We start from the raw sequence: 65,133 nt of genomic DNA, 5'->3' as shown, positions 1-65,133 counted from the left end.
ATGCCTGAAAAATGAGGGTGGATGGGTTTGTAGTATGGCTAGTTTAACTAGAGATACTGATCTTTTTTCAGTTACTTCTACCTTTGATTGGAGTCTGTTATAACTATTTGTTTTAATATCTTAGGGCTGTTAATTCCAAACTTTCTGATGATACAAAAGTGTATTTCTTTTTTATGGATTTCAGAAGTATGGCCTGCTAATGTTATTGCAACCTGCTTGTCTTGAGTTACAGGACACATAAATAGAACAAAATGTTTTCAGTGAAAATGCTTCGTATCTGTTGTGCTTGGTGATTAACAGAAACAAACTGAGCAAGAGGTGTTTGCTCCTTGATTCTTCCAGAGAATTTCCAAACAACTTCTATGTGTCCTAGTGTAACAAATAGTTTAACTGTTTTGTCTGGTGTACATTTTTCTGGTGTATGTCTTGAACATAATCTATTAATTCCCTGCCTATTTTAATATTAGTAGATCCTGAAGTCTCTCCAAAGCATATTCGTGCTCCCTGCTTTTCTTCGCTTTGTTTTGAGGCTAACAAGGGGTCCTTCAGAGTCAGCACTTGAGAAATGTTCAGAAGGTACTGAAATGCTTCTTTTACAACTCAAATGCAGAGTCTTTGCCTCTGTACTTGACCGTGATGACCTAGGATAGTACTGAGAGAGCCTTTGTCCTGCTGCAGTTTGTGCTACCTCTTGGGCAGTGTTTAAACCAGGTCCCTTGACACACGCTTAAAGAATATGGATATTAATTGTGTGTTGCTGGAAAACTCAAGCTACTTCTTGGCTGTGTAAACGACACTTGCTGCTCCAACTGGATAACATACTTTTCTTTGTCCTCAGAGGCATGTAGATTTTGCTTTGAAACAGCTGTTCGCTTTCTCCAAAAAGTAAGCAAGAGTGGTCTTTCAGTGTAGTGCAACCTCCTATTCACCGCCACCCAAACTCAGTATTTAGGGTGAAATCTTAACCTCATTGACATGAAGACACTTCCCCTCCCTCACCTGTAATAAGCACTTCTAGATCCTTGTGCGTTAGGTGCTGCAAAGTGGTCTTGATTGATATGTATAATTTCGTAGCAAACAGCCTGAATGTTTCTTGTTAGTATTTCTCTCTTGAGGCTTAACCATGCCCGATTGCGCGGTGTTGGGTTTCCTTGCATGTTTCCTTGGTTGCCATGTAGATGCTGTGGTTTCTAATAGCTCTTCATTTCTTCTTCCTGACATACTCACCTGCCTATGAATTAATATATATAAACGTGGTTTTGCAGAACTTAAGAGAATATGATGGCACACGACAGAATGATGTATTACTGAGTTCAAAGGTGAGTTTATTCACAAATGAGGAACGTAGTTATAAACTGTGTAGCGACTTCAGGGCTGAATCTTGCAGATACTTGCACAAGTAAACAGTGTATGAGAGTAATCTCACTTAAATGAATCTGTTCTCAGGATCAGGACTTAAGCTGTTGACATTAATTTGAAACAATGAAGATTTGTGTAACTGAAGTGGCTTTCTAATTAAAAATAAATAAGAAAACTTAATGTTCACGTGCTTTAATTGCAGTATTATGTTGCCTTAAGAGATCTCAGAAATTGGTACAGACAACTTGTTTGTTTCTTAAATCTGGAAGGGTTTTTTTTAATTTAGTATCAGTAGGATTGATGTGATTGTGATAATTCTGACATTGTCAAACTAGTATTAATTGCTTTCTTAATTTTTTTTTCCTTTGAATTGAGTACTCCCAAGAGGCGGCAGATTGGCAGTCCTTTGCAATTCTCCCCCTGTCTGTAGATGGTACGAGGCAGTGGCAGGGCCAAGTGGCGCACTGTCGGTGCTCTCGGCTGTTCCGCAAGGACTGTCCTTAGGTGAGGGACCTGCTAGCTGTTTCACGCTCGCCATCCCCGATGAACAGTTAACAGTGTGCTAAACTGGTATTGGGTTTTATGATGTGAGTTTCTGGTGTGGGCAGAAATCAAGTCAATTTGTTCCCAGCATTGGTTATGGGACAGAGCTCTTACTTGTGAGCTGGCCTGTGTTGCACCTGGCATCCAAGAGGGAAAGGGGTCTCGTGTTGCCTTTCCTCTGGGGTGGCATCATTTGAATCAACCAAACCTATAATGGAGGAGTGGGAAGCTAATTTTTCATAAGATTACTTGGTGATGTTTTGAGTCTTCTGTAACTTGTGTTGGAATTGTTTTTAGTCCAATACCTGTGAATATAATTTGTGTATACTCTTACCTTTCTTTCTTCTTTCTGTGGCTGACAAATAAAAATATGTAGAAACTACGTGATGACATTTTTAAGGGACTGATTTGGTTTCACACACTGTGGAGCTTAGTTTTTGATTTAGCAGCCCAAGGTCAACTTCACACATGCCTACAGAAGGACACCCTCAGCTGCAGTTGGGAGCTCAGAGTAATTTTAGAAAAAAGTGTTTTTCTTGCCTGTTTTGTTACAAAGCAGTTTAAAATCTTCTGTGGAAACATGCGTTTGAGTGTTTCCATGTCCATCTCCCTCCTCCCCCAAGATTTATTATTAATATCTCAAGCATAATTTATTGTTTAAGTTGGTTCTAAAATGATATATAAATTCAATTGCTTCTGTATTGTTTTACTCTGAATTTTCAGGTACGTTTAATCTGACCTGGCTTGTATTGGATTTCCAGGTACATTTTAAGACTTTAAAATTTTTAATGTCTTTCATAAATATGTTTTATGCCTTCCAGATATGGGTCTTTATGAAATGCTTGTTGTCACAAGAAAGTCTAGTTTTCATTCTGAAGTTACCTTTCAGTGATTCTTGTGGCACAAGACTTGATTTGTCTTTAGAAAGATAAAATCACGTTAGCATAGCTGAACTTCACAATTCCTGATTTTGCTGTTATGCCAAGGACTTGATATCAAAATATTTACAAAGACAGCAGTTGTATAGAAAATAAAATTGTACTTGATTTAAGCGGAAAAATTGAAACACCGGAATTTTTTTGCTGATTGTAAATCTGAAGATGTCTCTTTCTTCAAAATAACGGAGCTGCAAAGGCATTTGTGGGAGACTGGCTTCTTGAAAACTTAGTCACTACAGAAATTACTTTAGGTCGATCGCTTCTGCAAGTATTTTTTTTCTACGTTATTCCTTTCTCTATGCAGATAAGCTCCCTGGTTTCTGTAGGCTTGTAGCTTGAGGCAGGGCTGGGGGGGGGGGGCGTGGGGGGGAAGTGAGGGGGTGCAGGTGGGAATGTGTACCCTAAAGTATTTTGGGATAAAACTTAATTTTCTCTTTTGTATTCTGATAAAATTGGGTTAATCTAGTGACTCTTGGTTTAGTCTCTCTTTTTAACTAGTGTTCATCGCTCCTTTTTCAGAACATTGAGGTAAGAAAAGTTCAGGCCTCTTATCTAGAAACTGCTGGTTCTGAATAACTGCCTAAAATAGAGTCTTTGGCAAGAACCTCAGATTCTCCTTTTCTCACTTTCATAGAGGGATCCAGAAATGGTTATATTTTAAGAGCTTTAAGTTGAAACAATTACAAATTAAACTTATTTGGTGACTGAGAACTTGGCCATTTGGAAATATGAAATCATATTTTAAAAAATGAGTTTTGTTTCATGATCTCCAAATTCTTGGTTTTGAGGGAACACGCAGATTTATAAGCAGGGAAGGTGTTACCATTGGCAAAACATTAAGAGCTGAATTACAGAGTTTTGGTGCCATCTGTATACTATGTATGTTTCAAATGTTGCTAAAATTCAGCTAGATTATTGTGGTTTTGCAAACCATTTTGTTATATAAGTGTGTGGGGGGGTTTCTTTGGTTTTATAGCCCTTACTGTTGACCAAGACTTAATAATTTGTTGATTTAATAATTCATCAGTTTAATATATCAATGCAAGTAACAGAAAGGGAGTATTTAACCCCTTCAATTATCGTCGTTATTGTGGTAGCAGCAGCAGAGCTCTGCAGCATTTCAGACTGCCAGTTTGCAGAACTACGGGATTTAGAGGGACCAAATTCAGTGAGATGCTGAAGGCAGGGACTGAGCTACATATTTTGGCTGTGCTGACGCTTCCTCGAGTGAATAGAGATGAAGCCTACAAGTTTAGCCACTTCCTAATACTTCCATGGAGTGTGACATTTCCTTTAATGTTCAGTATTATTAAGGATTGCCTCCAATTCATCCTTACTGCTTGGAGTTTCTGATTTCCTGATGTGGAAGCAGCAGAAGCTCCTACAGCGGTTTAGAACAAAAAGTGAATTATTGGGGATGTCTGAAACCGGTATCCGATTGTTCTGGGTATGTCAGCATGGTTTGTCACCACACATTGGGTTTTTTTGAAGCATAAGAGCATCTTTGGGTTTGTGGGTTTTGCTTTTTTTCCCTGATATATAAATCTCCCTAAAGTTAAAGTTTCTTGGATTATTCTTGATATCTGAGGTATCTATTATAAAATAACACCCAAGGCTTCTACCTTGAAATTTCTTCAGTTTTCCATAAAGTTTATGTGTGTTCATAACTTATTCAAGAAAATGAAAAAGCAAAGTTTCTTAACAAGCAGTTCTGGAGCAGGAAAATGCCTGGAGACCCAGCTTGCTTGACTCATTAACTTTCTTATTAAGTAATAAGTGAGACTCCAGATGGTCAGAATTTTGCTAGAACTGAGATAATTTTCTTTCAGATGAATTTATTTTAAAACTTCAGATGAGAAGAAATCTGTGTTGTACTTTCTCGCTGCTTACCATTTGCCACGATAGGATAGTCACAGGAGCTGAGTTAAGTAGCTCAAAAATGCAGAATCTGTCAGTACGTACTGCATAATATTTGACAGTTGCTGTCTGTAGAATATGAAGCAACTAGTTGCAGCAGCAGTATAATGAAGATTTATGGCTCAAGGATGCAGGCTTATGTGAGAGAACAATTTGTAGTAAGGGATCAGCTTCTCATTTTAGAGTTCCTGCCTTTTTTTAGGCTGTTGTAGGCTCATTCAGTACTTAAATTTGTTCCTTTCAGTGGAAAGAGAAGTCTTGCAGTAGACAGTTTTTAAATGAAGTCAGGCATACAAAATATGTCAGACATGCTTAATAGGAAAGATTAAACTTCTTTTATTGTCAGATTATATTCATCATCCTACTCCGAGGCTGGTTTTACTTTAAGCTTTTCTACCATCTCTTCTAGTAGTTAAGAGTAAAATTAAGCGAGTCTAGTAAATAATGCCTGCTGTATTTTGTCTAAGAGCATCAGCCATTCAGAAAACTTGTTAGGCAATCTGCAAACCCTTCTCCATCTAGTGACTTGGATAATTTTTTATGTCTTTGACCCAAACTATCCCCCCTAGTCCAAAGGCAACAGGCATGTCGCTTTGCTTCTACTAGTGTGCAGCTAGGAGATAGGATTTGAAAGTTGTAAAATTATTTTCCTTCTTGATCTGCCACTGTGGATTCTTTTCTTGAAATTAAAAAATGAGCAGGCACCTGTAATACGCTGATTTAAAAGACTTTTTTTCAGAAGAAAGCTTCGGTTCTGCCAGGTTTCAAGGTCAGATGTTGACTGTGTTTTGGTATTGGAAAGCTCTCAAAGGACAGCTTCATTAAAATTTCCTTGTGGTTATGGAAAGCGATGCCAGCTTGCACTGCTGTGAGATGTTGGTTGTTAAAGTGTAGGAGCCGTCCGAGCAGACTTGAGGTTGTCGGGGGTGCGCGTGGCTTCCCCCGCGCTTTCTGCAAGCGCTGCCCTGGCCTCTTTGCTTTGCTCTTTATGCCTATGTTAATAAATCTCTTTGTAGACATAAGAATACTGGATATAATCCTTGAGGCTCTGCGGACCAACACTTCAGGCACAGTCAGCTTTGTGTTCAGGTAAAGGCACCCGTGTTTTTGTGTGCGCGAGTCATGGCTGTGCGGTACTAAAGGGGTACTAAGGTTTTACCACCAGGGAAACGCTATTCGTCCTCCTTTATGTTCAGATATGGGTGCCCGTCTGAGTAAATGGGCGTCCGTTGTGGGAACGACGCAGTGTGCTTGAAAACTGCCTGCTGCAGTACGCGCTAAGTAAAATGGCCACATCCTGTACACTACATTGTACAAGTTTACCGGCTTTACAAAATATTTCACAAATAGCTGTTTGATGGAGGAAGAAGTTGGAGTTATGCTTTGTTCTGGTATATTTAAATATGTTTTGTCTTGCTGTTAGTCTGTGCACTTAATGCTGGAGAACGCTAGCTTGCTAAATGTCGTGTTTTACAACAAGAGAACTGAAGTTTCTAGATTTTTAATGGGACATGAAAGTATTTTATCAAGATGCTTGATACACAATGGTCAGTGCCTAAATATATAATTAATCTCTAACTTGTTTCTTAATAAACAGTTGGGTAAAACATGCAAAAAGCTCATCTTGGGCAGGTCCCTGTAGATGTAATTTCATTCAGTTAACGGGTGAAGTCAATTCTGCAGATGGCACGGTCGTACCACCGCTCTTTGCATAAGCTAACTGCATTTAATTAGCTTCTGTGTAGTTTATCTCTGTTCTTAATGACAAATTGACTTGAATTCCCAGAAGCTGGAAGTCAAAAGGTGTCAGCATAGAGGTGCTTGACCTCATGGCATTATTTTTTCTTGCATTTCTTTAAGGGATATCGACTGTGAGCTTGCTGGTGTTTTCTGATGGTTCTCCATGTTGTTTGTATGTCTAGGAGACAAGTACGTGCTGCAGGGTGGTTTGAAGAAAAGGTGCTCCTGAGGGGATAAAAAAATAAATTAAACCACCCAAGATTTGCCACACTGTTTGGATTAATGTTTAATTTGGAATCTTGTTAGTTCTTATACAGTTTTCTATTTGTATGTGAGTAATATGAATATTTAAAGTGTCCTTTTTGTTTTTTTCTGGAATAAATGCACTCATTTGGGAGAGGCCCTTTAGATAACCAAAGGGGAAAAAAGAAAAACAAAACCCCCAGATATTTTCTCTAAGGGATAGTTTCATCTTTGTTTTGGCATTTGGCATTTAATCATGCATAGTAGCCGTGCAAACTCAGGACACTGTTAAAAATGAAGCTAGTTGACTTTTAAACTGATGATACAAAATACCTTAAGTATGGCCAAGTAGCAAAGTAACTGGCTTCCTACTGTTTTGCTGCATTGGTTTTGAAATGAAAAAAACAGAGACTAGTATGGCATGTAGTACATTAAAGTAACACAACCCTGTTGGTATTCAAAGCTAGTCACTTGCAAAGAGCAGGTTATAATTAATCTACTTTGCCTAAGTGGATGATGGCTTTGCTGTTCACAGTTACTTTAGTTTACAGAGAAACAGGGTTTGTTTGTAGGGAAATATGATTAGAGAATGATAGACTAGGTTTAAAAAGTACCACAATGTGCTGAAGAGGCCGTAATTTAATGTAACAAAGCTGTTTCTAGAATTGGATGTACGTGTGAGGCTTGATGTGCGCATGCAGCCAGGTCAGTGCCGCCAGGTAGGATTTTCCCTTTGGGTGTTCCTGCCTTCATGTGCTTAGGCTCAGGAACAATCGTTTTGAGATAACGGACCATTTTCTTCTTGATTAGTCCAGTTAAACACCTAAAAAAATTACGTTCTTGCTAGGTTTTGTAACTGGAAAACGCTGCCTTGCAACCATATTTTCGCTTCTGTTTTACCACAGTCGTTTAAAAACAAAAAAGCCAAAAAGTCTTCAGATTCCTGGATCCCTGACTTCCCTGTGCCAGAGTTTTTTGTTTGCACCCTTTCTGCAAATAGGAGAAGTCAATCACAGGGCTTTAGGGTTTACCGCGCTGTTTGATCCCTTAGGACCGAGCTCGCCAGCCGGATACCGAGGCAGCAGCTGAGGAGCCACTCCGAGCCTGTGGGCTTGTTGCCACAGAGGAGGAGCGACCCGGGGTGCGAGCCTGAAACAGCTCGGCTCACCCGCCCTCGCAGGCTGCCACCTCCTGAGCCTGAGCTTTGCCGCACCAGCAAGCCCATCCTCTAGTGATCGGGGAATTTCGGGCTGCTGTAAAAAGAGGGAATCCTGGTTCTTTCCCACATACTTGTTGAAGTCACAGTTAATGGTGGCCAGTCAGGCAGGGTGGAGGTTTGGGGTATCCCCCTCTCAGGTGTGTGTCTGGGCTCTTCCAGGTACTTACTGCTCTGCTGTGATTATTTAACACAGTTTGCTGGGCAGCAAAAGGAATCCTCCCTGCCTGTGGAGATGAGATTTATCCAAAACATAATGTAAATGGAAAGCTGAGCTGCCAAAATGAGGAGAGGAAAATGTTGTAAGTAGTCAAATCCTGATGACTCTACAGAGGTCACTTATTTCATGTATAGCACAGACAATGAAGTATTTATTACCAGAGAAATTTGGGATCAAGCCCTGTAACCTTTTCATCCTTTAGGGAACTGTTGCCTTTTTGTAGGGTGAAACGGCCCTTTGAGAAGGGTTAAAGGAGGTGATACTTCCAAAAGCATAATTTCCTCCATTTTTTTTTTGTCCCCATTTGCCTTCAGATTATATTTTGCCACAGTCCAGTATACAGAGCAGGCTCTTGCGTTTGTGTGAAAGGCAAAACTGCATTACTTAGCTTCCAAGGTGGCAGTTCACTGTTTCTCATTGAAAGAAGGATGGATGCTGTTGGAGGGAATACCTGAAAAGGGATGGAGGTGCCACGTGTGAGAGAACTCTGTGAACCGAACGCGGATATTGGCCCAACCACAAACTGGTCATGACTAACCGCTGGGGTAGGGGGATTCAAGCCTTTTATTTGAGGAACGGCTTTCAGCATGGGAGCCGCCTGCGTGCAGCTGTGAGGCAGTGGCCTTGATTTCCATTTGGATTAGAAATGCTGATGCCGCCCTTCCCTGCACGAACCAGGAAAGGGCTTTGTCTTCAGAAAGAGAAGGGCAGAATGTGTCTGTGTGCGTGTACTTGGGGAACTCGTGTTGTATTTTGAGAGGAAAAAAAATCTCTTCAAAATACAATCAGGAGTTCTTAAGATAGCCTGCTGCCTGAAAGGGTCTCTACACAAGAGGCGAAGCCCTAGGTCCATTTTCTGGTCCATTTTCAGGTCTGTTTTAGGAGGAGGCCAGGGGTCTGCTGCACCAGGCTCAAGTGCAACTGCTGCTTGATTATATGCTATCATGTAGGACTTTTGGTTTTTTCCCCATGACAGCTTATTATTACCCGCTTTTTACCAGCAAATTTGATGTAGTGTCAAACTTCTCCTTCCTGCTGAGCTGCCAGGCCCTGTGTTGACTCAGGGGACCTTCTTGTTCCCCAGGGCGTTTGCCCTCAGCCCAAAAATGAACCCCCTCTGACCTTGGGCTGGGCTGTACACAGTGAGATCCCGGCTTCAAGGGCACGCGCTCATGGAGACGCAGCACCGTGGACCTACCGAGGGGCTTCTGTTGGCCAAAGCTGTTCCCCTGAGGCTTTGGAGTGGGAAAGCAAGGATTGCAGTTGAGGAAGCAAAGGCACGAGCCAAGGGGAATTTAAACAGCTTCACCTTGTTCAGCGAGGGCTTTGGAGCGGGGAAGGAGGTGCGGGATCTGCACTGATGCTGGGCTGTAGGGCTGGCTTAGTTTTATTTTGGGGGAGGAAAGGTGATAGTGAATCGCAGCAGTTTGTGCAGGATGACTTTGGGCGTACTAGGGAAAGCTCAGCAGACAAGGCGAGGAGCAGCAGCAGCACTCAGGAGACATCAGTGTGGGTAATGCTGGGGACTTATTACAGCCATATCCTCCTTGGGAAGTGGTCCTAGCTCTGAGCCCACCTGCTTGGGAAGGCAGGATTCCTCTTCATGAAAAAGCATCTGTTTTCTTGTGGCTTTATCTGAAATGCCCATTTCCTGTTGTTAACTTTGTCCAACTTCCACCTGTCAGCACTGCTTTGTGCTATTCTAAATGTTTTCCTTCTTTTGAGAATTCCGTCCCTACAGTATTTGGAAATAACTTTTAATATACACAAAAAATTATAATCTGTTTTTATAAATGTTTATCTATCTTGAGCCTTGTGAGTTAAGTCACCCCTGTGAGTGAGCTTACACAATGTTGTATTTCATGCCTAAATGATGGAAGGATTTAAACCAAAGGAAACACTGCAGATGTACTGTGCAAGTGCTGGCTCAAGAGCTCTGCCCTGTACTGCAGAAAATCACCTCTGCTTCTGCAGCCACATATCAAACATGCTGCTGTTTTACATAGACTCGCATGAACTCACAGCAGAGACTTTCTGATTGCTTCCAGTCATGCTCTTTGCTAGTGTTTTCAGGGTTTCTATGGTGCAATGAAATCCCAGTTAAAAAATTAAAAATGCTTTTCAGTTCAGACTACTGGATTTAAAATTTGTTCCAAATTTAACTCAGTGCTTGCTAGCAGTAGAGGTAGACGCTCCCACAGGGCGCTGCAGCTCTTGCGTTGTGTCTCCTTGCCTGGGTGGGCCCGGCTCAGCGGTGGCTCATGTTGTCCCTGGGTTTAGATCAGGCCCATGTGCAGGAGAGCCCCTGGCGTCCCTTCCCGGAGCGCTGTCGGCCGCACAAGCGTACGTGTGCGCAGAACCGCCACCTTCCAGGCAGTCAGACTGTGGGAGGCGTCAGCCAGACGTGGTTCCTCTCCGCAGGGCTGTGAGGCAGCTCAGTGGGAAGAGAAGCGCGACCGCAGCCGGGCTGGCTTTCCTGGTCCTGGGAGTGTACGAGGGTGTCTTGCATCTCCCAAGGGATCCAAGACACTGCTCCAAACAGCCCCGAATCAGTCTGAAGTAATAAAGCTTGTATTAGCAGGGAGCATTTTGGTGTGGACTGTGCATCTTTAAATGGTTTCTCTCCCATGCCAAATGGCTTTGAAATCTGTTCCCATTCTGCAGTTAAAAATACCTTCACTGGGAAGTCCGAAGTCCCTGCCTGCTGGTTCAGCTTCTCCCTGCCTGAGGCAGGGCTACCAATAAATAAATAATGTAAAAAAAAAAAAAAAAAATCTTTTCTACAGCTGGTGCAGTGATCATTTCTTTCTTACAGAAAGGACAAAAGGGGAAGAGCACAGCAGGGAAACTCAGGCATCAGACTGACTTAGCTGGAAGAAGAGTCAAGTCAAAGGCCAGGGTCAGGAGTTGTCCCTGTGGCTAATGTTTGCTGCTGCATAAACCTGGCACAGCTGCAAGCCATCCTGGCACACACAGGAGCATCACAGCTGCTGTTCCTGCTGCTGGGGATGGTTTTCAGAAGCAGAACCAGGGTGGTTACAAAAGCACTGCCTCTTTCTTCCATCTAGAAGTAGGAATTAAAACAGTGGCTCCCGATTCCGCTGCGCTGGGGCGGAGGGGAAGGAAGGCCGCCAACTTGCTGGTGCCTAACGCTGCGCCTTGTCGGCTGAGGCAGCCTGTCCCCGCCTTTGCAGAGAGCAATCCGAGTGAAGGGGAGGTGAGGGGTGATGCTGTGGGAGCAGAGAGCAGCAGGATTTTGGGCAGGTTGCAGAGGCTGCTCGGGTGGCATTTGTGGGGGCGCAAGGATGGATGCTTTGTACTGGGGTATAAAGGACGCGGGTAACAAGTGCTGTGCTATCAGTGGGGCTTACGCTAGGTGTTGGTTTTGTGTGTTCAGAGGTGCTGTAAAATGAAGGTGAGAGGCAGCAGTATCTGTTGTACACTGTTTATTTTTCATGTGGAGCTTGGCTGATAAATAGGACTGAATTAAAGCAACACTCATGAAAAATAAAACCCAACCATGACTCAGAAGTGCAAAATTGCCCTCCGCGTGTCCAGAGACAATGAGGTTCTGGTTTGCCGGAGACAGCATGTGGATATTGGTGTCTGTACCAGCAGGGCAAAGGCTTCAGCTTATTGATACCCTAAATACAAAAGGACGCCTGGTACAGCATATGGCTTTGTCGCTGGGTAGCCACCTGTGACTCTGAGGAACAGCTTCTCTTAAGAAGAAGTCACTGGTGAGTTTTTCTCCAGTTCCTATTTACAAGGTGAGGTGCTGTCTTCCATTCAAACCACTGAACAAGGGCTGCTGAACAGTAAGCATGATGTTTAGTTTAATAAAAATTAAAAAAAACAAATGGTAAAAGCCAGGAACAACAAAAACCTACCCACCTCCATTGCATTTGGACATGGCTCATCGTGTAAACAGCACCAGTAGAGAGCAGATGGTTCCCGTGGTGGTGGAGTGGTTTGTGATGGGAAGACTTAAGACTTGCAAAGGATCAGAAAAACTAACAAGTGCATCCCAGGTATGAAATTACAGTAACAGGTTGCCTAAGGCTGAGAAAGGTCTGAATTGCATCGTCCCATGGGGCGCACAGCTGGTGGCAGCTGAGCTCGCTCTGGCTCTCCCCTGGCACTTTTAGTGAAAGCAGCGGTTCTCTCTGTTCCCTGCTCATCTCTTTTTGCAGCTTTGTGAAAAGGGAACTAGGTTGACTTCAGAGGACAAAGTATGCCACGGGATATTATGTACTCAGTCTTGTGCTAGTCAGAGTCTGGCGAAGTGTTCCCTAAGGAAAATCGGTCACCCCGTAGTGGGGGAGGGATGAAAGCTGCAGGGAATGAACAGAGCGCGGGGCTAATCTGGTGCCTGGTATGAGAGTCTGTACCTACCTGCCTGCAAGAGTATCTGGAAGGGAAGGAGTGAAGGGAGGTTACCTACTAGGTCACTTGGCGAGGTAAGGATGGTGGCCTCCTGGGGCCTGCTGCCAGAGGTACTACTGTCCGTCTGCTCAAGCGCTCGGGCATCTTGTTCCTTCATGCTTTGCTGTTCCAAGAGCCGCTCAGAGCCCTCCGTCTCCCGGGGGCGTTTCCTGCACAGGGAACCAGCAAAGTGCTGACCGGTGCTGCCCAGGGCAGGCTGCGTGTCCCGATGGGTCTGCACCTCCAGGGAGCAGTGGCACAGCGGCGACTTTGCTGCTGCGACCCCCTGCCCAGGCTGCCCAGGGTCTGTACCTGGCACGCCATCGCTGGGACAGGCAGGCGGCGGCACCCTTTACCTCGCTGGCCTGGCACCAAAGTCGGTGGCCGTCTGGGGAACCTCCAATGTGCCCGTGCACATGGCCTGGGAGCAAAATTGCAGCCCTACCACAGTGATGCAGGCTGGGTGTTTCTGGGCTGTGGGGCAGGGCAGCCTTGGGGGCTGGGGGTCCCCCACACTCAGAAACCCTGCGAGTCTGCGGCCACCTCACCAGGTGCCGGCTGCGGGACTGAACGGGGGAGCCAGACGTCAGGCAGGTCTGGCTTTGCCAAGCCGGAAGGAGATCAGCTAGCACATCAAGAGGAGGGAAAGCTTCACTCGTGCTACCCTTTCTGCGGTTCTGTACAGGTGTCACGGACAGAGAAAGACAATCCCCATGCCTAATACTGTTTTAAAGGTTTCCATTGCTTTTTTCCAACTTTTTCTCCATGTTGGGGCAGAGGATTGGCCTCGGGACCCCTGCGGGGGCTGGGTGTCTGTGAACACATCTTGTTTAGAGTTTGATGAGAAATTTGTTTAACCGGCTGAGTAGCATGTGAGGACAGCAGCACTGTTGTGCTCGTTGTTTGGCAATACACAGCAGGGAGCAGCAGGGTTTCCTAGGAGACCATGTCCCAAGGCCTTGGAATCCCACGTGTTTGTTTTAGATAGGTTGAAGATGTTGGTGATTTTTACTGGTGAATTCTATTTCCTATAACGCCACATTCCAGCTAGGGTCGTCTTTTCATTTACTTTCTTGCCTCCAAAGTGCAAAACCAGGGAGCAGAACAGAAGTTATCTGGTAGCTGTTCAGGCACTAGGAACACAGAGCGATTCGATAGAGCAAATACAGCCTGACTTTACATACACCCTGGACAGAGGCTTGGTCAACAAGCAGCATTCAATAGCTTGAATATATTAAATGGATTTCCACCAACTCAGATGGAGAGCTCTCCATTTCACTGGCGTGGTTTGGGGTCTGGGGCAGATTTCATTCAAAAAGAAAAAAAGTAAAATTTTATTTCCTGTTTCTGAATGTATTCACTGCAGTGATGCCATTTCTTCACGTGCCAGAAGAGCTCAAGGTTAGCAGGGGCCAATACAACCGCATCTTCTTCATCCATGGGCTGCAGCCATTGTGTGCCAGTGTGCCGGGTCCAGATCGGAGCCAGCTGGGCTCCTCCTGCCAGCCCCACTTGGTGCAGAGTTCCCCGCCAACCTGGCCTGGCCGCAGCAGCCGTAAGCAGCAACGCAGGGGCAGGAACTTGCACAGAGGTGTACGTGTTTTCTGTCAGGCCCTGGTACCGTGTCTGGCAAGCGCTGCCGGACGAGCCTCCAGGCACCGCGAGGGAGTGGGGATGGGATAAGCTCTTCCTGAGATCTCCCTTGCTGTGCTCCAGTTTGTTTTCAGCATCTTCTCCCAGAGCACGTTCCCTGCTGTCAGAGATACCCCAGATGTTCCTCACGCTTCTCCCCATCCAGCGGTTGAGTTCATAGTTTGTTCTTCTGTCTCATGGTTAAAAAAATATATCTTTATTTTACTTTTCATCCTCGTCTCCCTCGCTCATGCTGCTGAGGGAGGCAGAGGCAGCTTTTGGAGAAGAGGGGGGGGAGGCTTTATTGAAGACCCAGGGTGGAGATGGAGAACGGGATGGAGAGCGGCCTCGTGTGGGGCTGCTGTTTGGGCTCTGCCGGGGAGAAAAAGCCTGGAGCATTCGGCCACTTCGTTCCTGGAACATCTGCTTCTGCAAAAGCAAAGTGAAAAGATGCCCTTTGAGTAAAGCACAGAGGGGAAAGTATGTCTGTGCGCAAGCAAGGGCTTCTGCTCTGAAGCATGGCCCGTTCAGCCCACGCTCAGCCTTTGCCTCTTCTGCTGCGCTCGTAACAACCCGTTTTTTACACGACAAGGTTTTCTCTTAGATCGGACACCTCCAGTGTGAGAATACCGTGTGTGTTGTCCTAAGCCAGCCAGGGGGAACTCCCTTTGGATTTTTTGTATATGTTTATCACACTCTGTCTCAAAAAGTCAGTTTTCTGCCTGAACTCCCAATGTTCCTTGTTCCCAGGACCTTTTCCTTTTAGCATGACCACCCGTCTCCTGAGCTTCCTGGCTGGCCTAGCCTTTTTTTCCTCCTGCCCCCCTAAAGGGAGGCAGCCCAGTGCCAGCCAAATACTGGCAGCCACTTCTCCAGCTCCCTGGAGTAGGCACCACCCAAACCCTTGAATTGCTGGTGGGAATGTCAGAATTCAGGTGTCTGTTGAAAAAAGAAACAGGTGGAGACTCTATGTTCTGCTTTGGGCTTTATTGTCATTTTTGCTTTGTAAAGCTGAGAGGAGGCCTGCCAGAACTGGTGGGGTGGAAGAGACCACCTTTTCAGTCAAGCAATCTGCCACACTAAGGCAAATGCTGCTACTCGTTAGTGCCTACATGGCCTTGCATTAGGCTGCAGGGCTGGGTTACAGGAGATCTGGCGTGTACTGCGCGACTGCTGTGGGCTTCATGTGGAAAATGCCAAATGCGAGTGCCTCGCTGCCCCTCCTGCGGGTGGGGAACACGAAGTCTTAACCTTGGCCGGAGTACTGGGGGTCGGATCGTAGGCGATGCTCGGCTGGAACAGAAGAGCCAGCCCGGACAAAGTTACGTTGCTGCTGAGGTCTGAGAGCAAAATACTTGTGCAGAATGTATTCTGGGTTTGCCTGCCTAGGCAGCTGCAGTCCGCAGACTTTCTCAGCTTGAGCTTTCATTTTGCTTCTCTTCCCCTTCCCCCTGCAGCAACTCTGCTCTGTGATGACCTTCCTTCCAGCCAAGGAGCATGTGGCTCCCTGCTTTGTTCTTCCTCCCCCTCTTTGAAGCTCAGTATTCCCTGCCAGTGGAGGGGCAGATGCTAGGTTTTCCCATCAGGTTTCTGGTGTTTGCTAATCCTGGGGGTTAACAGTCGAGCACAAATACCAAACTTAACGGTTCCTCAGTGAGCTCCCTCACCCAATTTATATCTTTATTACATTGGCCTTTATTAACTCAGGTTTAGAGCCTGGATGTCGCTGCAGTGCAGAACGACAGAACAGTTCCTGCCTGGAGCCACGCTTAGTCATCCTCTCCTGCATAAAGAGCCGTGGTGTGTAACCTACCCCTGCGCTACTGCCAGGTCCAAAATATTCAAGACTCCCTAAAATCCCAGTAGTTAGCAGATGGTGGTTGCTCCTGATAAACGGTGCCAGGAAACATTTGGGTGGGGGAGGGTTTCTGCTGCTGGGAGCCGTGAAGATGTCACCAGGGCTGGCAAAGCCCCAGAGCTTGTTGAAATTCAGTGGTAGGAGTGCAAAATTTCTCTGTAGATCTCAGAAAGTGGGGTTCTGTTGACTTGACTTATCCTCTCACTGAAGATAACCCCCAACAAAAAAAAAAAAAAAATTGTTTGATATGTAATATCTTTTTCCTGGCCAAGCAAAACACTTTGACGCCCTCCTGTCCCTGCTGCCTTAACAGCCACTTCAGAAAGCTCAGTGACACCGCAGTGCTTCAGGGAGGCGTGCTACCGGTGCTGGGTGAGTCGGAAGTGGCCCAGTGTGGCTGGTATCCCATGTCGTGGGGGTGCCTGACTGCACCTTGGGCCACATGGGCCAGGGATGGAAAGGAGACTCCCCCCTTCCCGCTAAGGCCCCCATCCAGGCTGTAGGACACCTGCTTCCCGGTCCCTGCTTCAGCAAGGAGCTTCCTGCCTAAAGAAGCTGGTGCACTCACACCTTCAGCAGGGTAAGTGCCTGGCTGGTCCAAGTGCCTCCTGCCTTGGTGCTTTAACCACCAGGTCGCTGGCTAAAATCACACCTGCTGCAGGAGGAGGAGAAGGGAGGTGTAATTCACCTGCCTCCAGAATGACTCTTCCCCTCCAGCTGTGCTCTAGCAGGGTCAGTGAGTCATGCCCTTCCCAGGCAAGGGCTTCCTAACAGGAGGTGCTCCTTGAACCCTTGGGTGCTGAAGGACACAAGTGCTAATGGCTTCTTTGAAGTGCCAGCAGGGTAGACAAGGCTGGGCGGGCTCTGGACCTTTACCAGAGGCAGGAAAAGAATTTCAAAGCCTTGGTTCATGCAAGTTCAGGTACACCCATACAGTTTATGGAGATAACATTTTGCTTTTGGCAAACTTACGACTGGGTGAAAATGTTTTGCCTATTTCTGAATTTTCTTGCCTACATGTTGATACTCCTTTGGTTTACAAAACAAGTGCCAGTTGGCGTTACGGGGGACTGCTGCTTTTCAGCTGCTGATTCTTTCAAGGCCAAACTCAGGTCCAGGCTGCGGGGACACGGTGTGGCCTGAATGCCGGCCCTGGCTTCCAGTCGCAACCTGTAAGATTCCTCTGAGCCTCTGCGGACATCAGCAGTGACGCAGCTGCTTCCCAGAGCCACCATCCCCAACTCCCTCTGTATGCTGAGTAGAGGGAAACAGCCCCTTTGAAGGGACACCCCCTCTCCTCCGAGAGGGAGACGGGCACAGAAACCCTGCCCTGTGAGGCTTGCTTTCTCTCCGCTGACCTGAAGTGCAGCTGCCTGCTCATACGTGTCTGAGAGAAGGTGGAATGAACCCCGCTGCTTTCCCTGTCTGCGGAGCCACGTCTCTGCCATTGGGGCCTCTGTGCCGGGCTGTGTGGTGGTCCCCTCTCACGCCAGGACAAAAGTTTCATGCCACATGAATCGTTGTTTCTGACACCTCTGTGACTTTCTTGCAGGAAAAAAATGCATACGGGGATCGCACAGGTGGGCAAAATTGCCAATGAATTGTAGACTTCTTGACATTTGAAAACTGACATTCTGACCTTTTTCACACACAGGCATTTTTTGTGGGTTATGTAGCCCTTACTTTTAGAAAATTGATGCTTGCATAAAGCGTATTATAATAATTATTTGTGAAATAATAATAGCATATTAATGGCATGCAAATTACTGATCTAGGAATCTAGCATGCCCATAACGATTTCTGTACTTTTAATGTCAACATTAAAAGCAACATCTAACTAACAGTGATAAGGCAAATTAATGTTAATAACAGTTTTGACACTAATAGCAAGTTATCATTATTTGAAAAGTCTTTGCTGTTGCAAGGCTCAAACTAATTTTAAAAAAGCCACAACAGCTCTCGGCTCGTTGTCACCGATGCTTTTCCTACAACACTGCAAGAGTTCACTCTTATTCTTAGCAAAGGTCTCTGTGGTTGCACCAGATTTCCTACTTTGTGGTTGGGACACTAACTCAGTAAACAGGAGGCCACCTTCGCTCCCTCAAATACCTTTGCAGAACAGCTTTTTCTCTACTCAAATTTGGTAAAATATTTTATCAGCAAAGGGTTTTTAAAAATGCCATGAGTTTGCAGCATTAAGTGGGTAATGCCAGGGAATGGGATCAAGGCTTTGAAATTCTTTTCCTCTCTCTGCACAGCCAAACTCATCCCATCTCCTGTGGGTTTCACGTGCTCTGTTAGCATTTGTTTTATTTATTCAGCACCTACGGCCACAGGACCATCCCACGCGGGGAGCACTTGCCAAGCTCTGTGGAGAATAACCTGCAGATGAAGGACTCCTCGTGGATGCGGTCAATGCGGGTAAACCTGGGCTTTTCATCAGTTCCCCTCTTCCCCTCCTCAAGGAAAATGATACTGTCAATGAACAAATTGCTAAAGAAGCGATGTGTTTATATGGCTGGGACCAGTGTTATTCAGACACGCAACAGACGTAGCTGTAAGGAGATTATAAAGGTGCAGTCTCTGTTCTGAAGCCTTCACAGCCTAATTTTAGGCTTTTCTCAACTGAGCGGTAATCAACACAGCAAATGATGGCAGAGAAGAGGTGGGAACTCCAGTAAGAGGGAGCTACTATCTGCTTTGGTGGCACTGAGTTGTGACGTGGGCTATCTAATTCACCAGGGGTCTGTGAATCTTCCTGAGGGTTTGTTGATAAACAAAAAAACTCTGCTGAGATCCTTTCAACAGAATGTACTGTTCATGATGGGAAGTTGCTCAGGTATGGACTGATAAAAGTGACATGAGAGAATATTATGTGTGTGTTGGCTCTTTAAAAATATTCCAGTAGTATCTGCTTCATGCTAGTCCTAAACTGTTCTTTCTGGCTTGCTGCTCTCCTCCGTGCTTGCTCACGTTTCCTCGAACCAAGCAAAAGCTTCGCTCAGAGCCTGCAACCAGAGCAGCACGTCCGAGATGATGCCTGTACTCAAGTGTCTGGCTGGGGTGTGGGCTTTCACTGGAAGACAGCTGCACAGAGAGCTTGTTGGAAAAGGACTGACTCCCAAGGGGAAGGTCTAAGAAGGTCTGTTCAAACAAAAAACTTTTACATTCAAAATAAGCTTTGCTACTGGTTTCAACGTAGCAAAGGGAAGTAGTACAAGAAAATAAAGTGAGGTTTGGCGAGCTATCAGAACTGAAAGATGGGGGCCAGGACTCTTTGGGGGCTCTGAAGTATCACCAACTCACTACCCGCTCAGTGCGTGCCGTTGGTTTGAGCAGGTAAGGCCCTGGGGTTTCTCCCGTGACGGGTGGAGTTGCAACTCTCAACTGCCTTCCCAAGGCACCTGGGGACCTTTGGTAAGTGGGCTCCGTGGAGCCAGCACGTACTGAGGAGAGCTTCAGCAGTGCTTCGGTTCTGCCCGAGACTTCCCTGCGGTCAGTCGGATGAGCCTGGCCACTCGACCTGTAAAGTCATTTCTTGGAACTTTAAATCAGTAGGTTTTAAAGTTAGAAAATTGACATCTGCTGCTGCTGCTGCGTACAGAGCACGAAAAGAACTACTGAAAAACTTTTCAGTGTCCCCATTTCCCTCACCACCTCCAGCATATAGTTTCTCCCTGATGTCTCTGTGGTCCCACTTAGTGCTAATGGGGAGAATAGACTGTATTCGCCTGTTTGCTCATGTGTTGCTGTTCTGCAGCTCTACTGAATGCCGTATCACATTCAGCATCGCACCTTCACAAAAGACATTATCCCAAAGAAATCATCCCAAAGCAGCAGCAGCCAGAAGTGGCAAATCCTCCCGCTGCAGTATTGGCAGGGGTGATTGGATTGGTGTTATCCTGCTGTGCTGGCTTTCAAAACAAAGACTGCAGCTAAAGAATCTGCTCTTGATCTGCATTATGGCAGATGATAAATAAAAACCACTCAGACTTCTTGGGATGGCAAAATACCTACCCAGGCTCCATCGGGTCCAAACAGCTCTAAAAAGTTGCCAATAAATTCCCTGGACTTTTCTTCCCACTTCTGAATAAGGTCATGGCTCTTCTCTTCCACCTTGTAAACAAATTCTTTTGATTTTTCCTCCACATTCTTAACTTTTTCTTTCATTTTGTCCACTTGGTTTTGAAAGCGGTATTTTTTCTCCTGTTTTAAAAGCATGGATGGAGATTAATATATAGGGACTTGGAAATAATTAGCTATTGACAGTTAAGAAGAAGAAAAAAATTGCATTAATGTATCCTAGTACATATGGCCTTGGTTAACTATTCCCACATTATTTCTATAAATGCAAATTTTACATTTGTGGAATGAAGTGCAGGAGGCACACATTGAAAAGACAGTCTTGTGACATTACTGGGTTTAATCCACTACATGATTCTTCCCATATTTTCAAACTGAGTGCACTTTGAAAATCATATGAATCTTGTGAAGGATAAGAGTGAGAAATTAACAGCTCAAACTTAAGCAACAGGCAAATTTCCCTGGGTTTCCTAGCAAATGCAGCCCACTGCTGACTTGCCAGCCTGGATGATAACTTGGACCAAAATGTCTCTTTGGTTGGATTTCTGCAGAGCAGAAGGAAAACTCTCTTCACCTCCCAGCTTGGCTAGTACAGGAGCTTCTGGCTGCAACAAAGATGCGTGTAGGCCAGCAGCTTGTGGCCAGCAGGCTTGCTAGGAAGGAGGGCAAGCTCCTAAGTCACACAGAAAAAGAGGGGGACAGAGAAGATAACGTTAGGGAGCTCTCATTGGGCCAAGCTTCTAAAGTACTTCAGGGCTAAAGGGCTTTTGTCCTGAAACGCTTCTGCGCTCCTCAAGCGTCCAGTACACGCAGCTAACTAACGCTGTGCCCTTGAAGGTGTAATGGTCTCTGTAGAAGCACAGATCACTATCAGCTTTTAATTTCCTGTGAGCTTCATTTAATGGGCACTTGAATTTACTTTTAAAACAAATACTGTTTAGTGCTGAGGTGAGATTTATTCTAGCTCATGAATCACTAGAAGAACCACAAGGCCCAACGAAATCCTCAAGGTCCAAAGAAAAAGAATTCACTTTGCACCTAATAGGTGACCAAGCCTTTCTTTAACAAGGAAACCAGAGCTTTTCTGTTTCGGTGAAATCCTCTTTGTTTTTAATTTGAAACATAAACACCCTCTGGTACAAATTAGTATTTCTGCATTTAAATTACAATAAGGTAAATAACTAAATGCCAGGAGGGACTTCAGGATACATCAGTGTCTTGAGACTGGGGGAAGCATACCTTACGCAACAGTATCTTCACCTCGGAGCCTCTAAAGGGTACATTTGAGAACCCCCAAGGCATCCTGCATGCCTTAATTTAATGGATATTTGCAATAGTGATCCTTCTGCATGGAGTACTTACAAGCAGGAATTTTTTACAGATTTTGTAGAAGTCTGAAAAAAAAGCACGGTGAAATAAATATTTATGCCCTGTGATCTGTGATTTATCTGCCAGACTTCTAAATAAGAAACAACTAAGCAAAACCCTCATGAAATGACACAATTCAGTCCTTCGCAAGGGGGTTTCCCAGCTCCAGGGAAGGAAGGGAAGTCCTCCTGGGAGCCAGTCCAACCACAGGAAAGATTTTGGTAATGTGGGTTATCTTGAGGCCTTAAATTAAGACTTGAAGCAGACAATGAAGGAAAGTAAACTTTCATTTCTGTTAAGTGTTTACTCCTTACTGGAGGATAAGGTGCAGTTCTATACGTGGAAGCTGAATAATTTGAGCCATCCTTTCAAATGGTGCTCTTGCCCTACCTATTGTGGCTTCTGATTTCTTCAGCATCGTTTACGTACCAGCTTTCTAACATGCTTCCTTGTCTTTTAAAAACCATTTTAGCTTCCTCTAGTAATCTCACTGCTCAGCAGCTGATTTTTTTGTTTGTTTTTGTCCTGTTGTGTTGTAGAGAAAGTTTGGATATCAAAATCTTTGCTCTCTGTGCTGCCTTCTCACAATGGGAATAAAGAAAGAAACCGTGTCTTGGATGAGGAGCTGAGAAGCTTGCGGCAGGGGAGTGAGCTCCTTCCTAGTGTGTTATTTAGTCACCTACAGCTCAAGGTGGAAGGGGGAACAGCAGCTTTGTTACAAACATGAAAGCATAAGATGGAAATTGAGCTGCTAATTAATAGGAGCAATTAAAACTGCCCTCAGCTTACCAGTTTCTTTTAAATTAAGTTCTTACCAGCTATTTTAAAAGCAGCAGGAGGAAGATATCCTTTTTTAACCTTTACTCGACATTTGGGGTCCTAGGAGAGAGTGTTTCAGAAGCAAATGCAGATCGGTGTACTTACATTTATAAAACTAACATTCAGCTCTTTGGCGGTGTATCCTCGTTGGAGGTTGCGCCGGGCATACACGTCGTAGTCCCGGACGATCCTTGTGATGATATCCGATGTGGAGATACCTTCGGTTCTCTGCGTTGGTACAAACATTCCTGAGCAAAGTAGGAAAAGAAAGCCCGCTGAGAAAGCACAGCAGGACCAGGCACTGCGGCAGGTAGCTGAGGATGAACACAAAAATGCCTCACCAAAGGTAAGAGACTTGCAATTCTGCCTGTCTTGTTCCTAGTTCTTTCCTGTTGTTCTTGTGCGAGCTTAGGGAAGGCACTAGGCTGCTATACCGTTCGCTTTTCCTTGAGTCTTCAGAAAGGCTAAAACTTGCCCTTTTCACAGCGTCGGCTGTGATGTGAAAGTTATTAGGCTGGCAGGGGCTCCCAGAAAGGCTAAACCTCGCAGCTGTGGCAATTCACTGAGCAGTTCTTCCTGTAAGCACAGACCTTATTTAATGTTATATAAAGGAGTGGGGGGGTTGGCTTCCAGTCCCACTACTGAACAGCCATTTGCTGCTCTCCTATGTATTCCCACTCTCCCCTCCACTCCGGTGCTGCAGCATCTGACAGTCTTTGTTCTGCTGAGTAAAACAGCCCAGTCTCTGGCCTTGGCCGAAGTCAGGAAGTGCCTTCAGGTAAAAGATGCGTTACAATCCCTGGAAAACACCCAGGAAGATGAAGCGTAACGGTGGTGTGAACAAACACAGGTATACCGTGGGACCGAGGGTATCAGTCTCCACAGCCCCCAGTTCATGTCCACCTGGCCACATCAGTGGCTGCATAACCACTCTCCCCGCTCTGACAGATCCATCCCTAATAAAACTGGCCATTTATTAATACTGCTTGTATTTTCCTCAACGCATCGGAGGAATATATTGCTTTTTAATTGTTTCTCATCAACACAGGATCAGTCGTACTGTTAAAGCAAGTCACAAAGGCAGTAACAGCAGAGTGCTAGCACACCTTGGTTTAGTAGTTAGATAGGGCTACAAAAAATTACTCCTTTGACTTATATGAAATCGCACCATTAAGCTGCTGCTGAGAGAGAGCTGTAAGACAAGACTGAAAATGGTTTTGCAAAACAAAGTAGTGCTTTGTCTTGAAAGGGTGGTAGAGCTACCGGCAAATTAATCCTCACACGCTCACTTGAAACAGGCAGGCATTGCTAGCTAATTTCACAGGGTTAGCAAAAAGATCTGGAGAAGGAATCAAGAAGCTTAGCAGCCTCTTGTGACTAAATGCTATGTGATATTTTTCCTTTCTGATCTCTAATTAATACTCTGCTAAAAAATAGATTATTTTAATCATGAGTAGAGGGTTTCCCTGATCATGCTTTTCAGGCTTGCAGCAGTCACTTGGGAAGCTATTTTTGGAAGCAGTGAAAGCTACTTTGAGCCAGAAGCCTTTATAGATAGGAACTACAATATATGAACAAATCCAAACTTTACCCTTGCGAAGCCAAAAGCAGAATTGTTTTCAAGTAGATGCACAAACCCATGTATGAGAACATTACCTTTAGTCACTGATTTTGCTTTTATATTCTTCATGTGTTGGACTGATTCATGTTTTCCAAACTACTTGTTCACAGATGCGCAGAGGTTTAGTCAGTGCACCGTCACCCACCTCACCGTTGTCCCTATGCCCTCCCACCCACTGATGGGAGTAGGGACAGGAGAGCCCACGGGAATCTATACAAGGAGCTCCACAGTTTCCACCTGCTTCTCTGCCAACAACCTGATGTGGGGAAATGGGAGTACTGGAACTAAGGAAAAAACACAAGTACATCCACAGCATTGGTCTATTTAAAATAAAACACCTTAGGAGAAAGGGGAAATTCACTATTGTAATAATGCTGTTCCAGAGTCTTAGGACTATTACAGCACTAGATCTCAACATTTTTCACAAATAAGGTAACATTATTGTAACATTATTCCTACTTTATATGTAACAAAATTCAGCCAACAAGACCGAAGTCACTTCTCCAGCACCTCACAGTGATGGATGTGGGACAGACCACAAGTCCCTGAAGCTGTAAGTCCGTACTCTATTCTGCAAACAAAGTTTGAGTTTCTCATCAGGACATGTGCGCACTGCACCCGTGCCCAACGACAGCAGAGAAGGATGTGCCAGATTTGGGCACTCTCCAGCTTGGCCTGGTAATGATGCAGTCACACCAAGGGCTCCTGTCGTGTTGTCCCGTGCACTCAGCACCTTACAGAAGAAAGGTAACATAGCTGCGTGGCCAGCACGTATGCTGTATGTCCCTCGGTGACCTGTCCTTACCAGAGGTACCTTTGTTCCGTTGCCTAGTGAAGAAAGCTGGTGCTGGCTCTGAAACTGTAAAACAGCAGTTCCCAAAGGAGGGTTGTAAGTCTCACACCACAGTGAGGTTTGCAAGTGGAAAAAGATCAAGAACTGCTGCTATAAAAAGCTTATTCTTTCAGCTCAGGTCAATACCTGGCCTACTGCTGTCATTGTATAGCTTGAGAAGGTCACTTTGCACGACAAATTGCCATCAGGCAGATTTGCCCTGGAATATATGTAGACCAGGAAGAGGATGGATTCAGCAGTGTTCAGAGCAGCACCTCCAGGGAGCAGGAGAAGAAAGGTATGATCAGTTTCTCCTCTCATGCTGTTCACTGTGTTAGGACAGCTGCTGCAGGCAAACAGTGGCTTACTATTGTCTCCTCAGATTTTATTCAGCTTCCTTGAACTGAAGAGATACAACCTCCTGATGACTTCATCATGGTCATGTTCAATGCAACCAAACTGCTAAAGAATCATGGCAAATGAATCACACTGGTACCGATTTAAAACCTCTGCCATTGTAGTAAAAAGTGCAAATCACTAGGGGATCCTAATGACTCCTGAAGGCTGCCTGTGCTTGCCCGTATTCAGGACTGGGCTGTGTCAAGGGGTCATCAGTTTGTAGTTATCAACAAACCACTGAAGTTGGCTGGGCTGCTGTGGGAACGGAACTCATTTTCATTGGTTCAGAGCTCGGAGTCAAGCGCCCTTAAATTGTTTAAATACCCCAGATGGGACTCCTCGTTGACAGATCTGAATGGTTTCCTGGGGATTATGGCAGGAATTCAGCCAAGGACATCCTTTGTGGTTTTACAAAGTGAACCTTTCTGCTGAAGTCAGCAGTACCTACTGTTATGGTGTAAGAGTGTGATATTATCTCTACTGCTTCTCTCCCAGCAGTCGCGGTCAAAAGGCAGTAAAAGAATTTGAGCTGAGGCTGAAAAGGAAGGTGCTAAAAGTGTAAAGTTGCCCTTACCTGCCTCCTTTATGTGTTTGTATACATCATCCGAGCCAGCGGAGGAGTATGGGATGTCATCGTGGGCTACAAAGTCAATCTGCCAGTGAACAGAAGAAGAATCACATGCCACCATCATTGAATTTTGATTCAGTGGGGGGTCATTGTGGAGGACCATTTCTTTTCTCAACTCCAGCTGACTTGCTTTTGACATTCTCATCCTAAAGCCATCACCTAGAATATTGCACTAGATTTAGGCCCTCAACTGCTGTCTTGTATGATCAATTATGAAAGAACAGAAAACTTGTCTCCAGAAGCACTGCCATTAACACATCACTCTGGCTGTGTGAGATTTTCTACAGAATATAAGACACCTGTTCCTGCTTTATTGCTGCTGGAAAAGCCAAGTCAAGTGGCAAAGCCTTGGCTTTCAAAACCATGGAGCCAGGCTTATTGATTCTGCCTCCTTAGAGCTGCGCATATATACATGTATACCTAGTACCGTCACGCTGTCCTTTCGTCACCCAGTGATGTGGACACTAAAATACATCCTAGTTAATTATGCTTTTGTTAAGAGTTATATATATATTGCAAGACAGGCAATAACACACAAAAAAATTCTATCCTGCCTTTTAGAGGACACATGACATTTTTATGTATAAAAGAAATGTGCTTTTAATTCAGGACTTTAACAGGACTTTAGTCATTATGTGAGAACTTTGCTAGTTCATGATCTCCTTTCCTGAAAGTCAATTTGTGAATAATTCTTCAGTGTTATTTTGCCATTCAAAAATCCCACTAGAGATATTATCTCAGCATATCAAGCAAAAAAAGGCAGGACAAATATAACATTTTCGACAAAGACAGAGGCAAGCAATGCCATGTACCTAATTTCAGTGACTGGAATTAACTGAATTAAATAATTTGCTCCAGCTAATAGAATTTCACAGACTTGCTGTTTATTCTCAACTGTCAGCCTACAAAGGGGAAGGGAGGGATAAGGGGAGAAATGTACCTTATGTTTTTCAAGGAACTCAGGTGTCAGTGTCCAGGGTGCATCTCTGATGACCTCATCCACATAGCGACAGTGTCTGAGGGCTTCATATCGCTCAGTTTCATTCATCACAGTAAAGCCTTTGAATTTATGAGTTAAATCATCACTGCAAACTAAAATATGGAAGTATCAACAAAATGGCTCCACACTCAGTAGAATTAGCATGACCAGGAGTTGATTATTTCCTGAAAACTCCACCAAGCACTTAGTTATGAGCTTAGCTAATTTTGGAGTGCTTCAGGGCATCTAAGAGTTCTGCTCAGGGTTGGCAGGTACAACCATAGACTTCTGAGAGATCCTTCCCTTTCTGGAGCTGCAGCCAGAGCCCAAGTGAGATACTGTAGGACATCTCAAGCGGTACTATATGCACATATTGAGGTAACTCAAGCCCATTATAAGCGGGGATTTCATGGGTTGTGAAATTTCAGGGGTGATGGATAATGCTTCAAAAACAACAAAAAAGTGCAGTGTCAGCAATGACAGAGTGCTCGCAAATGTCATGTAACACAAAATGGTCAAGGCAGGAAGGAACCAGTGGATATCACCTAATCCACCCACCCTTTTCAGAGCAGGGTCAATCGCAGCAGGTTGCTCAGGGCCACATCCAGTTGAGTTTCTGAAGTTGGAGATCTGTCATCCCGTTCCCACTTTTTGTTCTTATGTAAACAATGCTCTAAATGATGAATTTGCCAACAAAGCTCTAAATCACAGTAGAACAGTTTCTCGCTAAATAAACACTGATGGAAAACAAGTCATGGCAGATTTTATAGGAATCTGTCTCTGAGTTTAGCTTTGAGTTCAGCAGGAACTTCAGCATGGAAAGAGAAGTAGGGCTTCTGCCATGTTCAAATGGGAAATTGCAGAAGGAAGCCCCATGGAAAGGACTGGGAGAAGCTGTATGCTCTAGTGGAATGAGCAAGTCCAGAAACCCTGGTACCCAAAGTACCAATACTTTGTCACATTGCTTTTAAAATGAGGCGAAGCACCACCCATGTTACCAGAGAACTATAAAAGTTAGATATGATCTTTCTACCCACATAACTGTCCTGGTTTTGGCTGGGATAGAGTTAGTTTTCTTCCTAGCAGCTGGTATAGTTCTGTGTTTTGGATTTAGGATGAGATTAATGTTGATAACACACTGATGTTTTAGTTGATGCTAAGCAGTGCTTACACTAAGTCAAGGACTTTTCAGCTTCTCATGCCCTGCTGGCAAGAAGGCTGGAGGTGCACAAGAAGCTGGGAGGGGGCACAGCCAGGGCAGCTGACCCCAACTGGCCGAAGGAATATTTCATACCAGATGACATCATGCTCAGTATATAACTGGGGGGAGTAGGCTGGGTGGGGTATTGCTTCTTGGGGATGGGCTGGGCTTCAGTCAGCAGGTGGTGAGCAATTGCATTGTGCTTCACCTGTTTTGTATATTATTATTATTACTATTATTTATTATTTCTTCCTTTGCTGTCCTATTAAACTGTCTTTATCTCAAGCCGTGAGTTTTACTTTTTTCCCCCTCAGTTCTCTCCCCCATCCCACTGGGGGTAGGGGTAGTGAGCAAATGGCTGTGTGGTGTTTAGCGGCCTGCTAGGTTAAACCACAATAATAACATTGCATAAAACACAGTGGCCTGTCCCCACAACTGTAACGCTGTCCAATATTATAGCTACGATAGCCATTTGACACCCCACATGGAATAATGCGATACCCATTTATAGCTGGGTTGACAGTGGTTGTCCTTCGCTGCAGGTCAAACCTGTGACTTTGGATCTCAATTGTCTGTGACACTGGGACAAACAGAAAATGTACTTGACAAATGATAAAGCCCACGTTATTAGTGCTGCAGGGAAGTGTGAGAGCAGCCCTACAGCTGCTACTTCTTTCTAATTTGAAAACATCAACCTATCAGGCAAGGCGCTGGCAAAGATGCAGTCTTTTTTGAGATCTAAAATGGGTATTCTTGCTGTGATGGTCGTTAAAGACCTTTAAAGTAGGAAAAATGTAGGAAGGCTTAGATAGCCCTGGAGTTTGTGCAAAATTCAAAGCCAGATAATAATATACATATGAATATCAGCTAGTGAAATGCTACTCTATCCTATTATGTCATTTTTGATGCCTGCTGACAAGAAATTTAATGGCGATCAAAGTATTTTCAGTAGAAAGATCCCTTCTGAGATTGTATTTATTTTTATTTATGGCCTTTATGTCCTCTTAAAGCCACCCTCTCCTGGAAGAAAGGGTCTACTAAAATTATTGGAAAATAGTAGTTTTTGCTTGAATTCTGTAGAAAGGTTTGATTTCATTTTTTGATTACTGTTTGTTCATGTACAGTGCAGACACAATAGCTCTGTATTTCCTTTTGATTCTGTCATTGGGGTCTAATGACTGATTTGGGAAGTTATAAACATCTATTAAAATATTTTTTCTTAGCTCCAAATAATTGTCTTCACAATGAGAAATAAAAAGGGTTGGTTGTGGTGCCCACAAAGACACAAGGCACCAGTGCTTTTGCAGCACAAATTGTATGTGGGTGTGGAAAGGTGCCTATTTTTTAAACGTGCTAAGATGTAGAGTGCCTTGCTGGGAAGAGGTGCTGATGAGTGCTGGCTGCTTTGTCCTTCACTCCAAAAATAAGGGCAAAGTGAAGCTATGCCATGAATTTCAAAGGAGCCAGGCTTTTGCCCCAGAGCTCCTTCCCTGATCTGGGACACTCCCCGCTCCTTTAAAAGCAACAACAAAACCTACATAACTTGCATTTTTTTAAAACTTCACAGTCTTGCACCTCCACTAGCTTCTTCTGCAAGCTATCTGGCTCAGCAAAGAGAGTCCTAAATGTTTCCTTCATAACAAAGGGATGTCTCTTTTCCCTCCCAGGAAGCTCCGTGGGAATTGCCACAATAAATAAGAGTAAAAGCCAAAAAGTGTGTTTATGAGGAGATTTTGCTTCTCCTCTATGTTGGGTCTTTTTTTCCCCTCCCTTTCAACTGATTTGGGACGAAGATGCAAAATAATGCATCTTATAAAGTGTCTGAAGGTTGCATTCACATTCGCTTTACCATCACTGCTGTAAGCATTTGAGCAGCTGAAGGCTGCTGTGAAATGTTTATGCGAGGCATATCTCGAACCCAAAGGTGCAAGAAAACTGGAACCAAAATGCACGTTTATGAGGCCTCACGAGAGCAGGGCTCGCACAGCCAGCTAGGCGGGACACAGACACCCTCCAGTGACTCCTCAGGCACGTTCCAACTGCTGAACAGCTGTTAGCCAGCCGCATGGCAATAAAAGAATATATTTACGGCAAAAAAAACTGATAAGAAAGTAACCTGCCTGGGGATACTTGTGAGCTGAAAACTACATTCAAATCATGACCTACATTTGGGTCTCCAGTGATAACAGGCTGAATTTAGCTTCTCTGCTGATGTTGAAGGCTGGGTCTGCACACACAGTACTGACCCGGCAGCCAGGGGACTGTGGGCTGTGCCTGGCTGGCGGAGGGACCGAGGAACCAGAAATAAATGAGCGGTTGATCTCATTCACTCATCTCCATCTTTGAACAATTTTGAGCGAATAACTGAAAAAGGTAAATTATTCATATGGAGCTATTCTAAGCTCAGAGTCATGCAGGCACCTGCTTTAACTAGAATGGGAATTGTGCCTGTGCTGCTCAGGGCAGAATTTGACTTTTACTTTAATTGATGCAATTTTAAGACGTAATTCAAGGCAAATCGCCTATAGAAAGCCCCCAGAGTGAAAGTAGCATTCAAAGTCACAGTGTATAAACAGCTGGGGGTGTGAGCATGGCAATAACTCTCTGATACTGAAGCACAGAAGCAAAAATCCAGTGCAATAAATAACTCTGATCTTACCTCCTACTAATAAGTAGCTATTCGGGAACAGAGTTTTGGCTTGCATAAGAGCTCTAGCATGGCCAGAGTGGAAGAGGTCAAATATCCCATCTGCATACACTCTGACAGGTCTGTCAACTGTGGAGAAAGAAACACAACGGTGATTTTTCAGACCCCAAACAAGTTGCACTTAATTCTACTGGACAGACTTTTGTTCCCAGATAAGATGATTGCGGAGATTTACCCCAGTTCTGATGTTCAAAATGCACCGTGGTTTTATCCTGCTCGTTACTTGTTCTCTGTATTCTCTGCTGGTTTCTCTCAGACTTAGCCTATTTATTATCATCCATCATTCTCGTATTCTAATTTAGCAAAAATGTCATCTTCCTGCCTCATTCAGAGTTCCACCATATGTCTTGTTCTTTTCTCTCTGCCTTTCTAGTCAGTTCTGCATTCTGGATTTTTTCAAAATTTTCCTTATTTCTTCTCATCATCTCCCTTTTCCTCCCCTCTTGTCTGTGACTTTCTTTTTTCCACAGCTTACTGCTGTAAAAATGTTCCACACATCCCTTTTTTCACGCTCTGCTCTTCTCTCTAACGAGCCTATCATTTCTTTCTCTGACCAGCCTCCTGCTATCACCCTTATAATTGTTGCTTTCTGTACGACATCTTCAGCAGCAGCCTCCAGGTAGAAAAAGGACTTGCTTTACCAAATGACACGCCTGACAGGTGTGCCACCTCCAAGCAAAAGGACAGCGGAGATGAGAGCGACAGAGCTCCAACCTCCATGGACTCTGCGTCAGTGCTACAGGGAGATGTCTGCTGTCAGAACATCCAAGGATCCACAAGAGAACATTGTTCCTTGCAGAGCTGACTGGAAAGCTGTGGCTTACCCCTATAAAGTGTACATACTTTAAAAGCTTATTTTAAATAGGAGAAATAAGTTTATGAAGGCTTTTTTTAAAATAATCTCTTGGAATTTATGGAGGGTGAAGTATGTATTTAGGACTTTATGTCATCCAGTTTCCCCAGCTCAATCACAAAGGTAGGTCAGGAAAAAATGTCCAGATAAAGAGTTCCAAAATTGGGCATGGTTTCTTTTCAAAGGGCAAATGGCCTTTAAGGCCACTTAAGGTCTGACGTGATCAACAAAAACATCAGCGAAAGAAGAGATTTTCCAGCATACAGAGGCAGTACGGGAAGAGAATCCAGGAGGTAGCCACGACACAACACAATTTTCAGGCTGGTTGGAGTGGGCTGGCAACCCTTCATTCCAACCAACACGCAGACATCCACGAAAACATCATACTCTAACTTGAAACATTTTCTCCTGTTGTTTCTCTAGCAGAAGATAATAGCCCTCTAGTTACTGGTTTCTTCCCCATTACCTGATAGTACCAGACACCAGGCCGGCCCTTCTGCTTCCAAGCGGAAGGCACCAGTGAGCATTGACAGATGTTTGTGAGGGAGAGCCTGTGCTTTGGTCCCATGGTTCCAGCACCCATGGTCCTGCTGATGTTGCTCTCTAGACATACCTGGTGTTCCCAGGCGGGCTTGTGCAATGGTTAGCTTCTCATGGGGGGCTTGGCACTGACAGCTTGTTTCATCTGCAAATGGAGCAGGTGCCGTCAGAGTCTGGAAGGGGAACAACACAAAGAAAGTGAATTTATTTTTTTCATCAGTTAAAAAAAGAATTATTAGCTACTAGTTAACTATTACTAGTTAAAAAAGAACTATTTAATGATGGCAGGATGCTGTAACCAGGCTTAATACTGTTTTTTTCCCCTAAGGATATTTGCTTTTTGGTGATCCCTGAGCATACACAATTCACTCAAGGGAAAATGATGAGGCAAATAAAGCTTTCCAATCACAAAACACAATTTACTTCTTTGTCTGCTGAGAAACTCAAGCACTTTTGAGGTAGGTGCAAGTACCTAATTTTTCTTTTGCAGGGCAAAGTCAGGTTTGATGGCCCAAGCAGCTTAAGCCTTGGTTTGGTCTCAATGAGTTCAAAGGCCCAAGATACAAAATGTGTTGTGTGTAAATAATAGCTGGAAAAACTAATTGGGATTTAGAAAGCTGCAAATGGGCCATCTCCTCACAAGCACCATCTCCTCCCACTGACAAGACATCAGTACAGATGACTGAGACTACAGGTTGTTTTGTTGTGTCTTTAATCAGAACCTTGGATAATTTTGAGGAGCCATTCAAAATAAAGCCAAAACTGCCACCAGAAGTCCCAGCTAACTAGAGCTAACTGAGCTGCAACTCCTTTCTCTGGTCGGACACATACTGTGACAGTACTAAAATGCTTGAACTGTGATCAGAGCACCACAAAGGTACTTGCTCTGAAGAGCTTATAACCTAAAGATACAAGAGAGAGAGTGAGGATGTGTGAAGAATGACGTGGCGTTATCTGTCAGGAAACTCGACTGCAGAAATTACATTTTCTGCCCATGCCTATGTAGGAAGTTATCAGCGATCAGAACCTCAGATATTTATTATCTGCCATATGGCCTGATATGAAAAAACACACTTCTTCTGCTCTTGGCTTGAAATCTTTACAAAATCATAGAAATAGCAGACTACCATGAGCTGAGTTTTGGTTTGCTTTGTTTTTGTGAGATGAGGTGGTAGTTGAGACAAGCCGAAGGAAATCTATCCCTTACTTTGCCTCCACCGTGATTTAGCTGGGACCTCGTGGCCTTGCAGCAGTGGCTTGGTTAGGTTTTGACAGTGACCACTCATGTGATGTACAGTTGTCATACCAGTTTGAGTGCCCACTGTTGATTGTAACAGAATCTCTCTTCCCTTTTACACTTTTTTTCAGCTTTTAGATGCTGAATGCTTTATCACTAAGCATTTATTTTCTGAGACACTTTAAAACATGTCATGCCTAATTGTCGCTGACCTCTGGGCTCACTGGCTTGTTGCACAGAAAGCTCAGAGGACAGCAGTAAAACAGCAACAAAGACTTAAAGATTCATATCCAGCTCTTTCTGCTGATTTACTAGCCATTTTGTTTACCAAAAGCATTAAAATTTTATATAATTTCTTTCTTTTCTCCTTCCATTTTTCTTTCCTTTTTTTCACAATCTCAAATGTTGCAGGAAATCATCATCATTAGTATCTCAGTGATGAAAATCACAGCATCTCTGCAGAGACAAGATTAAAATGGAGAAACTATGACCAAGTCCAAGTTTCAGTCTGGGTTTCGTGGACAGGAACTGTTCATCGGGCCACCCATGCCGCACAGCATAGAACATTACACATAATCACACTGTGCCAGCTCCGTCCTTTATTTTCTAAATACTGTCTTTTTGCTTCTGGCTTTGTGATTGCTGTGTGCTAACCTGTCTTTTTATCTCCAAGCAAGGTCAAGTTACATGGCAGCCCATACAGCCTGGTTCCCGCTGGGATAAAGAGGAAGGCAGAAATGTTAAAACAATAATGGCTATGGTCTGAGACCTGCAACTGGTAATCAGATCCTAGCTTGGCAGAGGCTGTTTCCTTGGAGATCATTTGAAGAAAATAGGCCTGGTTTGCAGCAAGATTTTTTTTCCCACAGTGGTGCTTTTTATCCATGTAAACATCTTTGCAACACCAAGTTTTTTCTTTTGGTCTCTGCTCAATGAAGAACCACCTCTATTAGCTTCCCATCGGTTCAGCTTTTGCAAATGCTCATCATTAAAGCTCACTTTACGGCCGAGGGTTTAGAACTAGACTCGTCAACATTCCTGTTACTCTGTGACCTGTCAGTTACTGGATATGAAAATACATTAAATACAATGGATTAAAATCAGCAATATTCTATCAAAGAGAAGCCACATAGAGAAATGCATAAATACGATGTGCTGACAGATCAAATGAAATACAGCAATAGCTTCCCAATTAGGATCCAATATTATTTCATTTTATCTGGCCTAGAAAAAATGTTGCTGAGCTTAACAAAAACATCTTATGAGTAAAATAAGATGAGACCATTTAGTTTGTATGTAAGAGCATAAGATAAAATATTTCGAGAAATTATTAAAAACCAGAAATACTTTATCAAACCTCTTTCAGTTTGTATATAATTACTTGTATTCTTTCCAGTTTCTTGTCAGTAATAACTAGAATCTGGAGAAGAGAGCAAGTAATAAATTACTTTAAAATATAGCAGCTTTTTCATTTTGGTTAATCCATTAAAGTACTTTTAGAAGTTCACTATAGTTTTGCCAATAATCAGATCATTAGACAAAGACTTCGTGCAAATGTACTTCTGTCTTTCTCTGACAGATTTTTCCCTTCATCTGTGCCTTCATTATTTTCTAAGCATTTACATCTTGCAATTACTCAAACAAGTCAAATTAGCCTCATATTTTGGACCAAGGTAAGCTTCTGAGATCTGCATCATCCTGTAGCAGGGTGCTTTATAGCCTAAATGTGAGTTCAGTGATGAATTATCTCATTTTGTTTGTTCAGCACCTGCCTCCTCCTTGTATTATTTGATATTCTTGTACTGGAAACTTCAGTAAATTTATCCATAGTCACCTGCTCCTTGCCTCTCATGATTTCATAGTCCTCTTTCTTTTCTCCCCTCAGTCACATTTTCCAGGCTGAAGAGCTTTACCCCATTTATTTGTTCCTTGTATGGAAGCTGGTCCACAACTTTGATTATTTTTGTTGCCCTTCTCTGTTAACTGCAAGGTGGTTTATACAGTGTTTGAACTGATAACTCTTCCAGTTTCTAAAGCTTTAACAGACAGGAATAGAAAATTATTTACATGATGCTCACACTTTGTGGTTATCTTTGATGACATAAGCACCTTACACCTGATGTCTGTAAGGGAGGCCTTACTTTCATTTAAGCAGTCCAAATGCCACATCTGTATTAATACGTGGTGTCTAGAGAAAGCCTATTACGTGTCATAAATGGAGAAGTCATTGCAATACTAGGACTTGTTAGTGATATTTACTTCAGAAGATATTAAAACACTCTTGCAATGCAAGTCCTGTTTCCTGGGAATGAAGACGCTCCATTCAATTATAATTAAATTCACTTCCTAAAAATGAACGCATGCGAAACCATCATATCCAATAACCCTTGCATATCAGAAGTGACTCATTATATGACAAGTTTAAACAGTGTCTTACTTGCATTCTCACAAATTTGCAAAATAACTAGATGAGGTTCAATAAATTTCAGGAAATTAAAAGATGGAACGTAGGTAAAGGGATGCTTCATAGCAAATGCCTCACAGGTCCATTTGCACGCAGTAACATCTTTATAACCTGCAACTATATTTAATGAGACAGTAGCCCAGAGAGGAGAGTACAGTGTGGTAGGTAGCCCTGAGCTGGTTCTGTGGCTGAGACACTTTACAAAGAAACCCTACATGACAGCTAGAAGCAGCTTATTTTCAGGTGTATCTTCATGCTGCCTTTTTATTATCACTCTTCATACTCTCTTAGGCTACTGTAGCCATTTAACTTAGCTGCTAGTCAGCAGATAAACATCCATAGCTTATGTTTCCAATGGATTAAAAAGAAAGGGGTCAGTGATTCGTAGAGGAACAGGAGTCATACCACTGAAATTACAGGTCAAAAGCATGAGCACCTCCACACTCTCTCTTTTGTTTACAGCATGCAAAAGGAAATAATTAGTTGTGTTATTGTTTGTTTGTTTTCTGTTTTTTTTGTTTGTTTGGTGTTTTTTTTTTACACAACAGAAAGCATGACAGAATTATTTTTGAAAATGGGCAAAAATAGACCCATCTATGCAGTAGTGCATCTGCCATTATAACTATGCCTGCAGGGTACTTGCATGCAACATGTGCTAATGGAAGGAACTACTATTTTTTTTTTTTGCACAGCTACATTACCTCCCTCACCACATGACACAGACAAAAACATTGTTCTCTTGGTAGAGCAAATAGCTTTAATGCCATCTAAGATTTTGCCATCAACAAAGGTCTAAGCCAATTTCAGATCTTGAACCAGTACAGCTACCAAGGCAGAACTTGGTAGAGCAGGCTGGGCCTGTGCTTATAAAACAATTAAGCTGGCAGGCAAATTCTGTGGGAGGTCTGATGCTGTAATCTCCTTTTATCTCAGAGGCGGTATTTAAAACAGATAACTGATTTCACTGGAACAGATCATGTGGGTAAGATCTACTCATATGAGGAAAGATTATTTTGGGAACCTGCTCCTGATGTTGGCAAACAATAATTACAGAGCAGGAAACACTGACATCAGTTTTAAGGAACATTTAAGAGAAAAACACTATCAAAACTCTTGAGAAGGAACTAAAAATACATGCTGAGTTTTTGAAGTTTGAATACCCTTTGCAAGTTGAAAGACTATGTTAAGGACCACCAAGGTCTTCTCTTAGAGCTTCAGGAAGTGAACATTGTGAAAAATGAAAATCATGTTGTCTCATGTATGACTTTTAGTAACCTTGACCCAAACAGGTAAATTTATGGGCAATTAAATTGTAATTCAATATGTTACTGGTGGGTGCTTCCAGGTAAACTTTTCACAAATTCCAATATTAAGGCATGTATCAAAAGAAAATCTAGTCTGTTCTCCCATAGTTCTGCTGACTCAAGGAGGTGGTTGTAAACTAAAAATAGGGCAAAGTAACCTAATAAGAATAATAACTATAGAAAAAATAATTTGTTTGCAAGCATTCCAAATTGCCTTATTCTCAGTTGCTTTTTCTGGGCTTTATCTTCAATCAAATATACTTTGCTTGTCACTAGTATTAAGTCAGTAATGATTAAGTGCAAGATGCAATTAGAAATTTAAGATATAATAGAAGAAAAGCAGCTTCCACTGCCTTCTCAAGAAGCACAATGATATATATATGTACAGACTGACAGATTATGCAACTAGAATAGTATTATATAATCTAGTCCAATTTATTTCTTTTTTTAATGGTTTGGGTTGGAAAGGACCTTAAAGATCACCCTCTGCCATGGGCAGGGACACGCTCCACTAGACCAGGTTGCCCAAAGCCCCATCCAGCCTGGCCTTGAACACTTCCAGGGATGGGGCATCCACAGCTTCTCTGGGCAACCTAACACCCATTTCATGATAAGACTCCTGCTTGACGGCCATGACTTTTGACTAAACTGGAACACGTTACTTAGAAAATAAAATCCATCCTAGAGGCAGGATGGGCTCCAAGTCAAGCAGAGCTCAAGTGAAAGTACCACCGAGGAAGAACCTCAATCTCCATGAACACCAGCTGGAAAAGAAATGTGACCCTTGGCAACTTACCCACCTAAGCCTGCTCCCCTGGCACAGCTGGAAGGAGCACTGTGTACAAGTGACTCAGGTAGGACTCATTGAAAGAGCAACCTGCAGCTAAGGTGGCACGCAGCCTGTGAGCCTAGATGTCCTCCAGTGAGCCTCCTGTCCTGATGGCTAGAGACTTAGCCAAGCTGTCAGATGTTCCGGCACTGAGGAGGGATATGCAGTTTCAGGATAAAGAAGTATGTATGTGGCTCCTTCAACAAGGCACTGGTTACCAAGCGGCAGCCGGCAGACACCATCACAAAACGAGGACTTTTCACAGTTTCAATGGGACTGCAGAACCAAACTGGCCATACTGCATTTGCATCAAAGCTGAATGTCAGGTGCTTGCTGGCCCACGAGTAATACTGAGGGTTGGCCGTGATTAACCGACCAAAAATGTGTAACTGCTGCTCTCATGCCACTCTCTGTTTTATTGATCAATCCAGAATAACGTCAGTTGATATGTTCTAGATTTCTAATACTCATGTCTTTTTACTTGTAATTACTGTACACACCTGATGTGTGGCTAAAAGGACTTCACTTCAGCTTTAATGTAGGCAAGGGCTAATCTACTGAAATCAACCGAGTTATAACTAAGCTATTGGGTGAATTTGCTCCAGTATTCAAACTCTACTTCTGCTTCTACATAAGGTACTTGAGGTCTATCAATTATTTCACGTCAGACATAGGACAGCATTTTGTATAAACAGTTACTCAAAACAGAGCTAAGTTGAAGCAAAAAAACCCCCAATTTTTCCTGCCGCACAGGAGGCACGTGCTCTCTGCAGTTCCCCAGGTAGCAGGCAGAGGCACTCTGGGAAGAACTATTTTCCCATAGGAAGCGCACTGAGCTTCTCTACCAGATCCCTGATTCATCCAGTGCCTCTCACAAGAGCTTTTCACCTTCTGCCATCTGTCTACGTGTGTGTAGGACAGGAAAGCAGATTACATGGAAACAAAGGTATAAGCACATATTGGGATAGACAGTTCTGGTTGCATTGAGTGTCTGTGCATGATCCTGGATGTGTGGCTATATGGCTATATGCTACACGTAATTCTTGCCCACGTAGTTAGTATTTGGCTCCTACTTCTGTATTTCTTCTGCTCCACATCCATGTATGTGTTGGGTTTCTTTTTACATTTTATACATATGTAACGTTATAATGTTGTTTATGTTTTTGAGGAGGGAGCAGAGAGAATCTATTTACAATGGTTTTCTACTCCTTTTTAAAGATATGATACAAACGTTCATAGTAACAACAACAGCACAGCTTAAGAAATTGGTAATATTCTCCTAATAAAAGCTGCTTCTAAAATAGCATTGCATATATGCACTTGCAAGCATGGAATGCAATACATAAAATGTAATGTTTTCTCCCTGTGTTTATGTGTCATTTGTGAATCCTGCAAAAATATCTGTAGTTCTGCATATCTGATGAATACATATTGCACCATGTTTTTGCAGAGACTATGGCATTTCAGAGTGTATGCCAACTGCATGTCCTTTGATGTAGTAAAGGGAAATCACAGCAGATTTTTGGTGTCTATGGGCAATTATTATTTTTTTTTAAGTGTGGCAAAGATTGCTACGTGTCCCCAAGTGCAAACTACATTTGGCATGCTTTTATGAGTTTGTGCTTTTATGCAGTAGCCAATATTTATGAAAATGAAAATTAATCCAGAGCAAAACCCAAACTTGTAAAGGACCAAACAGATATTTAGTCAAATAAAATCATATTGCGTTCCTTAAATGTAAGGCTATTTACATGTATATTTACACTTATTTCCACACTGAAGTAAACAGATGGTAGACCCCCTAAGTCATAACATCACGTGAGAGAGAAACCGATGCATGGGACACTTTTAACCCCCCTCCAAATTCATCATTAGCTCCTCTGATTAAAACTGCATATACCTTTCAGTGATACAGGAAAGATAAATGTGAACATCTATGGAAGCTCATGGAAATAAAATATCTGAAATAATTCTAGAGGTTGCATCAGACACTCTCAAAACACTGCAAATACAAAGGGAGTAAGGCATCCAGGGATGAAAATATAAGAATCCAAGGCATGCACACTTTTCTTGCAATTATTTCAAATTTTGTGCTTAACATTTCATTGCTTAACAGCAGCAACAAGGAAATTGTCTAAAGGAGTCTAGTGCCCCTTAAACCATTATACAGCTCCAGTGAGTGAAAGTACTAAAACATTCTCCTCTACCCTTCAATAAAATAAAAAGTGTTTTCCAAATGTACTTGAATGATTTGAAAAAATGAATTAAGGTACTCTCATTTCTTCTAAAAAATCAATAAAACCTCCCCAAAATTGCTAAAGCAGCTGATATCTAAAATTACCTGAGAGCTGTGATCTTCAGTTGTACCTGAGTCTCATTCTCCAAAGCACTGTAGATTCAGTGGCCCCAAGATATTTGATACCTAATTCCTATTGAACTGTAAAAGTCTGTAGCCTCTGAATCTCAAGACAGGGCAGTAGAAGTAAATGCAGGCTTGGGGAGCAGGCACTGGGATTGCCAGGGTGAACCTCAAATGGCCCTGATGCTTACAGTGCCTTGGCAGAACATGTTTTATCTGCCATATGGATAGGTCCTAAGTCTCCAGCTAGTCTGTCCTTGCAACAGTGATGCTAAGCAGAAAAAACTAGTTGGGTACTTCCACACAGAGCCCCAATGTCATTTCCTGCACAAGCAAATGGGATCTGGCCCACAGCTTGAGCTGCCTGAGAACAGGTGTCCAACAGTAGCAAGGATGTCACGTAACCATGTCAGGAACAGCCCGGTATTCCTTGGATCGCATTGCAAGGACAGAGCAGACACAGCAAAAAGCACCTATCTGCTTCTTTACGCCATCTTGAAGATAGATTCACTTTAAATACATGAAAACTGCTGCTTAATTCCTGCCTAGCCCTGTTCCTGCCAACATCCCTGCAAGCACAGGCCAAACCAACCACCCACCTGTCTAGTCCCTCTCCTCCCCTTTAAGTTCACCTTGACTAATTCAGGTGATTTTCTGCTTATCCAGTTTTGTAAGTTTCCTGAAGTTGTGCCTGACTTTTCCTGTGTGCTGCAGAAAAGCCTGTATTCCTGATTTGGGCTCAATCTCGCATTAGACTCAAAGCACAATGAGGTAGGTACTGTGATGGAAACGTAGGTTTCATTGCCCTGAATTCACTTACAGATTCACAGATTCACAGATTGGTAGGGGTCGGAAGGGACCTCTGGAAATCATCTAGTCCAACCCCCCTGCTAAAGCAGGTGGCACAGGATGGTGTCCAGGTGGGTTTTGAATATCTCCAGAGACTCCACAACCTCTCTGGGCAGCCTGTTCCAGTGCTTGGTCACCCTCACAGTGAAGAAGTTTTTTCTCCATGAGATGGAACTTCCTGTGTTTCAGTTTGTCCCCGTTGCCGCTTGTCCTGTCACTGGGCACCACTGAGAAGAGTCTGGCCCCTTCCTCTTGACACCCACCCTTTAGATATTTATAAGCATTGATCAGATCCCCTCTCAGTCTTCTCTTCTCCAGGCTAAACAGCCCCAGCTCTCTCAGCCTTTCCTCATACGAGAGATGCTCCAGTCCCCTCATCATCTTTGCAGCCCTCCGCTGGACTCTCTCCAGTAGTTCCCTGTCTGTCTTGACCTGGGGAGCCCAGAACTGGACACAGAACTCCAGATGTGGCCTCACCGGGGCAAAGTAGAGGGGGATGATAACCTCCCTTGACCTGCTGCCCACACTGACCTAACCCTAAGGACTTCAGCCACTTCTGAAAATAAGACATTGGTACCAAGGTCCCAACAGTACTTTCCCAGATGTTCCCACTGAGGCCTGTGTGGGATGACAGAGACATGAAATATGAAGAAAAAACTCTCAGTGTGTTCAAGGGAAAGATGAGACCAAGCAGTAGGTTTTGAAGTTTGTTTTCAAGTAAGTTTCGATGTGTATTCAGTTTAGCTTTATCAGCAGCACTGTCCTTATAAATTGCCATTGTTTCCTTTTATGAAAGACACTATCTGGAATTGTCTTCCTGAACAAACTGTGTTGAAATGCCTGTTTGTTTCTTTCAGGGTGAGGATTGGTAATTCTCGAGGTGCACACCGATCCTTCAAGGAGCTGCCCACATGTGGGACCAAAGTCTTGTGGGACCAAAGTCAAAATCTTGATCCCAAGGGACATAAATAAATTATAAAAAAAATAAGCAAATCATTTCACAAGGCTTTGTACTTACTCTTTGGTATTTCCTCCTATGGTATCTCTGCCATCCAGTTAAACTAAGAGCTTGCCTCACTTACGGGCCTTTTTAGTACAGATGTATGGAGGCAAACCCTAACACTGGGATTCCCAGGCTGAGATCCACAGCCCAGTAGTGCTCTGCAGCTTGTTGAAAGTTATCCGGGGGCAACTGCCATACCTTGAATGTGCGGCATGATATGACCGTCAGTGATGTTTATCCCATTTAAAACGACAAAGGCTCCCATGATCAAACCATGGGTATCCTAGGGTTTAAGTAGCAGAAGCAATGCTCACTTAAAGAAATGGATGGGACAGCAGTAGATGAGAAAGTGACCTAACCCAGAGGTTTGGTACAGACGATAAACGGATAAATACAAAATTATACAAACCAGGACTGGAGAAATGCTATTTGGGTTGGTTTTTTTCTTGATTAAAAAATCACGGCTACGGATAAAGCCTGCAACTCTAACCGGTTTGTTTCTCCATTATGCACTGAGGCTGAGGTACATGTGTCACTCAGAGAGAGATCTTCCTGGCATTCAGATACGTGGAAGTTGAGAACATAAAGGAGGCAAAGATTAAGTGAGAGATGGACCAGGGGAAGTGGCTGAAGCACAAATGCTCATTAATGCTCAAGTTGGTTAAGAAAACCCAAAGGGTGTCTTGGGAAAAAATTAATGGCAATTTATATCACAGCAGTACTAGGCACTGGAAAACATCAGATTTCAATACACATTGAAACTTACCTGAGATTTGCCTTCAATGTCCCCTGTTTTCCTGCTCTTTGAAGGATACAGGGGTTTTCTTTAGTCCTACTGTGACACTTCCTGCCAAGCTAGCAGACTCCATAGCCTAAAATCAGAGGATCTAGTGGCAGATATCCATTAAAAGTATTCACAGTTTTAAGGCTTTAAATAAATAATTCTTGCTTTAATGAAAAGGATGGCAGCTGTTTCAGAAAAGAACTAACCCCCATTTCATCTTCTAAAATTTGAGCTGATCCTGAAGTTCTATTTCTTTTCTTAACAAAAATTGCTTCCTAAAAATGAGCCTATATTGAGAACTTGAAAGCCTGGCTAACTGATTTGAGAGATGTGTAATAACCAATGAAGAGCATTAAAAAGTCATCTGTAAATATCTCAGACTTTACTTGCCACCAGTAATATCATTCTGAGGTACCATCCTGAGGTCCAGGATAATAAAACGATACTAAAATGTTAACTGAGAGACTCTCTTTCATTTATATTAATGAAGTAAGTGACTTGGTTACTGGCCCACCACTGTGCATGCTGCCTTCAAAGGAGTGGGATCAGAGAAAGGACTGAAGATCTTGGAAAAGATCTGATGGGAACTTGATAACCATCTTATTAGATCATCTGTCAAGGGGTGATTCACTTTAACTCTTCAGGACACCAGCTCTGAATTCTTCTCGCTTAGGACATAACTTGACTACGCTTGCTTGTACCACTCCCTATGCCCTAACAAGTAGGGTGTATTGCATTATACTTCACCAGGCAATTTTTTTTTTTTTTTTTGCCTGGAGATAACATAGATCTGCTGACTGACAAAATATCACTGTATAAGGACACATAAATCTTTATTCAAAATGTCTCCATTGTCCATTATTGGTACTCAGGAAGATCTAAAACATCATAATGAATTCCTGTTTTATTCATGTACTCTAGCTGTCACCTTAATTTCCACAGAAATTATACTGGAATGCATGATACTGTAAATACTGGCATCATATTGTCACTTCTTTCTTTAAAATCTTTTAAAATGTCAGACTACATGGAGTAATATATTCAAACGGGTTGTTACATCTGAGCTTTTGACAGAGAAGTCTTAGACAGCCTGTACGAACACACTGCAGTAACAACACGTGAGCTAACTTTCCCTATTAAAACAGCTCCAAAAGCCTTCCATGAACAAATTAACAGTCTTTTTTAAAGTTGATTCTAATTATAACACTAGCAAGTAGAAAACACTAATTTAGGTCAGCTCCAATGACTATTGCTATTTCTTTTCATATCAGAACAATGTCTCAACTATAGAGTTGAATTTAATTACTGAAGTTTGATGTTTAAATATGTTTTAATTAGGGCTGTGACTGAATTCTAGTGTTAAATGATCTCATTTCCAGTACTAAACTGTTGCATCCATCACGCACTTTCAGACCCTGATACTGTCTCTGCATTTCTGTGTGTGCATAAATGTATTGCTATTATTATTTTTCTACCACCTTGCCAATAATGGTGCGTACCATGCTGGGGAAAGGCGTGATCATTCCTGATGGGAATAATAAAAGGTTTAAATAAGAAGCAAGGAAACATTCCGACTATTTTAAATTAGCAGATGAAGAAGGGCAGCTCTCAGAACCTTCACCCTTGGGGTACAGCAGCCTTGCAAAGTTGCCTGCACGATTTGAGGGAGCCTTCCCTCACCTTTAACCAAAGACCATCAAAGGAGTTCATTTTTACTGTCACTCTCCCGGCTCTCCCTCATCCTCCCGTCCCCCCAAACCCACAGCTCTCCACGCCTCTCTTCTTTACACATCCCGAACCGAATAGGAAACTGCTCACTAGGCTCTGAAGTTGAGCAAAGTGAGGATTCCCATTCCTGGGTGCACTAAGCCCGGCAGAGGGGCTGGCGGGCAGGGCTCAGCGGGACCCGGAGGGTCACGGAAGAGGCGGGAGGCGGCCGGGCCCGCAGGACGCCCCTGTCAGCCGGGGCCGCGGGCCGGGCCCAGCGCGGCGGCACGGGGAGAGGCCGGGACCGGCCACCGCTCCCCGCCGCCGCCTCCTCTGAGCGTACGCTGCTCCTCTGCATTCATTATTAAAGACGTGCAGCTTTTTTTAGTGTAATACGGCTTTACCGAGTCACATGCTTCCCATTACCTGAGCTGAAATCCTGGCTTTGTACTCCGGCTACTTCGTGAGAGCCGCTCACGAATGCGGCAGACCTTGTCACACCATTCCTCAAATGCACCCCTATTCGTCGGGGGCTTAGGGGGATATTTTTTTGTTTTGTTTTGTTTTTTTTCCTTTCAAGGAAGGGATCAGAAATTCTGCCTGGCTGCCACTGTACTCCCCGAAGTCCCCACACGACACAGCACAGCAAGGGCAGCCCGGACGGGATACGCACCCGAAGGTGCGGGGACTGCCCACTCCCACAGCCGCCTCTGCTTTTCCCTTTCCCCGCGGAGGCGCGGCGCTACACAAAGGGACCTGCCGTAAGACTGCACTGGCCTCTCCCTCCCGAGACCCCCACGCCGTCGCACTCCCCTTCCCCCCCCACGCACTCGCCCCCCGCCCCGCGGCACCGCAGCGCCCGGGGAGGCTCGGGCGGGAGGGCCGAGGTGGGGCCGAGCCCCCGCCCGGGCCGGGCCCGACTCACCAGGCGAGGCTGGGGGCAGGTGTGCTCTAGCTCCTCCATGGCCTCCGAGCGCCGCGCCTCAGAGGGGGATTTCGGGATACCTGTTTCTGACTCAGCATCGGGCGCGAGCACTGGCATGGCCGGCGGCAGCCTCGCCCGCCGCCGCCCGGCCCGCACCGGCGCGGGGCTCCGCCGTCACGCGTGTGCCCGCCCCGCGGGGGGTCTCCCCGGGAGCCGCCCGGGGGCACGGCCGCCGCGCGTCGCCATGGCAACCGCGAGGCCGCCGCGCCACCGCCCCCTCCGCGCGGGGGACGCCGCGCTCATTTGCATGCGGCCTCCTGGTTGGCTGTTGCCCCGCCGCGCCACCACCGCCCCCGGCGGCTCCCCGGGAGGCCCTGGCCTCCGCGACGGTGGCGGGTCCGCGGCGCTGCGGCCCTCCGCTGCCCGGCTGCCCCCCTCGGGGCGCCTGCCAACGTGACCCCGAACCCTGTCTTCCCCGCGCCGCGCCGGGGCGGGGCGAGCCCTCCTGAGCGCGGGCAGCCCGGGCTTAGTGCCACGCACCGAGGTGTGCCGGAGCGGTGTGGGCATTCGGGAGGCAGAGCCGCACCAAGAGCCGCACTGGCGTATCTCCCCTCAGCCCGCGCACAGCTGCACAGCCAGGCCCGGCGCCGCTTCAGCGTACACCTCCCGCGGGCCCGCCGGCCCTGGCCGGCCTCGGTATCTCCCTTACGGTGACCCGCGGTGAGGTTTGACTCGTTCAAAACTGACCGCGGGAGCGAGGAGAGGCAGGCGGCGGAGGAGGCGGCGCGGAAGGGCGGGCGCGGTGCTGAACGGACAGCTCCTGCCCGCAGCGCCTCCGGTAACGGCCGTGCGCGCGGCCCGCCCCCTGCCGAGCGCCGAGCCGCCGCGGGACAACGGCCGGGGGCTGCCCAGGGCTTGGCACCGGGTCCGAGGGTGGGCCAGGAGCGGCCGCCCGCTTTCCTCCTCCCTGGGGAGGAAAGAGGTGCCGGGAGCGCCTTTTCGGAAGGCATTGCCGTGTATTACCTGGTTTTCAGTTAGTGACGTCAAGAGAATTCAGGAGACGGGTGCGTTTCTTTCAGAAATACATATTCACTTCGACTTGGGCTGAGTTCCTAGGCAATGCTTCTGCAAATCAGTCGTATTAGAGAAATAACTTTGCTTTTCAGTGAAAGGAATTATATAACAGTTTTGGTAAAAAATGTCATTCTCTTCTGCCAAGCGATGGATAAGGGGACATAGTTGTAACGGTAGCAGCTCCGTCTAAATGCAGTGCAACGTTTCTACCACAGCCAAATACGTGACAGAGTTCCCAGGCCCTTAGCGAGGAACCTAGCGAACGCCTGCCCAGGACTCACAGCCACATCTCCAGTCTGGCTGTGCGGCTGCTTCACCACACGCGCCTGTGGCTTCTGCACTGCTGCAGTGAAATAAATACCTGGCCTTTGTGCTCTTAAATACCATGAGAATACAATCAAGATAATATAAAGCCAACGCTTTTTAGAACGGAGAGACTCCATTGGCTACTGTTAACCTTGATAGATTTGTTAAAGTGGATTCCAGCAGTGCTTAGCTGCGGTGGGCACTGTGAACGTTGTTTTTAAAAATCGGACTTCTTCAAGGGACACAAATATTTGAGGTCATCCAAAGCTGTGAGGAGTTATGAGAGAATTGTGTCTCAGCGTCATTCCCTAGGACTTGAGAGTTTCATTCCTGCGAAGGAGGCAGAGTGCAATACAAACAAATATATGAGCTATGCGAAAGGGAAAGGGGGAGATATGTAAATAAGAGGAGATGAGAAAGAAAGTAGACGAGAATGTGAAAAGGAAGAATGAGACAGCAGACAACAAAAAAGGAAAGTACATGCCAAGAGGGGTGACTGGGCAAGGAAAACAGGTAGCCAAACTAACTAAATCTCACAGCTGAATCTTTTTCTTATAACTAAGTTCTTTTATCAGTTATTCTTTGAGGACTACTCACACATTATGGAAAGCATACTCAAGGGAAATGATTAAACCGTGATTAATGCAGCACTCTGCCCTAAATTTGTAGCTCATTTTCTTAGGAAAAATATTTGCAGGAGTGTTGTGCTGTTAGAAGAACATTTGGACAGCATGGCTGAGCAGCGTTAGGACCAGAGCAGCCAGAGGCAGCAGGTAGAGCTTTTATAAACCCAAGCACACACGTCAGCTCTTAAGAGATGGGTGCCGGTGTGCTGATGGAGCAGGACTAGATACGGCTGTACCTGGGGTCAGTGTCCAGCCCCCCCTGACCAGGCAGGTGTGTGGGAATAGAGATGAAAGGGAAACAGATCTTCTTGCAGCTGGGTGATTGCCAATAAACTGGAAATGTAAATTCCCTTGCCTTTTATTTATTTTGAGCACAAAAGGGTGAATTTCATCTTTGCTTTCATGCTGAGGGTTTGCTATTGACGCTGGCTGCATTTTGATTCGTCTCATATCGATAAGTTTTTCCATATACATGTAGCATTAAAGAACCATGTCCCTCTTGCAGTGGGGTTATTGCCTATCTAAGTTGTGCCAGAATTTCAAAGTGGAAGTGGAATGCTTTTCTTGCTGCTTACTTAATTTCCACCTTTGGGAAACACTTTATAATTTTTTTTCCCTTCTGTTTGAACAGCATGATTAAGAAATGTTGTGTACCTCATTAATAGAGAGAGTTGAAATAATGGCAGAGGGAATGTTGTGGGGTCTATCATGTCTATCCAAATGGAATTTGTCAAAGGCCATTTTGGCTCCGATGATCTTAGTCAGTGTATTAGATATCTTGAATAAGATATCCTAAATTGTGTCGTCTTCTAGCTGTGAGGGGAAAATGGGCTTTCAAAAGGCTGGAGTGTGTCTTCTTTACCCTCTAAAATAAATAAATAAAAATTAGGTTTGACTGGAGAAGCTGAGCAGATGGTCTTCTGTAAATCCTTACAAGTCAGCCAACTTTTAAAAGAACAGTGGAGCAAGAGTGATGGTGGGAAGGTTCATGCATCTAATTTCTTTTATGTAACCAAATATCCTGCACCAGGCTGAGTACAGTCTCCTAGGCATCCTCCTGCCATTCCTTCAGAAGTAACAGGGATGTATAGCCGCTGCCTGTAATGACTGAGCTCTTGGCAACAGCTGCTTGGGCTTGAACAGACATCTGATGCAGAAAAATCCCGTCCCAGGGTGCATAAATTAATGTTACATGCAAACAAGCCAGGAAACCATGATCCCAATCCTCTTAACACTAATTCCAAGGTCTGAACTGAATAGACAGCAAACGGAAAAATAGTAGCCATTAGGAAGGTTCCCTCTGATATGTGGTGGGGCTTTTTCTATACAGAATTTCAGTTCACAAACTGGAACAATTAATTCTCAAAGTATGAAAAATAAAAAAATATAAAATAATCATAGAATCATGGAATCATAGAATGGTTTGGGTTGGAACAGACCTCAAAGATCATCTAGTTCCAACCCCCTGCTGCGGGCAGGGACACCCTCCACTAGACCAGGTTGCCCAAAGCCCCATCCAACCTGGTCTTGAACACTTCCAGGGATGGGGCATCCACAACCTCTCTGGGCAACCTGTTCCAGTGCCTCACCACTCTAACAGTAAAGAATTTCTTTCTAACATCTCATCTAAATCAACCCTTCTTCAGCTTAAACCCATTACCCCTTGTCCTGTCACTGCACTCCCTGATCAACAGTCCCTCACCAGCTTTCCTGTAGGCCCCTTCAGGTACTGGAAAGCCGCAATTAGATCTCCCCGGAGCCACCTTTTCTCCAGGCTGAACAACCCCAACTCTCTCAGCCTGTCCTCATAGGAGAGGTGCTCCAGCCCTCTGATCAGCTTCGTGGCCTCCTCTGGACTCGCTCCAACAGCTCCATGTCTCTCCTGCACTGGGGCCCCCAGAGCTGGATGCAGTACTCCAGGTGGGGTCTCACAAGAGCAGAGTAGAGGGGCAGGATCACCTCCCTTGACCTGCTGGTCACGCCTCTTTTGATGCAGCCCAGGACACGGTTGGCTTTCTGGGCTGCAGGCACACACTGCTGGCTCATGTTGAGCTTCTCATCAATCAACACCCCCAAGTCCTTCTCCTCAGGGCTGCTTTCAATCCATCCCTCGCTCAGCCTATAGTTGTGCTTGGGATTGCGCCGACCCACGTGCAGGACCTTGCACTTGGCCTTGTTGAACTTCATGCGGTTTGCACGGGCCCACCTCTCCAGCCTGTCAAGGTCCCTCTGGATGGCATCCCTTCCCTCCAGCGTGTCGACCACACCACACAGCTTGGTGTCATCGGCAAACTTGCTGAGGGTGCACTCGATCCCACTGTCCATGTCACCGACAAAGTTGTTGAACAGTGCCGGTCCCAGTACCGACCCCTGAGGATCGCCACTCGTCACCGTTCTCCACTTGCACATTGAGCCATTGACCACAACTCTTTGAGTGCGACCATCCAGCCAACTCCTTATCCACCGAGTGGTCCATCCATGGAATCCATGTCTCTCCAATTTAGAGACAAGGATGTCGTGTGGGACAGTGCCATATGCCTTGCACAAGTCCAGGTAGATGATGTCAGTTGCCCTTCCCTTATCCACCAATGCTGTAACCCCATCACAGAAAGCCACCAAATTTGTCAGGCACGATTTGCCCTTAGTGAAGCCGTGTTGGTTGTCACCAATCACCTCCTTATTTTCCATGTGCCTGAGCATAATATGTTTAAGTGTTGCATTTAAATCCTCTGCTTTCTCAAACGGAAAGTATTATCCCTCTGGGCTTCATGGGCAGCTGAACATTATAAAGACAAATAGCCTGTGTAGATTCTTCTATATCTTCAAGTCCTCATTTTTAAATATCTCCTTGCTTTTTTTTTTTTGCTTTTTTTTTTTTTCCTATTTAGCCATTCATATTTTTAAAATCTTTTAGTGGAGCATTGATCAGAGCCCATAACTGTAACTAAACAAACTTCAATTCCTTGTGGACACCAGCACCTATAAAACTTTTGTCATGCTTTTACCATATTATGCATGTTAAACTGATTCTAGCAGACTAGCACTTGTAGGCCAACATGGCTGAAATCTGAACATGAATTAATGTGTCCACTTCCTTCACAGGGGTTCTTTTCTCTATAGTTGATGGATTAAGATAAGCAAGAAGCTTACTTCATGAACGTTACTACATCCAGGTTCATAGCTATGCTGTTTAGTGTACACTAATTACATCCTTATCTTAAGGCAAAATCCCTAGAAGGAGCAACCTGTACTGGGTAATTGTGAATAAACCCATTAAAGACCTCAGACTGCTTGAGCAAGGAAATGATATGCATTTTACAACTAGTTAATAAGGAGTGCTTTCTGCTCCTTCTAATGCTAAAAAAACGATATAGCCTGCTATCTGCAGCAGAGTATATTGACTTACATGCAAGGAACTTGCTAACAAGGTATTTCGGCTTAGACTCAACAAGCTCTCCAGGCTAAAGGACCATGACATTTGCTTTATTAAAGAAAAGACACTCCATTACCCTGATGTCCTTTGTAAAAGCAGGGACTGGAATGTATTGCAGCCCCTGGAGAATATTCTCAAGTGTCTGAAGTTCCACAGTGGATCTCAAGCAGCAGTTAGCACAGCAGAAGTTGTATTTAAAATGGTCTTCACATGAGAGAGGCTGCAGGAGTCTTCTGACTTGTAACCAAATCATAATGAAGCGAAACACACCCTCACATATTTTCTGTTCAAAAGTCAGCAGGAAACTATGGAAAACCAGGGACTGCTATAGTTAAATAGTGTTTGACTTCAAAGCCAAACATCTACAGAAAACATCATAGAATAAATTCTTGAATATTTAACAGATGAGCTGAATTTTGCTTCAATGTATATATTTTGGATCCTGAAGGTTTTAATGACTGTTGACTGTAAAGCTTTATAAGATGGAGGAATGGCTTATGTCTGGAACAGATTAGCTAAAACAATATGTATGTATGTATGTATGTATGTATGTATCTATCCATCTATCTATCTATCTATCTATCTATCTATCTATGTCATACTAATTCTAGGCATGCTAGAATTAGTAGTCAAAAAATAACAGAAAAAGATACCTTATTGCTGAGATCACTAATTAGCTAAATCACATATTTTTAGATTGAGATTAAAAGCCCACTATGGTAGAATTTTCTTCCCCACCTGCATTGTTGGGAAAAAAAGGGAGAGAATGAAAGGTAAGCATTTAAATATATGCTGTTAGTTTTCACCGCCTCCAACACCATTGTTTTGCTGCTTCCATGTAATGCTGCCTGATACTGTAGCTTTAATTCATTTTTAAGTTGTAGTTCATCATTCCAGTGGAATGCACAGTGTTTACAAATTACCACCTTTTTGTTAGAATAAATCCAAAATATTTCCTACTTAATAAAGAGTCTTATAGAATTGTATATGGATTAAATTCATAAGGTTTTTTAATATGCAACGACAGTCCATAAATTATGAAAAGTACAAACATAGGCTTTGATATAACATCACCTTATGCCTGTTTTTTTCCATAATTCCACAGTGGAGATGTGTTTTTTAATAAATACTATATTCTCAGGATACTTGTATAGAATCAAATTAGTCAGTCTTTATATATGAGTTTTATTTAAAATATCATGTTAATTCCAGTGTGGCTTATAGATAAATCATCTGAAATCCAAATTGACAATAGTGGCTTTTGATAATGCCATTCATCTGTGCTTTATAGTGCTGTTCTGAATAAGTGCGGCTACCCACTTTGGGGGAGGTTCTTTGTGTTCTTGCTCTTTCATGAACTACTTTTATAAGCATTTTTGAAGAAAATGGTGAGAAATTATGGTTGGTTTTTGACCAAGAGGCTATCTGTCTTCATTCTATTTTCCACAGTCAGAGAGACAGTCACTTAGTGTGGGGCAACGTTAGGTCTGTCTGTCCCATTATTAGATTGTTCTGTTCTTGCTAATTTTAACTATTAAGCTTTTAATTATCAGGTTGTCGGGAGGATGAGGGATTTCAGGCAGTGGGACTTTCCTGCTGGATGCACAGAGGTTGGGAAGCGCTTTGATTAGATAGCCTCTGTTGGTCATTCTCCTCCTATTGCAACAAAAGTCCCTCTCCAGCTTTCCTGTAGGCCCCTTCAGGTACTAGAAGGCCACAATTAGATCTCCCCAGAGCCTTCTCTTCTCCAGGCTGAACAACCCCAACTCTCTCAGCCTGTCCTCACAGGAGAGCTGCTCCAGCCCTCTGATCAGCTTTGTGACCCTCCTCTGGACTCGCTCCAACAGCTCCCTGTCTCTCCTGTACTGGGGCCCCCAGAGCTGGACACAGTACTCCAGGTGGGGTCTCACAAGAGCGGAGTAGAGGGGCAGGATCACCTCCCTCGACCTGCTGGTCATGCTGCTTTTGATGCACACCTGTTCTTTCTTTCTTAATAGAAAGTTTTTCTTAATGTCTAACCTGAACCTCCATTGCTGCAATCTATTGTCCCTGCTTGTTTCTCTACTGGACATAGAGAACAGATTTATTCTCTTTTGCTTTTTGTATGACTCATATGGTTAAGATTTGGAGACAATAGTTTGAGGATTTGGAGTAGAGAACTGACATTCAAGCAGGTAGGTTGGTATTTTTGTCACATCTCTCATGACTTTTCTAGACTAAACTGCCCCAGTTGTTCCAACAGTTTCTCACAGGTAATATTTTACAGATCTTCTCATTATCCTCCCTGTTCTCTTTTGGGTTCTCTACAGATTTCTTGCAAAGTGGTGCAAGCACTGTACTACAGCTGCAACTTTACCGCTACCAAGAAATATAATGCTGAGCATTGCAGAGCACACTCCTTTATATATTTCAGTATAAACTTTGCCTAAATGATTCATATTCTATCTGTCCTGCTCCTTATTATTACAGATAAAATACAATTTAAGAAAAATCTCTTTCCTATTTATATTTAAACTATGTTGTTATCTCTCCTTTCTCTTTCCTCTCTTCTGACTTTCTAGAAACACACTCTAATCCTCTCCAATCCACACAAGGCTAAGACTGCCTTTCTTGCACATGTTTGTATTGCACTCACTTCTACCCATTTTCAATCTATCTGGTGCCTTCTTCCCCCGCCCCTCCCCAGCTCAATTTCAAACTTCTTGAATTAATCTTCAGTATTCTGTCACACTATCTTTTCCAGTATTATAAGTCTCTAATACTTTTACTTCCCTCTACTGCTCTTGTCAACCTTTATCTTCACTTTTGTCAATTTTTCATGCAAATACCTTCACAGTTTTTTTCCCATACTATCTCAAATGCAAACCTGCTAAGTAAAACATCAAAAAAATCATACTGTAAACTGCATTCAAGTGATTGTTGGGGGTTCATGTTTAACATTTTGGGTACCAAAAACTTAGTAACTGGAGGTTTTCATAATCTTGGTAGAGATACATACTTTATTTAAAACAAAACACGTACTTATGCACTGTAAAATTATTATCTGCTAGCTAGTGTAGCTTTTACTAGTTATTAAGATTGTTTGACCCTAAGATCTTATTTCAGTTGCTTATAACTTTGCCACCTTTGAAACTTTTGATCTGACGTGTTACTAGCTGGGCATCTTCACCCACTGAGCAGTTATGGACAACTTCTACCAGCATAATGCAGCTGTTTCTGGCAAAGAGCTTAAGAATACCCTGCAGATATTGTGGGGGCTTTTTCTTTGAAATATTCAGGAGCTTTCATGACTGGGAGGAGAGATTTGATATCTGTTTGGAAGCTTGGCACTCATGACAGTGGTATGCTGTTTGCTGTTTTCATGAAAATTGGACAAATTTGGTCTTGGATATAAGTCACTTAATTTATGTCAGGGTCCTGAGGGCACGAAAAGACTTTGATGGCCCTGACAAGCTTCACCTGGGGCCTCTACCTCACACCCTCTGCCCATGGGCACCCCCACACCTTCTCCCTGAAGACTCCCTCCCCTGATCTGGACCTATAGCTGCAGGCTGATTTCCTGGCTTGACCTCAGCCCTGCCTCATTTCTGCAGACCTGCCTGGTGGTTCCTGGACCTGATCCTAACCCTGATCTGCAGATTGAATAAATGGCTTGACCTTGGGCCTGCCTCATTGCCATGATATTGCCTTATGGTCTGGACTCTTGGTTGGACTGGGACATCCTCTCCCGTTCTCTTCTGCTCATTTTGCGCAGGTACTGTGGGACTGAGTCCTGGCTGGTGAGGACCATGACCTGCTGGCAGTGTGATTCCCCCTTGGCTCTTGGTTTGCCTTTTCTTAAGGACCAGCTCCCTGGCAATGTGTATGGTATTGGTATGCTGAGTATTTTCTTGGTTCTTAGCTACCAAAGTATTTGGAAACTCCATTCATTACTGAGCGTGGGGGAAAAAAAAAAAACCCACAACCCCACAAACTTGTTTAGTTTTACAGAACAACTGCCTGTGTTCAGTCTTGGGACTTGGACACTCTGCAAGCCTCTCCCTGTAAAAACATCTTCCATTTCGCCTAAACTAAGGCAGATCAAGGCACCAAAACTGATTGGAAGGACTTTTTCTCTCAGGCTCACAGTTACTTTCCTGCTAGTGTACACAAGGAAGAATCAAGTCCATCTTAGTTGGACTTGAAAGGAAGGAAACATTTGTGACTGGCTAGTGTTGGAAAGCAATATCAGATGCCAGTGGAACAGGGACACACAGGGAGACACCAGAGAAGCACTGCAGAATGCTAACTATTTGGTAGATCACACACAGACAACCCAAATTTGTCATCCACCATTTGTAAAACCTTTCTACTCTCACCTCCCTGTCAGAAAAGACAATCTCAACCCCTCCTTTATGATGGTAAGTGTTACACTATTTGTGAGGCATTTGTACACTATAGTGATAAGGTTTTTAAATAAAGAAGCACCAACTCCTCCCAAGATATAAGACGTAAGGAGGCTAATCATTCTGCTTTGAGTGGGGCATGAATAGCATGCAGTAAAAGAAAATCTAGGTCACACTCTGTAGAGTGAAGCTGGAAAGAAGTATTAGGAAACAGGACAAAAAAAATCCTTTTTTTTAATTAAAAAAGCCCCAAACCTCATTTAGTCAAAGGCTACATTTGCTACTTTTTTGACAGACTAACGTAAATAAAAAGGGGGAGGGGGGAAGGGGCAAAGACTCCCTAAAGAAATTCTGATTTGTAAAAACAGAATGAAGGAAGATAAGATGTAAAGAATCAACTGCGGGAAAGCAAGAAAGAACCTCATATGCTTTCTGGAATTACATAGCTAAACACAAAAGTCAGATTGTCAGACCTGTACGAATTCCTACCTATCTTTAAGTATGTCAATAAAATCATTACTCCTTTCACTGAGTTTCAGTAAAGCTTCTCAAACCTTACCTATGTGTACTTACCACACAATGGAAGACCTAGGACTAATTTTTCACACTTTGCTCAGGTACGATACTGAAATAAGATTACTGTAATTTGTTTTCATATTCAATAGCGCTGGTGTTTCTGTGGGCTCTCTGCCGTGTCTGAAAGGGGGTGGTATGGGCTGGTACATCAGTTACGTTCTTTTTACCTTTGGATGACTCAGAGGAGTGAGGCTTCACCATTTTCAGAAGTGGCCTTCTAGAAGGCCTGTGGAGCATAGAAAGAGAGATGGGGGACAGGGAGAAGGTAAACCTACCCCACAGACTGTCTGGATGCACGGAACAGGGTGCTGTGGAGTCTCCATCCTTGAGATCGCTCAGGCCGTGTCCAGTCTGGTTTGACTATCTGCTCTATCTGGGCCTGCTTTGAGCAGGAGGAGGACTAGAGATCTCCAGAGGTCCCTTCCAATATTCTAAGCTCCCACACACATGAGAAGCTAGCTACAGCAAGATGATGAAATTATTTATGCTGTGGTCTTAAGGGGAAGAACACTAGCAGCATAAGGGCTTCAGTACATATGGGAAAGGTAGAAAAACTGGGGAAGTACTTATGGTTGAAAGATGAGAGGGAAAGTGGAAAGTAATTTCTCAGTTTCTGTATTATTACTTGTGGATTAAATAATTTCTAAGCAGGTCATGAGTTTTTGAAAAATACATGTAAGAATGAGAGAATTAGTGACTGAATTTACAGACTAAACTTCTGTAGTTTCACTGCCCTAGCACAGTGGAACGTTAAAGATACCAGAAGGCCAAATATAAACTGGGAAAGTGATTCAGTATGTAAAATTTTGTTATAATAAATGAAGGGCTCTGGCCATATGATTAGGTTGACACAGGATCTGTGTCAGTGCCCTGAATGCATTAATAGGCTTTAATAACCCTGACCACCCTCACCTGGAGCGTCCTCATATCCTGCTGCCCAAGCACCAAAGAGCCCCGCTTCAGTTCAGCCCCAGGCTTTCAGTCCATGCCTGAACCATGCTGTAGGAGTGTGTGGCTCCAGCTGCATTGCACCTGGGCCTGGCCATGGACCCTCTTGATCTTGACCTCAACCCATGGACTGATTTCCCACTCTGGCCTAGGACCTGCCTCATCACCATGGACTTGCCCGGTGATTGCTGGGCATCACCAGACCTGACCCTGACTTGCGTTCCTGGCTTGCCTGTGGTGATGAGGCAAGTCCAAAATCTTGTTTGATGACCCGGACTCTCAGCTGGGCCTGCCCACCTCACCTTGCTTGGGGTTGTGGGATGGGGCCCTGGGTGGCAAGGTCCCTACCCCACCAGCCATATCATGTCATTGGCTCCCTGTCCTTAGGGAGCAGCTGACCCTTGCTGCATCCTGACAACTAGCTCAGGCCTTCCTAAGCCCTTCCTAAGCCAGTGGAACTTGGCCCATGGCTGTGTGGGTCTTCTCCAGTGATTCCTCCTGAGTCATCAGCCTGACCCTGGACTTTGGTGTCCCCACCATGCTGGCTCCCTACCCAGCCCCAGCTCCTGAGGGATTGGCCTCCAGGGTTCCTGCCACCCACAGGACCCCTCTGTCATAGCCCTTTCCCAGGCCCTTGTCCCTGCCCTGGCTCAGTGTCCATGAAATAGCCCACTGAAAACCCACACCAATTAAATCACTCTACAGCAAACCCCTTCTGAACCCAGATCTCTAAGGCATGAGGACACACCTTGGTTGGGAGGGGGACTGCTGCAAGGGCCCTGAGGGCACTGACACCCCCACCAGCCTCACCTGGGTCTCCTGCCCAGGGATGGGAGGTAGGGTCAGCCCAGGTCCCAGAGTAGACAACTCCATGGTGATGAGGCAGGACCAAGGTCAAACCAGAAACGTGACTCAGGGTCAGGTCCAGTGATGGTAACCTGGGTCAGATGCAGCCCAGTGATCACCAGGCAAGTCCATGGTGATGAGGCAGGTCCATGGTCAAGCCATGAAGTCAGCCTGTGGGTGGGGACGGGGATCAGGCCCGATGATGGTAACCATGGTCAGACACAGCCCAGGGATCACCAGATGAGTCCATGGTGACGAGGTAGGTCCAAGGTCGGCTGGGAAGCTGGAGCATGGCTGTGGCTGAGCTGGAAACCAGCAGTCCCACAGCCCAGTTCTGGCAAGGACTGACGGCACAGGCCATAACTCAGACCCCCCGAGCTGACCCTACCTCCCATCCCTGGGCTGCCCTGCTCATGGTCCTCAGGGGCTGGGGCCCCAGCTGTCCTGTCAGCCTCGCCATGCTGGGCTCCCTGCCTGCAGGGAGCAGTCGGTTATTGCTACTCCCCACGCTGTGAGCACAGTCTTTACCAGCAACAGAGAGATGTCATGATTACAACTAGACTTTGCGGCATATCATGATGCTTTCCTCCTTTCTGCCCAAGAAATGTGAAACGGTGAATGCTGAGAGTATTCACCAATGGAAGCGCATTTGATCTTCAGCCAGGTCTTGAAATGTAACAGCCTCTCTGCAAGAATGTTCTGCTTATACATTAATTGTTCATTTTTATGAGATTGTAAAGAGAGAGTGCTAAAAGTAGTTAAAACAGAGACCTTCATGCTGTGGCAATAACTGTATGCTTTTGAATACCATTGGCATCAGAATTCTTAGACATTATAATTATGTGAGGGCTCATTCTCTGTGAGTTTGCTCTAGCTTGTCTTCCCTATTTAATTTACATTATAATATTTTGTACTTTTCTGCTAGGCTTGAATAGGTATATTGTATTAGGCAAGCAGGTGATGAGATTCTGCTCTCTGTTCTGGTTAGTGTAACTCCACCAGTTCTGGTCGAGTTACTAGGATTTGCTATAATTTAACCACAATCAGAATTTAATGTGTTTGGTTTTGTGTTTGTTTTTTTTTAAAAAGTATCTCTGGATGTTCATTCCATAGACCCTTTTTTCTGCCAGAATGGAAATTAATGTGCTGTTCTAGTTTCTATTTCCTGTTTCCATTTCGAAGCCTTAACATCCTAATAGTGACTTTATTCTCTTCATCCTGATGATAGCAGGTAACTCAGGCAGGAAATTAAAAAGAGCTGTGCAGTGAACAAAATGTATTTACAGGCCTGGTAAGTGAGGAACGTACCCTTTGAACATAAATTTTGCATTATTGTCTTTACTGATAAAGAAACAGAGAAGCATCTATTTCTTCATATTTCTATCAATTAGCTACCTGCAAAGAGTTTTGAAAACAAAGACCTCTTGGTAAGTAATAATTTGAGGTTTTTCATTTTTAATTTCTGTAATCTGTGCTCCTGTAGGAGTTTAGTCCCCCCATACAGTTAAGTAATTCATGTTGAAATGTCACATGAATAGTGTAGTTTAGTAAGCAGCTGCTGAAATGAAGTAGTCAGAGCTGGATCGTATTAGATGTAAAAACTTTGTTAATTGACTGATAACATGAATTAATTCAGACCAATGTAAAGATCATGTGGTATGTACAGGACAACCAGGTGATCAGGCCCAGTCAGCCCATGGGTCCTGCTTGACCAACTTGATCTCCTTCTATGACAAGGTGACCTGCTTAGTGGATGAGGGCAAGGCTGTGGATGTTATCTACCCGGACTTTAGTAAAGCCTTTGACACTGTTTCCCACAGCATTCTCCTGGAGAAACTGGCTGCTCATGGCTTGGATGGGTGTACACTTCGCTGGGTAAAAAACTGGCTGGATGGCCGGGCCCAAAGAGTTGTGGGGAATGGAGTTAAATCCAGTTGGTGGCTGGTCACAAGTGGTGCTCCCCAGGGCTCAGTACTGGGGCCAGTTCTCTTTAATATCTTTATCAATGATCTGGATGAGGAGATTGAGTGCACCCTCAGTCAGTTTGCAGATGACACCAAGTTGGATGGTAGTGTTGATCTGCTTGAGGGTAGGAAGTGTCTATAGAGGAATCTGCACAATCTGGATCGATGGGCCGAGGCCAACTGTATGAGGTTCAACAACGCTCAGTGCCAGGTCCTGCACTTGGGTCTCAACAACCCCAGGCAACACTACAGGCTGGGGGAGAGTGGCTGGAAAGCTGCCTGGCAAGAAAAGGACCTGGGGGTATTGGTTGACAGCCAGTTGAATATGAGCCAGCAGTGTGCCCAGGTGGCCAAGAAGGCCAACAGCATCCTGGCTTGTATCAGACATAGTGTGGCCAGCAGGACTAGGGAAGTGATTGTTCCCCTGTACTTGGCACTGGTGAGACCGCACCTTGAGTGCTGTGTTCAGTTTTGGGCCCCTCACTACAAGAAGGACATTGAGGTGCTGGAGCGTGTCCAGAGAAGGGCAACGAAGCTGGTGAAGGGTCCAGAGCAGAAGCCTTATGAGGAGCAGCTGAGGGAAACGGGGTTGTTTAGTCTGGAGAAAAGGAAGGTGAGGGGAGACCTTATCGCTCTCTACAACTACCTGAAAGGAGGCTGTAGCCAGGTGGGTGTTGGTCTCTTCTCCCAAGTAACAAGCAATAGGACAAGAGGAAATGGCCTCAAGTTGCACCAGGGAAGGTTTAAATTGGGTATTAGGAAAAATTTCTTCACCAAAAGGGTTGTCAGGCATTGGAACAGGCTGCCCAGGGAAGTGTTTGAGTCAGCATCCCTGGAGGTATTTAAAAGACGTGTAGACGTGGTGCTTAGGGACATGGTTTAGTGGTTGGACTTGGCAGTGTTAGGTTTATGATTGGACTCAATGATCTTAAAGGTCTTTTCCAACCTAAATGATTCCATGATTCTATTAAAAGTAAGAGAATTAAATACTCCATATTTGTAGGAAACATACACATAGAGCATATACACTCATATCCTGAGCTCTAGCATGCACACACACGCAATTCTCCACAAAGACAGTCTGTACTTAACAATGATAGAATAATGTTTAGGCATTTTGAGTTAGACATAGCACAGGTGAATTTGCTACCTCACTATAATTCATGGTTTACTCACGTTCTGATTTTCATGCCACCTCTCTTAGTTTCAACAGATTTTTTCCATCATCAAAAAAATTACAAACCATAAGCTAAACATGCAATGTCTGAATCTGAGAGCTTTAACTTTTTGTCCTACTGTCTTTGAGACAGATCATGTATGCCCTAGACATAGAAAGGAAGACAAGAATAATCCTCAATACTGTAATAATTTTGTCCTTTTAAGTTAGGTTTGATACTATACCCCATTTCTACTTTCCTATGTTAGTATGTACTACTTTTTATATTATCTTGGAGCTCTTGCAATGAGTTTACAATATTTTCTACTCATAAGTTATGTATTTAAATTATAGCTCTAAGAAAACAACACGGAAAATACATCTTTGTCACCTTTCGTTGAAATCTGGGAGTTTCCTGAGCTTCCTCTTCTGTACCGTGTTTTTGGCTGCCTAGCATCTTCATTACGGTGCTTCTCTTCCCCTTTTCTCCGTAGCTGTCACACTTTCCTTGAGAGAACCTTGGGTGGCTCTGAACTGCACAGCAGAATTCCCACTTCTTGTACTTAAATAAAATCGAGCAAAGGTCATGCCAAGTTGTTGTTGTATCACTGTCCCAAGGGAGGTTAAAGATCAGCTCAAAGTACTCTGCTGTGATAAAGCCATTTAGTAGAGGAAGTCCCAAATCTTGCTGGGTTATTTATTTTTTTTTCCAAAGCGAAGCACATCTTCTGCCTCCCTCCCCACACACTTTTTTTTTTTTTCCCCTGCAGTATTTAAATATGCTTGTTATGCTGTGCTGTGGGAAACAGATGCATTCTTGTCATGGCCAGAGATGAATGTCAGGATTGAACTAGCGTTCATGAAAAAGACTTTTGTTTGATCTGCGCTGTCCCACAGTGGAGCTATGGCAACAACTTCAGTTTGGTTAATTAACTGTATCACTGTGTACCGGCTCAAATCATGGCATCACCTGAATTGCAAACATGCAACTGTTTGTGTATTGTTTTATTTTAATCAAAAGCATTAAAATCCAGTCAATTCAAAATTCCAAAGCATGTGAAAGCTAGGTATATGTGAAATGCAGTATCACTTTATTTTTATTCAAACTGAACAATTTTATGACTGTGTTGTTCTATAAACATTTCTCTATTGTAGCTTAAAAAATTGAGTAGCTTCTGAATTTGAACCCCACATCATGCTCAGTGATGTGATCTTGTTTTCTGCATGTGTTTAAAAACAGAAAAAACCCAAACAAACAGTGGATACACGCATGAAAGGCCATCTGTAGGTCACACAAGCATTCTTCCTGTCCTGGGTTCAGCTGAGATAGAGTTAATTTTCTTTCTAGTAGCCAGTATAGTGCTGTGTTTTGCATTTAGTGTGAGAACAATGCTGATAACACACTGATGTGTTTAGTTGTTGCTGGGTAGTTGTATGCCTACACTAAGTCAAGGACTTTTCAGCCTCTCACGCCCTGCCAGGTGCACCAGAAGCTGGGAGAGCACAGCCAGGACAGCTGGCCCAGGCTGGCCAAAGGGATGTTCCCCACCATACAACATTATACTCCAGATATAACTGGCAAAGCTACTCTGGCGGCTGATTTGCTGCTTGGAAACAGACAGGGCATCGGGTTGGTTTTTTCCTTCTGCATGTGGTGGACAATTGCATTTGTGCATCACTTGTATTATGATGATGATGATTGTTGTTGTTATTGTTATTATTGTTACTACTATTATTATTATAATTTTCTTCCTTTGTTATCCTATTAAACTGTCTTTATCCCAACCCACAAGGTTTTATTCCATTCTCCTCCCTATCCCCTTAGGGAGGGAGGGGTGAGCGAGTGGCTGCTGCTGCTGCTTTATTACTGGCTGGGGTTAAACCATGACACTTCTGATAGCTGTCAGTGTTTCCAAGGATGTGGGTTTGCTACAGCCAAGCTGATGTAATGACTAGCTACTGCTGAGAGGGGTGGTCTTATTCTCTCGAGTACCTGGGAACAGGCATTCTGGCTGTTGGGGTGGCTGGGGGAGCAGACTGGTCTCTTTTGGCACCAGGGAGCTGCTACAGGTGATTAGAGTGGTTCTTCTGCTTCTATCTAAGGCTAGGTCCAGCAGTGAGAGGCAGTGTTGTACTAGCAAATGGATAGATAAGTTAGAAGCATCAGTGTGGGGTTGGTTTTTTTTAATTATTTTTCTCTTGTCAATGCAAAGGTGTCCTTGTGGAGAAGGAAAATAATTTTCAGTCCCAGAACCATAAAAATTCTCTTCTCAATAGCCGAAAATACTATAATCAGGCCATATAATACTAGCTAACACTAGCTGGAACAGCGTATCAGCCCTAAGGACAGAGTCCTATTTGCTCTCAAACAGCTCTGAAGCGTTGGTACCACCTGCCTTTGCAAGAAGCTGGGGTCAGTGCCCGCATATTTTCATGAGCAGCAAAGGCTTCTCCAGAAAATTCTGCAAATAAAGGTGGTAAGTTCTTTGGGTAGTGACTGGCCAACACTGATGACACCTGAAAAAAGATCACGGTTCTAAGCAGATCTAAGCCATTTTAGAGGACAGTACTTGTAAAGCTTCAGTTGTCTTAACTGATGCTTTTATAAACATTTCCAAATATACTTGAGACTGAAATATATCCTTTTCCAGACACAGCTCTTGCTCCTCAGCTGAAGGCTGGTGTATAATACTCTTGACTCATGTGAGTGAAGGCATTGCTGCTTTGCTGCTGGGTCAAGATGAGCAGAACACACCCAGCCTTTGGTCCGCCCCCCAAATCAGGTGTATGCAAGGCAAAAGCTAACAGGTCTTTTCTCTGAACCCTCCGTGCGCTTGCCTCTTAAGAAATGCAGTCTGAATCTATTTTATTTCATGTCTAGCAAGGAAGGGAAAAAAGGTAAAGGGATTTGGGAAATAGGAGGGCATCCAGTTTGTTACCTATTTTGTCACTAAACTGGCTGACCACTACCTGTCTCTGAAGAGACTAGGGAGTAATTTACTGAAACAGTTCCTGAAACTCGTAACAGAGGATAACGGTACATACTCTAAATACATGAGAAGAAAACCATAGCTATTATAGATGTTATTCGTAGTCTGCCATGATCACCCCCTATATATACTGTTTAAAACTGCATGACAAACGCCCATTTCTCTCAGCAGCTACCGACCTGCTGACAATGCTGTCGCAGGCAGTCCCCGACCCTTACGCTACAGCTTGGCTCCAGTTTTGAGATGGCTGAAATCTCAAACCACCTTCTCCCAATTCAGGCGTGTGCATTTACATTATTTTGCCCCAAGGAAGGCACCATACCACTACGGTTTATGGGCCCCTACGTCCTTGCAGCAGGTGGGAGCCCTGCTGGAGATCCCTCAGACGCAACTCACTGGATGGCGCTGACCTGCTGCCGCCCTTACTCGGAACCCTTGGGATGAATTAACGAGCGCATCTACGCGCAACGTCTTGGCAGGGGCTCCTGCTGCGACCGGAGGCGCCAGCCCAGGCCTCGGACAGAGCCCAAGCCGACACGCGCCAGCGGCGGCGGCACAGGCCTCGCCCAGGAAGTGGCTCCGCCTGGCTCGGGGCTTCCTTCCCGCGCTGGGCTCTGGGGAGGGAGGTGGACGGAGGCCGCTTCCCGCGGCCACCCACGCTCCCCTCCGCCCCACCGGCGGCCGCAGCTCGTACCCCGCCCCGGGCGGCGACGCCGGGCCCGCCCCCGCGCAGGGCGGCCGGAGCCGCCGCCGCGGCTGCTGATTGGCTGCCGCCCCGGCGGCGGCTCGCGGGGCTCCCGTCTCGCGCCACTTTCGGGAGCCTTGGCGCGAGCGGAGCGCGCGGGCGCCATGGCCGAGAGCGGCACTCAGAGCCGGGACGGTGAGGCCCGCGGGGCGCTCGCTCGGGGGGACGGGGCGTGCGGGCGCCTGGGGCGGAGGCTGCCATCGTTTCGGTTTTAGGCGACGGAGGGCGGGGGGGGGGGCAACAGGGCAGCGGCGCTCGGGGCGGGGAGGTGGGGTGAAGGGAGGGAGGAGAGCGCGCGCGCACCGGGTGCCCGCGCGGGTGCGGGAGGGCGCGTGCGCGGCGAGCAGGGGGCGGGTGGGGGGCAGCGCTCCGAGAGGGTCCATCGGCTACGGGGGGCCGGGGCTGAGCGGCGGCACCGGGGGGGCGGGAGCCCGCTGCGTCCCACGTCTCCCCGCCTTGGGGTGACTTGGCGGGGCGGTAGCTGCGCTGCCCGAGCGGGGGG

General features: G+C 44.6%; 2 protein-coding genes across 8 annotated transcripts in view; one reads left to right on the top strand and one right to left on the bottom strand.

The window, feature by feature from the left end:
• Positions 1-11,611: 11,611 nt before the first annotated feature.
• Positions 11,612-46,206, bottom strand: PCYT1B (phosphate cytidylyltransferase 1B, choline). Of its 3 annotated transcripts, none has more exons than XM_054831934.1 (8): positions 46,123-46,206; positions 32,195-32,294; positions 30,681-30,797; positions 26,782-26,933; positions 25,788-25,866; positions 22,467-22,609; positions 20,109-20,297; positions 11,612-14,662 (listed from the first exon to the last, which is right to left on the bottom strand). In XM_054831934.1, exons 1-8 carry the CDS (start codon positions 46,147-46,149, stop codon positions 14,456-14,458), a joined length of 1,014 nt encoding a protein of 337 aa, XP_054687909.1. In that variant the 5' UTR covers positions 46,150-46,206; the 3' UTR covers positions 11,612-14,455. The 3 variants fall into 3 exon arrangements, with proteins under 3 accessions (XP_054687909.1, XP_054687901.1, XP_054687920.1); XM_054831926.1 differs by lacking the exon at positions 46,123-46,206 and adding an exon at positions 45,583-45,862; XM_054831945.1 differs by lacking the exons at positions 11,612-14,662; positions 46,123-46,206 and adding exons at positions 14,669-15,526; positions 45,583-45,862.
• Positions 46,207-64,527: 18,321 nt separating this feature from the next.
• The window catches only part of POLA1 (DNA polymerase alpha 1, catalytic subunit), a 208,126-nt gene continuing 207,520 nt past the window's right edge, over positions 64,528-65,133 (top strand). For all 5 annotated transcript variants that reach the window (XR_008574515.1, XM_054808263.1, XM_054808237.1 and 2 more), the window contains exon 1: positions 64,528-64,766. Coding sequence is in view for 4 of the 5 variants with exons in the window: in XM_054808263.1 (XP_054664238.1) it covers positions 64,736-64,766 (31 nt within the window). In the remaining variant the exon portion in view is untranslated. The remainder of the gene's footprint in view (positions 64,767-65,133) is intronic.

The sequence above is a fragment of the Grus americana genome, chromosome 1 (genome assembly GCF_028858705.1).
Source record: "Grus americana isolate bGruAme1 chromosome 1, bGruAme1.mat, whole genome shotgun sequence".
NCBI lineage: Eukaryota > Metazoa > Chordata > Aves > Gruiformes > Gruidae > Grus > Grus americana.
Note: the sequence above shows the minus strand (reverse complement) of the source record. Positions and strands in the feature narration are given on the sequence as shown.

Coding starts and splice junctions, on each gene's coding strand:
- PCYT1B (XM_054831926.1), bottom strand. CDS start 45,699: ATGCCAGTGCTCGCGCCCGATGCTGAGTCAGAAACAGGTATCCCGAAA. Junction 26,934..30,680: donor TAGCTACTTATTAGTAGGAG/GTAAGATCAGAG, acceptor TCCATATTTTAG/TTTGCAGTGATGATTTAACT. Junction 14,663..20,108: donor TTGGACCCGATGGAGCCTGG/GTAGGTATTTTG, acceptor TTGCTTTTGCAG/AAGCAGATGTTCCAGGAACG.